The following is a 72,089-nucleotide window of genomic DNA, read 5'->3' on the forward strand; positions in this document are numbered from 1 at the left end:
AATTAAGACTGCTGCATTTCAGCTATTCAGTTCATTTTTAATCCTAATTTTAACCCAGTACCCCTCTGTTGCTTAAGGATGGCCTTCTAGTATTTTTAGAGATCAGGGGTAGACTTGTAAATGCATGCACGCCCACAGAGAGTACGGTTTAACAATTTGCAAGGCATCTCCATCTTGTAAGGGGAGCAGAAAAGCTCTATTTCCTCATAACATTGCCTCTATTCAAGTAACAAGAAGAGGGTTGATGAGGTTATCACTGGTGACAGGGCAAATCTAAAACGAGTTTGGGACTGACTGCAGACTGGCTATTCCCAATTTCCAAAGTCCAACCTCAAGTGTGCATGGCCCAGGAAGGAGCTGGTTCATCACCACCACTGGTATTACCAACCCAGGTACTGTGCTTGAGAACCCCTCTTCTAAGGCATATTAATACACAAAAAAAGTTTCCCATTGGCAAAGAGATATGCTAAGATCTCTTACAGTTACAAAAGAATTACGGATATTCAATTGTCTTTAAGTGTTTGCATTTCTTTCACATATTCACAGACACCAGAATTATCAGTAGTTCACATTTGTGAAGTACCATGCCCCTTCTTCCCGCCTCTTAATTGGGGAAACTAAGGTAGAAAAGCTAAATAAAGGGTCTTGGGAACCCACCTGCAGTTCTTCACCATACCAGGAATGCTAAGGGTGGAAAAAAAGAACACAAATAAAATTATATTCTTTATTCATTCCATTTTAGCTGTGAATATTACTAATATACAAATACAGTATAAATTCCAAAAATCACAATATATTACAAAATAAAAAAGTACAAACTGCATTACTTAATAAATATATCTAACAAGTTAATCAGAAAGAAGAGACAGAATTCAGATTTGAAACATTTAAACGTTTGACCCAGCAAACCATACAAACCTCAATTTAAATACTCTTTTTTTCCTTTTAAACCATGATGTAGAATACCACTCCTTATTTCTTGATTAGAAAATAGTGTCAAGTAAATAAAATGTTGTGATCAGATAACGATTTGTTGGTGTAACACCAGTGCCAAAAGAGAAGCTGGGCTTATACAAAAGACATCATAACCCCAGAAACAAGAACACAAACACCGAGGTGCAGCCAAGGCAATTATTGCCAAAGCAGGAGACTATTATCTAGTCACAACATTCTATTGCAAGTTAATGTTCTGTTATTACAGATAAATAATATAAATGGAGCAGAGGGCAAGCCAACCAGGCAACAAGAGGCCAGTTTACTCAAAACAGTAATTAAATACAGAAGAGTCAATTGCTCCCTGTACTGTTCATGTGTAGCTGCATTCCAACTGGCTCAAAGGACCTGTTCTGTGCTCCAGGCAGAGAAAGCAACTGTTCTGAAAAGCAGTCTGTTCGTACTTTGCTGCACTTCTACAAAAGCCATTGTTTTAGTTTTGCAAGAAAATACCCATGATACTTTCATCAATCAGGGAGGGTCAGTTTGACATCAACTTCATTTGGTAAAAATATAAGGTTTATGGGTAAAAAACACAGCAAAAAATAGCTGTTACATCATAAGCCTTATTTACAAAAACTGTTTACAAACTTTTTGGCTGTACAGCTGAAAGCCAGATACTAATGTAAGATGTAGAAGATGGAGGTAACAGTTTAAAAATATTGTGCAAAAAATACATTCTTATAGAAAATAGACAGTGGGGAAGGGGAACACAAACATACACGGAGAATCTGCTTGCAAATAATCCGAGGCTAAGTTTTTACAACCGAACATTACACACGTTTGTATTTATCCCCCACAATCTACAGTCCTTCTCAGTCTGAGGTGCTGCTGCTTCATTAAGGATTAAGGCATCACCATCACAGCCAGCACACCTTCTGCCTGTTTCAGTCCCTGCAGCAAAGCTCCCAGCCTGCGGCCCAGGTGGTCTCAAGAGCAAGCATTCTGCTCAATGTACATCTTGGACAAGGACACTGCCATGGACTTGGCCAGCTCCTCATCCCGTCTGCGCTGTACCTGAGTCTGTCTGCACCACGCCTCGTACTCCGGGTTGGGGCACACGCAGTCCAGCACAGCATCGTAGTGCCCATTGCTAAGCCAGCTCAGCCAGATACTGGGCCGTGTCGGGTCCTCGGGCCCCAGGTAGTGAACCATGGTGGAAACGGTGGGGCTCTCGGGCCGGCCGCCCGTGGTGAGGTGGATGTTCACGTTCAGCATCTGCCCCATGGCCAACAGCTCCGGGTAGCCGGCCCAGGCCCCGTCCTGGGCGGCGCCGATGAGGAACTCTCCCACGTCGCCCTCGATGATAGGGTTGAAGTGGTCCAGGTGGTCGGCGATGTAGTGCACTGTCTGCTCGCGGAGCTCGCTGTGCAGCCGCTGGTCCCCGTACACCGCCTTGCAGACGGCGCGGTAGAGGCAGTTCCCGTCGGGGATGATGTGGAAGCGGAACCGGCCCTTCTGCCGCAGGTACTTGTCCTGCTTCTCCACCTCGGCCAGGTACAGCGCCAGCTTCTCGCTGCGCTCCGGCCTGCCGCCTGGCCCCCTGCGCACATCGGCATCGGCACCCCCTCCCTCCTCCTCCTCCTCCTCCTTCCCGGGCGAGGGGCCGGCGGCGGGCTGCGCCCGGCTGCCGTTCCTCTCCGCGGAGCGACAGCCGGGGACCAGCCCGGGCTGGGCGCCGGCGGCCGCCGCCTGCAGCGCCTGGCAGTGCTCGCTGAGGCGCAGGCTGCGGTTGCTGGGCTCCTCGGCGGGCGGCGGCAGGGCGGCGGCCTCGCCGTCCCCCCCGGCCTGCCGCATGCTCTCCAGGATGCCCTCCAGCCAGGCGCGGCTGCGCGGCGAGGCCGGCACCAGCTCGCCGGGGGCCTCGGCTCGCTGCACGATGCGGATGGGCACGATCCGCTCCAGCGGCCGGCGGCGGCTGACGGTGACCTGCGCGCAGGAGCTGTACTGCGGGCCGCCCGCCGGCCGCCCGCCGGGGCCCGCCGCGGGGCCGCTCGGCATCACCTCCAGGCAGGAGGAGAAGGCGGGCATGGCGGCGGCGCTGCTGCTGCTGCTTCCCCCCCCGGGAATGAAGCCGTCCTTGGCGGGGCTCTCCGCGGTCGGGCTCGGGCCGGCGGCGTCGGCGGCGCTCGCTGCCTCCGCGGAGGGGGGTCCCGGTGACAAGGAGACCTTGAAGACACCGGCAGCGCTCGGCGGGGTCGCGGCGGCTGCGGCGGCCGTCCCGCCCGCCGGGTAGTGGGTGATCACGGAGCTGTAGAGCTGCATCCTCGGCTCCCCGCGGGCGGCGCTTTATAGGCGGCGCCGTCGGAGCCGGGGCGGGGAGCGGCGGCGGGGGCCGCGCTGGGGCTGCCGGAGAGGATGAGCCGCCCGGGTAAAAATAAACAAGGGCATCACCCCCCGCCGCCCCGCCCCTGCGCGCCCCGCTGCTGGCTGGGCCCCGCGGCGGCGGCAATTCCGACTGCGCCACCAGCGCCGCGCGGCCCCGACGCCGCCCGGCCCAGCCCTGGCCGGCCCCTGCGCGGGCGCGCGCGGCCGCAGCGCCCAGGCCCTTCTGGAAGCTGCTGGAGGCCGGGCCCGGGGGCGGGGCCGCGCCCGTGTTTACCTCAGGGCCGAGGCACGTTGGAATGCGAAATGCCTGCCCCTCACGGAGCGCCGCCCCGCCCCCTGGCGGAAGGGGACGCTGCGCGGGGCGGGGCCGCAGCGGAGGCGGGGCGGGGCGGGGGCGGGGCGGGGCGCGGCGTCCCTCAGCGGCGTGGGGCCTAAGCAGGTCGGGACTTGAGGGGGTGCGCTACCGTGTCCTCTGGGGAGGTCCGGGCCTGAAGGGGGTCCGCTCCTCTGTCCCTCGGGGAGGGGCGAGCGGTGCGGACCTGGCCCGGCCCGGCCCGGCCTGGCCCGGTCGGGTCTGGTCTGGCCTGGCCTGGCCTGGCCTGGCCTGGCCTGGCTTCCCTGGCGTGCTTCAGCCCCGCCGCCTGGGAGCCAGTGCCGGGGAAGCCGCGCTCCGCAGCCGAGGCTGTGGCGGGGCCGTGCGCGCCGGCCGCTGCCGGAGGGAGGCGCGGGAAGGCTGATGGAAACGGGTGCCTCGGTCTGAGGAGCGTTTGGGGGAGGAGTGCCGGCTCTCCCCGGCCGGGCTGCCGGCACGTAACTTCTGCGAGGCTGGGCTGGGTGCTAGCTAGGAAGTCGTTGGTAACGGGGAGTGTCGAGGAAGCTTCAAAGAGGGGAGCAGTGCATCGGGTGTGCTTGGGGGCCGACCTGGGAAATGCCAGAGAAGGGAGCGAAAGCAATTTCTCATGAGACAATTTGTCAGCCGAGCAGTTTGATTTTTAGACTTGACCATCAAGTATAAATTATTGGAGATGTTCTACCTACAGTTGACCGATGCTATGCTGTATCTATGTTGTTGTTGAAAAGGAATGAGGCTTCTGCCTACATGTAATCCGTGTCACAATTCATAATTTGCAGCTGGGGTAGGAATAATGCTCACTCATTGGTTTTCTGACAGTCACTGGCACAAGCTGCTATTTGTCCACCTGCAGTCCTACTTAGGAAAATGTAATGCATGCATGCATAAAAAATTATTATATAAATCATCACATAATAACAGGAGAGACCAGATTTAAAACACAGGTCTCAGAAGGATCATTGGTAATTTGTTTATTCATACCTGTAGTGTCTTAAAATTAAGCCGTGTCTTTTAGTGTTAGCTGTGTTATAAATAAAGTCATATCTAACCCTTTGCCCATGTATGATGATGTTATCTGTACACACTGAATTTGATTATGTTCTGAGTGGCATGCTGACCAAGGAACGCCAGTTTACACTATGATCAAATAACACAGACACTTATTCCTGCCGAAATGAAAAAAAAAATAAGGTATTGATATATGTGATTTCAAAGGGATATTTAAAAAATTTTCTGGATTCCATCCCGCAGTCTCAAAAAATATCTTCAGAAAAGCTTTAGTAATCCAAGCAGATTACAGAACTTCAAAAAAAACAACCAAACAAAAAAACTGCTTTATTTGGACATTCTGAAAAATTTCTTTGCCTTGTTCCGTTTACATTAATTAAAAAGATGTAACTAAGAGGATCACTTGCAACAGACTGCAATGTCAAAAATAATTGTTTCTTTGGAGTCTTAGTTGTCTTTTGTGTCCATGTCCAGGGAACTATTTCCTATCTTCAATCTCTGCAGCTGATTCCAGGGCTACCGGCAACACAGTATGAAATTTCATTCTCCTCTTTACACAGAAAATGTGTTGTGATTTCTTGGCTAACTTGCATGTTGAAGGAAAAATGCCAAAATCCGTGGTGCTGGCAAACATGGATATTTAAGAGAACAGTTTTCACATACTTTTTTGTTTTGGATAAAATACGGCAGTTAATTCCATGCATTATTGGGAACCTCTTAAGAAAAATTTACAGCGTCAACAGATATCCAAAATTATTGCCTCCGAAGTTGAAATGTAAGAGGTGTATCAGATATGAATCAAAGCCCAAATGTCCTGACTTACCTGCTACAGCCAGAAAGTTGATATCTTTAGAAGAAATGGTGATGGGTATTGGGCAGGAGCATTTCTGGCAGCCTGTTACGGGGGATAAGCGATTACAACTGCTCTGAAATTACAGAGTGACTCTTGTATTTCAGAATGTTCAGAATTTTGTTTTAAATATAGCTTGTGAGGTCAGCCAGTGAGCCTTTATTTCTGGACTAATCATTGCTTAGAGAGGAATATATATTGATCAAATAGTCATAAACTGAAATCTTCCCTCCTTGAAATGAAGGCTTGGAGCAAAGGAAAGATTCCTGTTTAGTTTTACCTCTTAGTCAAAACTTGACAAGGTGTATTTCCAAATTAAAATGTGTTCTAGTATATTCATTGGTGATTTAATGTAAAATCTCTGGAAGTTGCCCCCTCCTGGGGGGTTTTAAATGTGCCAGTAGCTGTTCATTGTGGGTGTGTTCATTGTAACTATAATAAAGATGCACATTACTTCATGCTCACCAGCCCTTCTGCCTATTTTTTTTAGTTGAAAAAAGGTGTGTCTGTGGTTTTGCTTAGTTAATTGCTCTGTCCACCAGTAAATGCCAGAGCTTACTGCAGGATGGTGGGTTTAAAGTCTTAAATAGTCTGGTAACAGAGAGAAAGAGAGAGAGACAGCTCTTTCTGTTAAAAGAATAGTAAATGGATCCAGCAGACTAAGAGCACTTCTGTCGTGAGTGAGTGCTGCATTTTGAATCAATTTTCTTTCGTCTAGGATACTACAGAAACTCTCGCTAATGACTGTTCTCTCCAAAACCATAGGTTATTTGCAACAGGAGTACATTAACAGATTGGCAGCTGTTTAATTCTGATTGATAGTTACAGTGAGGTACAATGTTCATGGTGCTTCATTTGAGGAAAGAAATAGATTTATTATGTATGCCCAAATTATCATTGTGTTAATTCTAATGCTCTACTATGGCATATTCTGGACAAAAAACTTGTTTATCTCTGAACAAAAATCCAAGGAGTATCCTGAAATACATGCTAAATATGCCAGCAGGTTTTGGTAATGGTAGCAAATAGACTGTTGTTTTATTCTCTTTTCATTTATAAACAGATACAACGTCTTTCCTATATTTTCAGTTAAAATGCACACAGTAACCTTGGTAGTAAGGTTAAAATACAATCAAAATCTGTTACTAGGTAACTGAGAGACGCACCAAACATTTATAACACTGTCTTAGTGTTAATAGTATACTACTTTTAACATACTTACTACCTCTCATGTGAAGTAAATGGAAAGAGAAGCTCACCTTGGTGTGTTTTACCTGTGTTATTAAATACTGACAATGTAATGTAACCAGCATTTTCCGTAACTGAGCACCCAGAGTTAGTCACATGTACTTGGCCTGGGTGGAATCCAGTCTCTCTGGATGATCAGTGACAAAAATCCCATTGAACTGCTGCAGCACAAGCATTTCATGGCTAGTTGTCACCTTTCATACTAGCAGTCGCCAGGAATCAGCACTTACCTAAAAGGTCATTTTCTTAGATGTCTGACTTCTGGTTTTAACAATAACATCCTAAATCACGGTCTGCTCCAGAGAGGAATGATCAAGTGCTGTGAATACAGTTCTTGTGAAAAACAAATTTCAAGGAAGAATTTTAATGTCTTCAATGCAAGGGTATCTATAAAAGCCAGGGTCATGTGGTTGTGCCCTTAGTGCCTTTCGCTACCAGAAGATGGAGTTTTGCTGTTTCTCTGAGCTGCATATAAAGCTGCTGTTGATTCCAGGGAAAAACTAAATTTTGCTTTAGTGTGGCCTGGATAAAACACAGCACACAGATTGATTGCTTCCAGAATACTCCTGCATTTGCCACTTTTGTCACTTTGCCTGCATGTTGTGGCCTCACAGGCACTAGAGGGGTTTGGAAAGCGAGGAGAACACAGCATGGAGATGCCTTTCACTATCTTCTGTAGGTTAACGATCCTGTGCTTCTGGTTCATTCGTTATAGGGTAATGTACAGTCCTTTGCTAATACAGAATAGATCTCAAAAAAATCCCTGTAGTAATAAAGCGTAAATATCTCCTGTGGTTAAAATTTCTCCTGACATGACTGTTATCACTGGTTACGCTGCACATTCCAGGAATTGTTTAGATTGTTTAGAAGGCAAACCACCATCACAAAAACAGCTGTGGAACAACAGTGGTATTCACTGACGTAAAACTAGATGCCTGAGAGTGGAACTACTTTTAACTTTCATGTGTAGTAGATACATGATTGACATAGAAGGAACAAATGAATTACATCACCAGGAACATTTCTTAGTGAAGAAGGGAGGAGAATTTAGCTTAAACGATGTATTGAATTACGCTGAATAAGTGTTTCCACTGCTTTTTTTTTATGCTAACATAACAGCCCTTCAGCCAAAGATATTTCTGGCTGAAGTATTTAGTAAATTAATAGCTCTTTTTACGTAATTGGAAAATGAAATGTTTAATTTTTATTAATAATTTGAAGTGGTATATCAAGGACAAAATTTAAAAATTAATAGAAAATAGAAAGATATATCAAGGATCTTCCAATACAGGGAAGAAATACATATAAGCGGAACTAGAAGGAACTTCCTGAATCATCAGTTTTATCCTCTGTTGCCTGCACATGATCATATCATATCATACCATATCATTCCTTTCATAAAATTACCAAGTTACAGGTAACTTATTTGAGGTATAGTTAATGAACCTGTAAAGATGTCACAAGCCAACAGCACTGTCAAAAGAAACAGTTCTGTTCTTTCCCACTCCCAGTCTCTATTTTCTTTTGATGCCAGCTGCTTTGTGACGGCTTAAGTGTTGGTATTAACTAGACTACCTACTTCGTTCAACCCTCAATGTACCACTAACACAAAAAGGATAGAAAGTGTATCCACACTTACTTCTGAGGTGTGTATACGCTGCATAAAACAAGGGATGTGTCTCGGAGAGCTTTGCCTCAAAATTTGTTGTTCAGCTTCTGCTATACTGTCATGTTAAAATCCTATTAAATTCTTATTCACTGTTTCGGTCCACTAGTCATTAGAGATGTAACACACGCTATGACATCATGGGGCGAGAGTTTGTGGAAAAAGGGCTGTTGGTGATAAATATAGATGTTTGCTCATATCTCAAGGTCTTGGGAGGTATCCCACTTGATAAGTGAGCCTCTAAATGCGAGCTATGACGCAAGTCAAGTCTGTCATTTCTATTCAGAAGTGTAGATGGCATTTGTGGTGGTCATTCTGCATAGAGCCTTAAGATGCTACCAGGAAAAAAGGGTTCTACGATGCTATCTACAATGCTTTGAAAAAAACCTAGTGGTAATAATGTGATGTAAACAAGCTTTATAACGTGTATGGCATTTAGAAAGGGTTACCTTCTCTATTTTAATAACCCCTACAAGATACAAAAGTGCTTGCAATGTCTACATTTTATCAGTTATAGGAAATGAAATAGTCAACTTCTCTCCCTTTCACATTGGTTAACAACTAATTTAGGGTAGAGGAAGGTAGCTATTTTGGCTAATACCAAGAGCAGAACAGAGTTCTGACAAGGACAGACTGTAAAAGAGGTAGGGAAAGTAGGCAATACAGAAATACCAGAAGCAGGAAATCGCCACTCACAATTACAGGAAATATTATTAATAGATTAATCTTGATAAAAGCTATAAGCGTAAAATAACTGTGGTAGAAAAGAAGGTGCAATACTGCTTACTCCTGAAGTGAAGAAATAGTCCAGTTAGGTGACAAGTAGCCATCACTGCCATGTGTGGCCTTGCAGCGGAAAGGCTTTGGAAACTGAGATTGATTCAAGGGGAATTGTCATCCTCTCTATCCTCCAACACCTTGCAATGCACTCCTTTCCCCGCCTTTCTGCCATCAGTAAGCAGCAAAAAGGGGAATCATCACTTCACACAGAGAGGCGAGTGTAGCAGAAAACCACATTTCATCGTTCATGTTTTGAGAGTCACAGAATAGCACACAATTACATTAACCAGCTTTGTTGTTCCACTGCCGAGTCCTTCCTGTGGGAAAGGGCTGTGGTTATGTGCTACATAACCAGCTCAGCAAGTAATGCCCTAGCCCTGATGAAATGTAGGCAGAAAACTTACCTCATCGCAATTAAAAACCTGCTCTGTTTCCATCTGCGTAGCACAGAGGTAACTGTTACGGCAAGGTCAGATCACAGCTATTTAACTCCACTGTATAACGAGAAAAAATAATGCAGGTAGAGACATTAGAGAGGAGGGATGACATCAGTTCATCCTGACTGATGTCCTACTCATGTGTGTAAATAATTAAACATTTCCTAACCTATTTTTTCCATACCTAAATTTACAGTATGGAATTATTTTTCTGATTTGACATTTTCAAAGTTCTAATTTGAGAGTTTCTGTACTTATTCAAGCATAATTGAAACACTAAAATTTTTATAAAGAAGGACTAATTAGCACTAACAAGTTACATTATCCATACATGAAAATGTAAGCATTCTTCAAATTGTGATTTATATACAAGGACAATTTTATGAAAATTAAACAATTAATTAGTAATTCAGAGTAAGAATCCCAAATATAATCAGCTTACTGTATCAGACCTGGGCCTTTCAACTGAACAGGGATTTTTCTGCACGTCCATTTGAACATAAAATTACTAAAGAAAATTTAGTATATCTAATCTTGCTGTATCTAAATAAAGTTTCTGACACTGCATAGTACAAGGCATTACCAAACAATGAAGATAGGGATTAGAACAAGAAATCAAAGGTGGCGATGACCCTGGCTAGGGGAGAGACAACCAAAGATAACTTAAAGGAATCATTACACTGAAAGAAACTTGCTAGTGGAGTTCTTCAAAGATCCAACTTGGGACTGACTTTAATATTTTCATTAATTACTCTGGCACTTAGCGTGCTACTGACTTTTACTAATGACTCAGAGCTAAGCAGCATTTTTACAATAAAGAAGATTTTTGAAACATCATATGGGAAAATTCTGAAGACTGGAGATGGAATTGCGTGTGTGACTAGATGAAATTCAACAGTGCAAAATGAATGATCAACAACCTGGTGGCAGGTCAGTAGTTCTGCTATTAACAGAATCTCATCTGTGGGGAATCATCAGGAGAGGAGAAAGACCCACACATCCTATTCAATTGCAGAATCACTGGAGCTTCTGATGTGCTGTAGCTTTAAAAAAGATAAACAGTATCCCAGAACACAGCCAGTAAGAACGTATCCAAAATCAGTAAGTATTTCTTGTAGAAAGGACTTGTGAGACTTCATCTGGAAGACCGTATGTGTTTCTGGTCAACACTGCTTAAGGATGTTGAATTTTGACTGGAACGTGAGCAAAGGGGAATTAAAATGGTCAGGGCACTGGTGACTGTCTAACAAGAGGAGACTAACTGTTCTTGGCTTGCTTTATCTAATGAAGGTTGAGAAGGGATTTCTATAAATACATCACAGACTAAATACTAGAGAGTGAGAAGAGCTCGTTAAGTTAAAGGACAGTGTTGGCCAAAAGGAAATGGATACAAACTGGCAATTAATAAATTTAGTCTTGACTCACAGCCTTGGAATTCAGATATGACATAACTGCAAATAATTTTATGAAAGGATCCTGGTAACAAAATACTAGTAGCAGCATGGTGAAATCAGGATAGCCTATGAATGTGAGGACCATTGTGGTTTAATGATAACAGTAGGGCAATGGCTTGGTAAAGACTTTGATCTTAATGTGCAATCAAATCTGGTTCCACTTCTTTGTTCCACTTATTTCTGTTTCCTGGAGGATTATGATCTGTCATTCTCTCCCCCTGAAAATATAGCTCTCTTCTGAAAATGCTGCTACACTTTTTTCTTCCAAATTGTCCAAGGAATTAGTATAATTCGTTTAAACAAAAAGCAACTCTTTCTTAGGAAGTCTGCTAGTGCTTTATCAGACTTGCAGAAGGATCTATATGCCTGAAGAGCTGTTCACTTTTTTCCAACAAAGCCAGTGAGAATAAAATAGATATATTGTATGTCTCTTAGGTCAACAAACACGCCTCAGATAATGAGAAAAAATAGGAAATGTGTATGGTTTTGTCATACTTTTATTGTGACCCACTCTAGCTTAGAAAATTATTTGTTTCTCTGAAATACAGGACTAAGAGATTTTGGGTTGTAAGAAAAAATATCAAGAACTGTTAGCACGTGAAACTGGTTACCTTGGAGATTCAGTCAGAAATTAATGAGCCGACATTAACTCTTGATTACTTCAGTCAAAATTCAGTATAAAATTATCACAATTAGAATCTGAAGCAAAAACCTGAGGTAGCTGGAAGGGGGGAGGAGCTTTATTATCCATTGCCAGTTCCATCCTGTCACTGAATCTGAACATTTCCAGGCCAAAGAGACAAACAGACACATCACGAACAGTCACAGAAGCTTTGCGGTTCCATTCTAACATAAGCGACCCTAAACAGTGTGGTTTTTTAAAAAGATGTTATGTGCAACTGTAAACATCAGTTCCTTAGAGGTCAAGTTCATCTAAACTGAGTGGGAAGCCATGGTGAGACAGAGCAGTGCTGGTGCAGAAGCACAGTGTCTCGCTTGTGGTGCCACAGCATTCCCTCCACAGAAAGCAGAAGTCCTGGCCAGTGAAATAGCAACGCTCCTGGAGAGATGGGACAGAAAGCAGAGGCAAGTAGGATCTAGTTTTCAAAGTTTACAACTAAACTAATTTTGCAAAGTTAAAACCAGTATTTTATTATGCCATAAATACTGTTCTTTAAGATTTGGCACCAGTACCATTCCCAATCCATTTTCAGCAGCTCCTAACTGGGTTAAAATACCATAAAATCCATTTCAGGGAATTTGATGAATGAAGACCATAAACAAGTAACTTTTTATTATTATCTTAAAAGAATCAATAGCTGGCCTTGCCCAGGCTAGACAGCAAAGACATTTCTAAATAAACAAGATTATTATGACTGCAGTAGGTAATTAGGGTGTGAAGCACCCAGCTACTTAACATAAAGATAATAGAATAGTTAAGACCAGACTGTAATCAAAAATAAGAAAACAACCAACACAGGATGAAATGTATCATAAGCAAAGTGTTGACTTTTCAGTGTTTTTCAGTGTTCATAAATAAATGTGAATCTTCTGGTCAGTGCCCCGGATCCTCTAATGGATACAACTTGTTCCTCTCGTACGTTATCCAAGCAATATATGGGATCAAGAAGACCAGTTTTCTTAACCTTTAACCTGATTCCTACATGTCATAAAAACTTTTATGTAACTTTTTGGCAGTTTTTGCCACATTTGCCATACTAAAGCCCCTGTTAATAAGCAACTTCTCTGTTTACAATAGCAAATTACACTTCTTCCCAAACGAAAATGCACTCTTCTATACGTTACTATTGTTGAACAGTGACAAATGCTCTTTGTAAGCCAAGTATCAATTTCTGCTTTTCACTTAATTACCCTTATCATTTTTCTAAACTGAAAGAAAACGTTTGAGAAGAATACCTGAGTTACAAGGATCAGTTTAAACTACTACTCAGCACATGTGACTTAATAATGAAATCTTCCTTTTGATATTCATTTAAGTAACATTTGTGGATGTATTGATGACTTATCTCCTGTAGTACATCTAACTTCTTAAATTTCTTACCAATTTTGTTTCACTAATATAAAGAGATCGCTGTTTTATCGCTTTTTCAGCTTGGGCTCAAGGAAAACAACAAATCTAGCATTTAATTTTATCTTGGCTGTTTGTATCGCTTTCCATATTTCTTCTGTGGATAAAATGAAATAGTGCCCAGAGCCTGCAGAAAAGGTACAATTAATAAAATTATTTTCATTCTTGAAAACAAAGGCACATTTTTTTCTATAAACCATATGAATTCCTGACACCTTTGTGGATTCATGGAAGTTGGAATGGTTTTATCCATGCTAATCACTCCAAATACTGCAAATGGTGATTTATTCTTGAGGATAAAGGAAACCACTTCTGGTCCATAAAAATTACATATCACATTGAACACAATGTGCCCAGGTGGCCAAGAAGGTCAATGGCATCCTGGCTTGTATCAGAAACAGTGTGGCCAGCAGGAGTAGGGAACTGATTGTACCTTTGTACTCGGTGCTGGTGAGGCCGCACCTCGAATCCTGTGTTCAGTTTTGGGCCCCTCACTACAGGAAGGACGTTGAGGTCCTGGAGCATGTCCAGAGAAGGGCAACGAAGCTGGTGAGGGGTCTGGAGCACAAGTCTTATGAGGAGCGGCTGAGGGAACTGGGGTTGTTTAGCCTGGAGAAGAGGAGGCTGAGGGGAGACCTTATCACTCTCTGCAACTACCGGAAAGGAGGTTGTAGCAAGGTGGGTGTCGGATCTCTTCTCCCAAGTGACGAGTGATAGGAGAACAGGAAATGGCCTCAAGTTGCACCAGGGAAGGTTTAGATTGTGTATTAGGAAAAATTTCTTCACTGAAAGGGTTGTCAGGCACTGGAACAGGCTGCCCAGGGAAGTGGTTGAGTCACCATCCCTGGAGGTATTTAAAAGACGTATGGATGAAGCACGTAGAGACATGGTTTAGTGGTGGACTGGGCAGTGTTAGGTTAGCGGTTGGACTTGATGATCTTAAAGGTCTTTTCCAACCTAAACGATTCGATGATTTTATGATTCTATGAAGTTATATAGGTGCAATCCTAGCAAAATTCAACTCCATTAGAAGCAATCATCCTGTTTAAAAATCCTTACAGTTTGTATTAGCTAAGTCATTATTCTGCTTCTACATTCATAAAGTTATGTGGTATCGCTGTGATGTTTGATCTTAAATGTTTGCCAAGTCTCTAGGTGTAACTTGAGTTCAAGAAAAGATGAGATGATTTTTGGTGTAAATGGTAATAATTGATGTCAAAGGGCACAAGAGATCAAATAGTATATTCAAACACAGATGAATAACTTTATAGTTTTTCCAGCTAGCCCACACTCTCTGATGGACTTCTGTCAAGGCAGAGTTATGAGAAAATTATACATAGCTTTGGTTGTCACGGTCCTGTCTCCTAACCATTTAAAAGCTAGAATGTCAAAGTGTAAGGTCGTTATCACAATGAAAGCAAACAGGCCACTCATAATGGCTTATACTCATGTTTGACATCAGCTTCTTAGCCAGCAGTCATAAACTGCCTCAGATTTTTTTCTTCCTCTTCTACCTCCATCACCTAAGCCACTATTCTGTATTTCCTCCACAGTTTCTTCTCATTCTTCTGTAGCTTAAAAAGCCCATCTGAACGTCTCACCTCTATTTTCAAACAGACTGGAGGAGGGAGATGTGGATAAAGTTCAGAATGGTCAATGTGTGGTGGGAATCATTGCATTTGGGTGCCATGTTGTATGCAATATTCGTAATTCATAATATGGCAATGAAACATGCCATAATGCGGGGAAAACGTTTTTTGACCTGACAATAACTCACATGGTGTGCATGAACTCTCCTCAGATAATTACTCTCCAGTGGGAATCTAACCATTTGTATTTTCAACTTAACGGCACATTTTGCTTAAATAGGAAGTCTTGAGTTAGCCAAATGCTTGTAACAGTGAGGAGGTCGGCTGAAGGTGAGGAAAAGAAGTTACTGAAGTAGGTTAATGCATGTTGAACGAGAAAAACATCTAGAAAGGAGGGAAATTATTTGTGGAATAACAGTTGACTGGTAGCGAACAGGAGAAATACACGAAAAGCGCCCTGCCTCTCGGGACATGGGACGCTCGAGTTGGACGAATCTGCTCCCCTACGGAAGGTTTTCGAGGTGAACCAGCCATCGCAGTTTGCTCCCGAGGTGGGCCCGCCGCCTGCTCCGAAACTGCTGACGGCAGCAGCGTCGATGGGGGCCGTGGCGCGGCCGTGGCGGGGCGGAGGCTGGTGGCGGGGCTGGCGGTGCGTGCGTCCAGCGGGGAGCGCGCTGGCAGGCAGGGGCCGGTGGCACGGGGCCGGTGCCTCTGCGGGAGAAGCCGGGGGAAGGCGCGGCCGGGGAAACAGCGGAGCCTCCGCCCGACCGGGCCCCCACTCCGCCACCAAACCCAGCGTCGTGCGTCACTTCCTGCCGCCCGCGGGCGGAAGTGTCGCCGTCCTCGCTGCTCCGACCGGCGCCGCGTGCAGGCCTGGCGGGTGGGGCCCGGTTGCCATGGTTCCGCGGACGGCGTCCCGCAGCGGCCGCGGCGGAGGGCGGGCCCGGCCGGCCATGAGCGCCCCGCCGGCGGGGGGCTGCCGGCCCGTGGCCCTGGGCCCTCCGCCTGGCCCCGCAGACGCTGGAGCTGCTGGCGCTGCCGTGCTGCCTGGAGGAGCCGGAGCCCGAGCGCCGGTGAGGGCGGTGGCGGGGCGCTGAGGCGCGGCGGGGCCGGGGGCCTGACCTGGCGTCCGGCTGCGCCGCAGGCAGCCCTCGGCGACAGCAGGTTGCTGTCGGAGCCCTGGCTTGTATGGGTACAGTTGCTTTCTGAGGAGATCCCGCCTGTTTTTACAACTGCAGGGGCCGAGGGCGGTTCCCAGTCGGTCTCGAGTGACACCAGACGTTGTTAACGGGACTCCGTTTCACGGTGCTTTGGACCACGAAACCAGACACGTCCTAAATTTTGTTCTTGGTGATGTTCCTGGAGCGATCATACTCGGAGTTCTCACCTAAATACCTCTTTTACTTGTTTAAAATGTTCCCTGTGTTTTGCTGCTGTACCAGGGACTGACGAGGATAAGACTCTGCCTTGTATACACTTCTCTCTTCTGTTTTGGAAGAATCTACTTGTACTTTCTATTGAAAGTAATCCATTTGTGCACTAAAGTTAACACAGCCCGCGGTAATTCCGACCTTTTGGCTGTGCTGCACATCTTACAGTGTAACCTTACAGCTGGGATCACAACTGCTTCAGTGAGAAGCTTCACATCTCCCGTCCTATAGCGCAGCACTGTTTGGAAATGATCATACAGCTTCATGATCGTTAATACTTTGATAACTAATAGTATGTGGGGTATATCTGAATCTGTACAAAATAAAAGAGTTCTTCAGAACACCTCTGATTGAATGCTATCAAAATTTTAAACCAGTTTGCCCAGTTGTGATGACTGTAAATTAGCTAGACCTGGACAAGAACTTTCTGACACCATCCATTTCTAACAGAAAGGAATTCTGACAGTGTCAAAATACTATGTTTTAACAACCCGATTTTATAAAAAAATGTATCAATGTTATGTCTTTTAGACTATGTTAATAATATAAAAATAATCAAGTTCATCAGTGAGACAGAAAATCCAGTTCCTAACTAAATCTACAGTCCAGGACTTCTGGACTGATATATTTCTCTACAGAACACTGAAAAGACTCTATTTACTGACAGAATACATTCTGTTCTTTTGTATTTTCTTTTATGTCCTTTAGCATAATGTTAGTGTTGTTTAACTTTTTAATTGTTATTTATTACTTGATTAAAAACACTTGTCTTCATGAAACAAACATAGAAGGAAACTGTTAATGTGTTTATTACACTCTTTTAAATTTCCCTCTGTCTTAAAAAAGTCAGACAAGTGAAATGATAAATTATAGGTACTTTGCATCTGATTTTTCATTATTAATAGGAGATTGATTAACTTGATTAATGCAAATACTGTAATATTTCAAGTGTTTTTTCAATTCTATGTTTGCAGGTATTGCATTTCAGATGACTTAAAAATAGGATATTACAGCACAGATCATGCTACGCAAACAGATATCAAAGAAATACCAGAATTAGAGGAGCTAGCTATTGCTGCGCAAGCTTTAATCAAGGTAAATTAGGAAAGTGTCATAACAGAGTCTTCCTCATGCCATAAAATGTGTACTTTTGTCACTATCATCTCTGTTTTGTGTAATTCTTATGAATCTCTTTTGGCTTTTCTTCCGTCTTCATATACCTATTTCAGTTAAATTATATAAATTTCTGTTTTCAAAACAGAATAATATACAATAGATGAATTAGAGACTGGATTACTTGGCTAGCTGAATCAGAGAAAATTATGATGGTATTAACATTGTTTCATGTACGAAAAACATAAATGTAAGTGAAAATTCTGAAGGCTTAAACCTGTCTAATAGTGGCTAAGCGTCTGGAAATAAATGTGGGCCTGTCAGTTCCATTGATACCAGTTATGAGTATGGCTAAGGAGATCTCCTGCATCTGATTAAGGAGATTAAATAAAATAGTGCAGTGCTTCTACTCTACTTTGCACAAATCATATACAAAAGCAAAGAAGAAAGAAGGTCCAAATCATATTATCTACTCTTGCACAATTATATGTGTATCTTAAACTGTGTCTACTGAAATTCAAGGCTTAGGCTTGGGAGGGAGGGTGCAGTCCATCAGGAGGCATAATCCAGTCTGCTTAACCCTCTAGAGACCTGCAGAGGGAGATCCATTCTATCAAAACGAGGTGTTTCTGTCTGCCCCTTCACTGTGTAAAAAATTACAAAGGAAGATGCTTCAGTGTATAGAATAATGATGTGCTCCAAAAGATGAATTTCCTAGAAAAAAACCCCGCACCTTTTCTTTTTAGATCTTAGATGATGTATGTATAGGTAAGAACTAGAATCAAATGCCTTTGGCACTATTTTTAGAAGCCATAACTCATTCTACCTCACATCCCTGAAAGACTTCAGAGTATTTTGCTCATCTGACCCAATGGCAAGCAGAATGCATTTCCTTTAACACTTCCTCTGTCACTTCTTGCTAAAATGCAGATATTTTTATTCTTTTTAACATAAAATACTTTGCAGAGTATTGAATTAGAATTTATAAACAAGTTTTGACCACTTTCTGGGCTTACATTTTGATATCTGTATTGATACATATGTGGGGGTCTCCTTTGCAGAATCTGACTAGTTACCATCCGGCAAATACTTGAGTGTTCCTAAAATAGTTATTTTTTGAGAAAGCTAAATATCTTTCCTGCATAAATATTCTCTGCCTGTCAAATATTGAATCCAAATATCTTTAATATATGCAGTACTGAAGGTTTGGGGGGGTGGGCTGTTTTTAGTTTGACAGAGAACTTTCTGTATGTCTGGATATAAAGTATATTTATATTGAGGGTCAGTTCTCATTATGCTTTCCTTGCCTGGGACTACCGAAATATATACTTAATATTGTATATTCAGATCTTTCATTTCATGAGTTACAGTTTTCTTAATGTCAGTTTTAAATTTTTATCATCCATGGGAGTGATACAATGGAGTAGTGCTTTCAACAAACGTGACGAAGATGTTATTGATACCTCTGACACAGCAATATATATTCAATTTGGCACATTTTTATAATTTATGTTTTGTTCTTCTGAAGTAATTACAGTTTTATTAATGTAATTACTTTTTTATTTCATTAGAGAACATTATGGTGCAATATTTCTTATTTTCATTATAGAAGGCTTCCCAATACTTTACTTAACAGTCAAATTTGTTATTTGGGGTTAGAATCAGCTCACAGATTAAGAAACCTGCATTTAGGTGTCTCATGGGAGTATCTTTATCTGAGCAGGGTGTCGTGGTTTAAGCCCAGCTGGCAACTAAGTACCACACAGCCGCTCACTCACTCCCCCCCTGCCCCAGTGGGATGGGGGAGAAAATAGGAAAAGTAAAAGCGAGAAAGCTCGTGGGTTGAGATAAGAACAGTTTAATAAGTGAAATGAAATAAAATATAATAATAATAATAATAATAATAGTAATAATAATGATGTAATGAAAAGGAAAATAACAACAACAAACAAGAAAGGCAAGTGATGAAAATGAAAACAATTGCTCACCACCCTCCGACCGATGCCCAGCCCAAGCAGCGGTCCCCCGGCCAGCTTTCGCCCTAGGTTATATACTGAGCATGACATCATATGGTATGGAATATCCCTTTGGTCAGTTGGGGTCAGCTGTCCCGGCTGTGTCCCCTCCCAACTTCTTGTGCACCCCCAGCCTACTCGCTGGTGGTGTGAGAAACAGAAAAGGCCTTGACTCTGTGTAAGCACTGCTCAGCAGTAACTAAAACATCCCTGTGTATCAATACTGTTTTCAGCAAAATCCAAAACACAGCCCCATACTAGCTGCTATGAAGAAAAGTAACTCTATCCCAGCCAAAACCAGCACATAGGGCATCTGAACTTCCCGTATAGTCAGAATAGATCTGTCTTTGTAGTCAGTGGAGATGTCTAAAGATACGCTACTTGGCCTCTGTCTCTGGTTTCAGAAAGGGACCCGTTTCCTTTAGCTCCTGTGTCATGTCTGCCAGCCCTGCATAAGATGTCTTTCATATCTCATTTCTTCTGACACTAAACCATGTGTGCATGAGCAACTGAGTCATGTTCCATTGATTTCATTGCCTGTAACAGAAACTTACTCACCTAGTTCTTATGTAGACACCTAAATTTAGGTGTTTTACTCTGCAGATTAACTCCTGCTGACAGCCTAAGATGTCAAAAGCATGGATGTGAAACTGTGAGCTCTGACAGGTGTAGAGACCCATGCCCAAGTGACTGTTGTAGACCAAAGAGGATACCATAGGGCATAGAAATGCATTAGATGCTTGTGTTCGGGTGAATGAATCTAGCCATCAGCATCTTGAGCAGAGTAATGAAATCATCGTACTTTTCTTTTGACTAGTTTACTTTGTATATAAAAACAAATGATTCTAAGATTTTGATCGCTCACTCCCTCCAGCAAGATTTGTTCATCTACAAAAGCATCACTCAAGCACAACACGAAGAAAAAATTGAAGACCAGGCTTCAAATCTCTGTGAATACATAAATAATAGACTGACAGACATTGAGTTTTTTCATAAGTGGGATAAGAGAAAAATTCTTGTTTACTTACATGTTAATCTTCACTACATGCCAGTTCCCATTCATACACCCTGTTTGTACAGATTGATACAATATTTTATATAGTGAAAAGTAATCCACGGCAGTATTGAAAATAAGGAAATAAAAAAAAGTGCTAATACAAATTTAAAAGTGACTGTCTAAGATATCTTTTGCTAATTTGCAATTAACAGAACATGGATTACATTGTACTCTGCATACTAACAACCATATCAAGGAAAACATCTTAAACTGTAGTGTGGTTATTTCCACTAAAATACTTTGTAATAATATTTTAGTAAGTAAGAAATGTAGCACACTTACGTGTGTATAAATTATTTACAGTTCTTTTCCCATGTAATTCTTTGAAAATATAGAGCCAGTGATCTTTAGGTAGTAAATCACAGCCCATGCCAGCATTAATGCTCCTAGACAATCATGTTGCAACTAGTGAGCACTCACTACAAGGGAGAAATATGCGTAAAGCCTCTGTTTCAAGATTCTTGAATTTTAAAAAATCAATGCAGCAAAAAAAAAGTGATAGAAAAGGAACATGAGCTTCGTATTTTTTTTCAAATTCAAGAGCTTGAATAGCATTTAATTTTCTTAAATGAAAAAAGAAGAATACATAAAAGTTTGGTTTGGTTTGGTTTTTGTAATTGCTTGTGTCCTTTTATTGCACATCAAAGTTCTCAGTAATTTGTTACAAATTGAATTGCAGAAAGAAGTCCAAATTTTATAAAGCTACCCATAACAGTTATGTGATGCACGATGCACTGGCTATTCTCAGAGCAAATACTGAGGTGGGGTTTAACCATTGATGTGGTAGTAGATTGCTGGTCTGAGTATTAAAATGTCATAAACCAATTACAGAAAATAGCTTTGCACTTCAAAATCTAGAGAAGGGCATGTTTCAATTTTTCGTGTAGATGAAGCATTTAAATTATATTGAGTAGAAACAAAATAACGAACACAAAAATGTAATTTTTTACAAGTACTGTTTTTTCCCCCTTAGTATTTAAGTATGCAGTTTAGCATACTCTAGTATCATTTTAGATGAGTAACAACATAGTTACTACAACATGAATGAGGTATGTTAGTAGATACCAGTGGAAGAAAGCAAAAATTGTAGTTTTTGATTTCTTGAGTAGTGAAAAACAACTGACCACAAAATACTCAAGCAGTGTGGGTTTAGACCCAAATATGCAGTCATTGCTCAACTTTTCCATGTTACTGAGGGTAGACAAATCAAATGAAGGGATGAACATGCTTTAATTCACAGCTTTAATTGACAAACTGTGATTAGGTCTGTTAGGAGGCAGAAACATAGTAATCACATAAAATGCTGTTTGGTTCAATAAAAAATTAAAATGTCTTGATAAATTTAGTAATTGAACTCCTAGGTGACCGAATAGAGAATGGTGACCAATCGTGGGTGCTCCAGGTGGCTTTCTACTGCCCTCTAGGGACTGTGCCACAAACTTTCTTATTCACAGATTTCAGGATGTAATTGGAACAGTAAAAATAATCCAAATTAGAAAGTATGGAACTTGCATTTCATCTTTCTTCCCCCACATGCAAATGGAGCATGCCAGTTTGTACTTCTTGACAAAACTAAGTCCGTATTTCAAAATAAAAAAAGAAGAAAGAAAAAAAATAAACCACTTTACTTAGGTGGATAGCTGTGAAAGGTAGTGGGTAGAAATATTTAGCTATAATTATTCTACTGTTGTTTATACATAGCACAGTCAAGTGGAGATATATAGTTGGAGGTGTGTACAGTGTGTTAGCAGCATCTACTGTATAATACAGTATATAGAAAATCATAAAGAACCCTGGAAGGAGAAAAGAATGTGTTTCAACAGAATGAATGATCTCCTAGACATGTGAAGGGACAGGTGAACAGGTGCACTTGTGAATGAGTTCAAACCAGCATTAATCGTGCGGATGTTTCAGAGAATAGGATAGAGAAATGTGAAGCAAAGGAGAAAAGTTCACAGAAAAAATATGAGGAACTGTGAGACTGAGGAAGCTTAAAAACATGTGAGAGGAAATCAGAATGCTGAAAACACTGAGCAAATGACAGAAGATGATATGCATTTCAGGAATGTTGCACAGCTTAAAGTGCGAGATTAGAAGGCAAAAGCTAGGCTTTAGCAGTGAAGGAAAGGGTAGCTTCTGTAAAGAAAGAACCTACAAGATTTATTAAGACTTCACAGAGAGTAAAGATGTTACTTCTTTACTTTTGTTCTTCTTCATTCCTGAATAATGATGTGTAGCACCATCACTTGAAGAAAGAAATTCTGCTCCAAAACCAAGTGTAAAATAGGGTTTCTTTGTGAGACTTGTGGAATCTTCCTAGCAATGTCTTTAACATTTTAAGCCGGGTTGGTTTAAAAGAGTGCTGTAGACTATATAGACTATTTGAAGAAAAACTGTGTTCCCTTTTAAAATTAGATGGTGAAACACTCCTTTTTTGAGAAAAATTACGAGAGTGGCATTTGTCTCCTGTAACGCTTCATCAATAATGTACACATGTTTATGATGCAGCTGTGCTGACCTTGCTTTCTTGATAGTCAACACAGAGAAATAGGTATTTTTTAGGACACAGTTCATCTGATCAATTTTAGATACCTACTTAAGGGTGAATTGAGTTGTCCTCTGGACTCATCTGACTTTGAACTAATTCTCCACAGACTATTAAAAAAGCAAAGTGTGCCTAGCTAAAATGTGAGTGCCTACATACGACGAAGTAACTGCTGCACAGACCATCTAGAAAAATGCAAACTTCATTTTGTGTGTGAAAAGTTTTCTTTTCCACATCCAGCTCATGTAATTGCTCCATGGTAAAAAGTGCATATGAATTCCATGAAGTGTATAGTAGCAGTGTTCTCACCAGGGGATTGCAGGGTCAGGTTCCCTTTGCTTTGCTTTCTTTTTGGAAGATCTTGCATTATTCTTGGATTCTGATGGTCCAGCTTCAGCAACCAGGTAGAGGTTCGCCCTATCCCAGGCTTGTGTATAGCTTTGTAGGTAGGGTGCTCTGAGAAAGGAGAACTGAGTTTGACTCCAGTATGGCTGAGGAAATAATTGAACCCTACTTCTTTCACTTCCTCAGCAACTGCTACAAGTGTTCATGTATTACACAAGAGATAGTAATTTCTGCTAATATTAGTATTTTAAAGAAGTTGACCAATATTTAATCACCTAACGTTGGAAAATAACTAGGTATCTAGGTACTCCTGAAGGAAGATCTCAAACACACTTTTGAGCTTAGAGTTTCCTAATGGCCAGCTGTTGGCAGTACACCACCCTGGGGAGACATTTCTGTATAATAGGAGGCTGTGCATGGTTTTTTTCTCTGAAAGTCTTATTTTTATTTTTTGACTACATAAGAAGTAAATCATCCATTGTAGGTGCTCTTTTTTTATCCTTTAATGCAATTTAAACACTTTGCTTTTGCAATCAAGAAGATGCAAAAATAAATGCTAGTAATGAAAAGTTAACATTTTTATTTTAGAATTTTGGTATTTATTTTGCTATTCTGTACTTATGCTGCATTTTCTCCTTACTTTATTTCTTACATGTTTTAAACACATTCTTTGAAAGTTTTAAAATATATAGGATATGCAAATTTTTTTCCACATTTCCTTTTTCTTTGCTGTGCATTTGAATTCTCTAGTATTATAAATTATGTATTGGATATAACACACTTTTTATTTAAGTATTTGAAATGTCAGATACAGTAAAGTTTTCTTTTTGATACTAGAACAGAACTCTTGAATGTAAAATATGCATTATGATGTGTTCAAACTACAAAAAATGTTCTATAGCTTTCAAAAAGGGTTGTGTGGTTTATCCAAGAGTCTCACTGAAGAATCTTTTCTTGTAATAGAAGTATTACGACATAAATGGAGAAGACACAGAGGGTTCACCAGGAAAACTGAAGCTTTTACATAACAAGCTACACGAGAAAAAGTTTGTAATTGAAGATCTGGAGAGAAAATTGCAGGAATACCAAGAAAAAGGAAGGGCTAAAATGGTGTTTTTGTAAAAGATCATAAACTCATTATCCAAATGTGGAAATCTTTAAACATATTCAATGAAGTGTATTTCTAGTGCCATTATTTTTATAGGAAACATTAGATTGGGAAGGGAATAGAACGCTGTTTGGGATTACCCTGTGCTATTGTAAGTATTTGACTAAAATAATGTGTAGTACTCTATTAATGTCACACAAATTGATGTCAGTGATAGTCTGACCAAGAGTTGGTAGTTGTACTACCTTTTTTTGATTTTTTTTTTAAATAAAATAAAATGAAAATATTTTATAAAATATTTTTGTAAAAACTTAAGAAAAAACATCTAAAAAAAAACCTCAAAAAGTTTTATAATAAAACTTCTATAAAATATTGCTCTCAGTGCTATTCTTACTCCATGCATGAACATAGTTACAGAACAGTCCACCTCTGTTCTACTGCTATTTACAGAAGTACTTACATTACATCTTCTCATGTTTCTCTTTGTTCCTACTCTCTAAATAACTTCTAAAATAAATATTTTCTTTTATTTCTTTAGAATTGTGTTGTTAATCATTTAAATCGGCATTTTTCAGTATGCAATGAAGACATATCTTCATTTAAAATATAAAAATAAAATACAAAATCCCTCACATTTGATTTTTCTTAACTCCTGCAATAGAAGTTCATGGAGTATGACAGCTACTTCGGTACAACCATTACTAGACGTGAGAAGCCTTTTTCAATTATGAATCTTTTTCCTCATCCAGATGCAGACATAAATAGCTAGTTACAATGGCTAAGAACTGTCCTACTTATTCAGTCTGTATTCTTCAAATGGGAAACGTAATTCAGTCTCATATGTCCATACATCATCTTTGTATCCCTTCTGTACCATAAACATGTCCTTCTCCTACCCAAATTAACTGTGCTCATCTGCAGTTCACCAAAATGTGGGAAATAAATACAACTTTTTCAAAACTTCACATATGCTCTAGGCTGATAAAAAGCAGTCTCAGGCTCTAAAGGTTCTAGCTAAGCCTGACACCGGATTGCTTTTTCATCTCTGCTCTCTATGCATAGAGGTGTATAGTACTAATGAGATCTGAAAACGCTATCTAACTGTGCTGGCAGCTACCTAAGGTAGACAGTATGGCCTGTAAAGGAGAAATACGGGGACTACGATATACCCTCTGAGCAAACTAGGCATCTCTCCCCAGTTAGAATTCACAGCTATGCAACCTGTTCTAGAACTGGATCGTTAAGCCAGGTCAGTCATTCCTGTGTACAGAAGGAAGTGATAGTAATTCCTTCTTGCAACAGACTGTTAGCTACAACAGTTAGCAGTGGTATGGCTTATTTCTCTTTCACTTCATTTGGGTAAGCCCCAGTGAGGCTGTTTTACTTTATGAAAATATGTATATTTAAATGTTCTCTGTAACAAGGGCTGCAATCCAGGCTCCCATGTGAATAGACTAAGAGGCTGTCATTGCATACTTTATGGCTCAGATTTCTTCTCCAAAAGAGGAGGAGGCTGGATGTGAACAAGGGTTGTCATTATCACAGTAGGCTGTGGAATTCTAGGGGTACAGGATCACCTCCTCACTGTTTTTTAAAAGTTCTGACTTGGTGGGAGTACTTTTAGAACACCTAGTTGGATCAGAAAGCAGCTTCTAAAGAAACGTTTGTAACTTCCACTGGAAATTAGATGTTAAACCCTTCATTGCTATTAGGGTTCAAAATAGTTCGGCAGCAGTACTTAAAGTGTCTTGCAGCTTTTAGTGTTACAAATTCAGGTAGTTGTAGATTTTAGTGCCTGTAATGCAGAATTCTTTAATGCATCACCAGGGATTTTGATGTAGATTTGGGACTCTGCCTCTTAACCGAGTCTTACACAAGTCTTACACTCTTAACCACGCTTAGACATGTGGGCATGTGTATACAAAGTGTAATGGCTGTGAAACCCTCTGTAAAGACACCCAAACTGTCAGCTGGTGGTCATTCTAGATCCAGATACAGTATACTGATACATATGCACGCACTATATCTAAAACATTGAGTTCTGCCCTAAAAAAAAACCAAAAAACTTGTAGATTCTCTCTGATAACATAAACTGAGAAGATAAACAGTATTCCAACTTTTTATGTTACAAAGAAATGTTAGTTTGAAATGGCAGAGGATGTGGAAGCAAAATGTTAAGTGACTATATACTAATTATAGAATTTAAGCAAGGGGGAGGGGAAATAGGCATAGTCATACTCCCATCAAGAAATGTGTTGTAAGGGACATTATTGAAATCTGGTAGAACCGTGTCTGTAACTTTGAAATCTTTGACTAAAACAACTTTCTAGAAAAGATGAAATAGTTTAAAAAAATGTAAAAAAATTGGAGGAGTGGTATTCGACATCAAAGAACAATTCGTTTTTTAAATTGTTGGTAACTGTACATTAATACTCTTGTAAGCCTGTACTTGTGCTAGCATAACTGTCTGGTGAGGTTCTATTACAAGCAGCAAACTAGCGAAGAGGATGGGTAACTCTTGAAGCACTCCTTCATATCATGTGAAGATGCAGGTGGTATGTCAGAAATTTTTTCTTCCTGAAATATATTCAGGAAATGAGAATTTTCTATCAAAACTTTTTAAATTAGCATAACCAAATGCTGTGTTCAACCTCCTAATTTATTGATCATAGTCGTTTTCTAAGGAATGAATAGCATAGCATAGCATATCGTAGTATTAGCATAGGATAGCATAGCGTAGCATAGCATAGCACAGAATATTAGGTTTTCAGTTGGAAGGGACTTACAGTGATCATCTAGTCCAACTGCCTGACCACTTCAGGGGTGACCAAAAGTTAAAAGCATGTTATTAAGGGCATTGTCCAAATGCCTCTTAAACACCAACAGGCATGGGGCGTCGACCACCTCTTTAGGAAGCCTGTTCCAGTGTTTGATCACGCTCTCGGTAAAGAAATGCTTCCGAGTGTCCAGTCTAATCCTCCCCCGATGCAGCTTTGAACCATTCCCATGCATCCTGTCACTGGATACTGGGGAGAAGAGCTCAGTACCACCCTCTCCACTTCCCCTCCTCAGGAAGCTGTAGAGAGCAATGAGGTTGCCCCTCAGCCTCCTTTTCTCCAAACTAGACAAGCCCAAAGTCCTTAGCCGCTCCTCATAGGGCATTCCTTCCAGCCCTTTCACCAGCTTTGTTGCCCTCCTCTGGATGCATTCAAGGACCCTCACATCCTTCTTAAATTGTGGGGCTCAGAACTGCACACAATACTCAAGGTGAGGCCAAGGTGAATAAGTTAGTAACTTACGCCATAAGTATATGAACATATTTGTGTATGCAAGTGGTTTTGTACGTACATACATGCAATGTTTCAAAAGCTTGGTTTACAACCGTGGGGGAAACTGACTGAGGCTTAAAATCTGAACGCAATAATATGAACAAAAAAGGTGAAATCTCTAAGAAAAAAAGTAATATGTGACCAAAAAGCCGTAGTCTCATAATCAAGGAAGAGGACAGCATTTATTCATGTCCTATTTTAGTTCCATGGCAAGATGACATTAGCAAATTATAGAAATTAAAGCAACATATAACAAATGGGAGACAATGGGAAAATATGGCAATTAATATCATTAGAAGGTTTTGAAGGGTATAAAATGGACAATGTATCAAGGAAAAAACTATAAATGGCACCATTAAGGACAAAATAATCTTAATGTATTGGGAGAAAAGGAAGTGGCTGCAATTGTATGAGCTTACTGTTAGGTAAAAATTATAGAATCATTAATAATGTGAAAATCCTGGGGGCAATTTAAAAAACGATGTCCTGTATATAGGAGAAGGCAGAACATGGTGCTTGTATCCCAGGTTAACAATTACTTTCTGATTTATTAACCTCCAGAAAGGATTTTAAATGTTTACAGAGAGTACATATTTCTAAATGAGGAAACCCACATGGCTTAGATCCAGGGGTCCCCCAGAGTCTGCTCCCCTGTTTATGTTAGATATGTTAACATAACGGAAAGCTTAATATGGGTTTTCCTAATCAGCACAAAAGGCTTTATAGAAAATAGATATTTTCCAACAAAACTGATATCATTATTTCAGTAGAATACAAGTTTGGTTGAGATAAGACTTTTGCAAGTCTGTGAAGAGAAATTTTTTCAAGGTGTTTGATTTAGGAGCACTGTTTAAAATATAGTATTCAATATGCTACAGTAAGATATGTCATGCCTTAAAATTTAGTTTTGTGATCTCCAACTAAGGGGTGGGAAGCTCCTAGAAGTCTGTCGTTTCAGACCTCAGGTAGAGGTAGGCAAACATGGATGAGGCCCTTTGCTTGCGGGGCAAAACCAAGAGGCACAGCAGTGAAGTTTCCTCTTCAGTTCAAGAACTTCAGTCAAAGTTACCTTAATTACATAGTCTGTGGAGCTTGTAGGGTAAATATCTACTGTTGCCATTTGTCCTTTTAACTCCAGAAAGATGGGATGCTGTTCAGGTCCTGCACTTCGTGTAATTTATGAACAAGATAAAGACATTTTCTTTGGGCAAAGCTTCTGTTCAACAATGAAAGATTTCAAAAAATACCTGTAAATGAGGAATCAACATTGTATAGGTGTTGTTTGCTTGCTTGCTTGTTTTTTATTATTACAGAACTGTTTGGGTTTTATTATTACAGAACTTTATTATTATTACTTTAGTAAACTTCTGTAATAATTGATAAAGTTTTCACATTATTCATTGGTGACCTGGAATTAAATTAAAACACGGCTGATTAAACTTGTAGGCAACACAGAGTGATAGATAAGTAATGACAGCACATGACAGTTGTAGCAACCTGTGGTGCACTGGGAGCATTGAAACAAATTAGTAGTTATACCTCTAGAAACAAGGAACGCAGCCCATACCTACAAAATGGGGAGCTATCTTCAGGAATTCAGTATCTACAAAAAAAAAAAAAAAACGGGGGGGGTGTGGGGTGTGGGAGTGTGGCTGGAAGCCCTTACAGAATATAGGCATTAGCTGAATTGAAGATATGGGCGTAGTAACAGGGTGACTGACTGAAAAGTAAAGGCTTGTATTCAACCCATGGCCATGCTAGAGGTTCTCATCTTCAACCTTAACCTGCATTTCTTTGAAATTTACAGATATAAACTGTGAAAGAATTAAAATTATAAACATGTGAATGTAACACATTGGGGATAATAACAATAAATATAAGTTTCGAAATTATCATTTCCCTTGCAACTCAAAACTGGTATATTAGTAAATGACTGTTTTTCATGACAACCTGTACAATTGCACCCTCTTGTGGTGTATATAATGTGAACTTTAGATACCTCCAATAGAGCCTAGAAATTGAAAGGTATGTAATAATTTGGATGACAGGTTTTCGAGAATGGATTTGTTTTCAAGGCAAATGCCCAATAAATTGACAACAGTAACAACTTCAGTTTATAATTTTAACTAGAATATGCTCAAATATTTTCTTCTTTGGTGTCATAGGAGAGCATCAGTAATTTGCCTCATACTTCTTTGCAATAAGAGTGCAAAATTCATAGCTGTTATTCAAAAGGCCAATTGATTGTTTTGCGTGTATGTTAAATATTGCAGGGTACCAAATGGAAATGCATATTTTTCAAGTGCATAATAAATAGCTATGTTCTCTCACCTTTACCTGTTTGGCTAGAATACTATGAGTATAGGTGGATGCTTCTAGTTGAAGTTTGTTATATTCCAAAATTATATATGCATATCTGTTTAGTACTATTAGAAAAGTAATCATAAGAGTCTACAACACAACCTTAGTAAATATATAGTAGACTTTATTAAGGCTAAAATATGCATATTTTTTACTTAAAGTAATAAAACTGTTAGAATGAAGGCAATAAAACAGAAAAGGTGAGAAATATTGAAGCCTCCTATATAAGGCGCATTACAATCGCCTTCCAACCTCTAGCCCTTTTTTTCTTACAGCTTAAAAGTTCCCCAGTTTAAGCAAGCCAAACGCTACCGCTGTGGGCAGATGGTAGCGAGAACATTGCTACAAAACCTGCCACTCAAAGTGTAACAGATGACTGTAGCTACAGAAAATTGTCCCTTTGTTCATTTTGCTAATGAGTGTCCTCATTGCAGCAGGAGACTGAATAGTTAATTACTTGCAGTTCCTCGCTTCAGCAGATGGTGGAGCTAGAGCTAAAGGTTATCTGAGCAATCTGCAAAGTACACGTTTGTGAAGAAAATGTTCTGTGTGGGTTTTATCTCCTTTCCTTGAACAGCAAAAGGTTATGATTACAGTTATATTTGAGATACCATTTAAAATGTAGTCACAGGAGTAATTAAAATCTTTATTTTATGTAAAGGTTCTTCTTTGAGCATCAGCTGTTGATGCTCAAACACAGCCAGAGCAAAGGAACAAATACTTAAGCCTATCAAGAGCTGTAACAGTTACTTGAAAGGACTTTGGAAACTGTAAGTTTGTTTTGCAGTGGTTTGGAGTTGACCACTGCCAGAGCAGAGCGTTAGCTAATTACTTAAATATTGCATGTGCTGTTTTGCTAACGCTACTGTTTTCCCTGGAGTGTGCTCGTCTGTCTACACGATTTGGTAAAAGTTTTCAAGAAAAGCCTGCACTCTAATAATTATCTCAGAGGATTAATTTTAAATTTGTTACTGCATAAATACTGTTTAAAATGAAATGCTGTTGAAGTATTTCTATAAAAAACTTACATTATTAAAAGTAACATTTTTGTTAATAATTCTTGGTCTTCAGTAAAGGAAGGGGAACCACAAACTAATATGAATTACTTTCCAAAGCGCTTTGCGTTTTATTTACATGATTTCTTATAAAATCTGTGAAAACTTTGTGTCCAAAACTTTATGTAAAACATTGGTAATTTGCTCTGGTAAGTTGGAGATCAAAAATGTCTTTTCTGAGGAAAACCAAAAAGTTATGGACTAAATTTTAGCCATAAATATATTATAGTTTAGGTTTATATGCCATTTGAAAACCCTGGCGTTTTATTTTCCAAGTCCTTCAACATTTTTATTTTGAAGTAATTTTTTAAAAGAGTTCATATTTTTAGCAAGCAAAGCAAATAATATCCTAAATTTTCTTTAGTAAGGAAAGCAACGGCTGTCTGAGTCGTCTCTTTTGTGTTAATATTTTAAATGGTTTCAGGAGTTAGTTAATATGCTGGTATGACTATAAAGATCTGTGCCAGCTCTGAAAGCTTTTCTATAATTTTAAAAGAAATATGTGGCAGTAAAATCTAGACAGCCATAAGACAATATATTCAAATGTTTTCAATAGCTTTGAAACCAACAAGAAAAAAAGAGTAGCTGTCCCCATAAGCTTCAGTTGCATAAGAAGTCTTTTCCATAATGGACGTGGCAAGATTTAAACAAAGGACACGCATAATAAAAATGTAAATGAGTTTGCTTTACTAAAACTATAACTTTAAAGTCTTTTGTTGCATGTTATCCTGGAACCTTCTTACAAGGTAATCACTGTTTGCATAGAGATTTAAACCGTAGTCTTCAATAGCATTAAACCCCTGCACGGTCTATGTGTGACAGGCATGCAAAGCCATGTTAATGTTCAGAATATGAATTGCCTCTGGGTGGCTCCGGCACCAAGTAGAAAACCAACTGTGTTGATATCAGAAGGCCTGATGGACTCCATGCGGCTCCCAGCCTGAAAACTTCACCGCTTTGACATGTGATGTGCTCCTCATGACACTGGCAGCACTGTCACTGAGGAATGGCACAAAGGCAACAAGCCCCCCTCCTTAGCCATGCACTTTGCAACCCCCTGGTGTTGCCTGTCCACAGTCTCTCCTGCCTGCCTAGTTACGGACAGCGCTTCATAAACATGGGGGGAAGTGTGGGTGGATAGGCCCCAGCTGCCTTCCTGGACACAGCCTCCATAATAAATTGACCTGAATGATGAGGGCACACAAACAGTATGATATGCATTATTCCTGTCAATAAAATGTCCCCATGTGTTATGGTCTTTGTACATAATGTACTGCAGCCTTTCTTCTAGCGGGGACCTATTTAGAGTCCCGGCTTTTTTCTATTCATATTATCACTCTGTAATAGAATTCAGAAATTATATGATACTGTGTTGTATAATATTACACCAGTGCAGCGTATTTAAAGCCCTGATTCCTTACTTATAAATTCAAGGCATCGCAATCTTTCAGGTTGTCTTTGAAGATGATGACCATGAAAAAAAAAATGCTTGAAAAAGAGAATGAGGATTTCAAAGAAGAGGTTTTGAAACTGCACAATGAGATTTCTCGTCTCGAAAATGCATTGAAGCGCTCTGAAAAGGAAAAATATTTATTAGGTAAACTTTAAACTGATGTTAGATCAAGATGATTAGTTTAAATGCAGCGTGTAAGAAACGTTACTAAAGTTGGAATTAATTGTTAACGCGCTTCAGAAGGATGGCGACTTATTTCTGGACTGTTGTCTTTTTCTCGTATTGAATGCTAATTTTGTATGTATTTGTGGAGAAATTCATACATATTTATTCTCATTTTAATGCATATATTTACATATTTTTGATTTATGACAAAGGAATATTTGCTGTGGCTTTTGAGACTTAAAATATTGCCTAGCAATGTGGCTAGAGTTCATATTTTGTGACAGATACATGCTGTAAAATTGCTGAAATAGAAAAGTGCCGTATACAGATAGTTACATTTTTAAATGAGGGTCTACTATTTTATCCTAAGGGAACTGTATTAAAACCTACTCTCTCTCTAGAGTCGTTTTTGAGCTCCTGCAAAATATTTGAATTTGCATTTCTTCGTATAATTAGTTTTGTGTTTCTGTGGAGGTTTCTAAGAGAATCGGTTTCTATCAAGTAAGCCGTCACTGCTTTTGATACCTGTGCTTTATTACAGTTCTTAAAAGGAGGGCTTTTTCCTGATAAGTACAATGTATGGTCTTTACCTGCAGGTTATTTCTTGTATATTGCCAGAGTGAAATATTTAATGGAGGACTAGAAACTATGGCAACAGAGTAGAATTTGGCTGTTTAGCTTTGTTATGTCCATATAGATTAGACCCAGTATCACCTTTAATAGCGGCAAGATGAATTGGACACAGACAATATTCCTGATTCCTGTTTATCATCGGATTCAATGGTGCTTCTTATCTTTTGGTAGTTTTGTATGAGCAATAAAGAACCACCTGCTAAAACACTTTGTATTGGCTGTGACTAACAGCAAGGATGTCCAGAATTAGTATTAATGAAAAGCTGTGGGCACTCAGTCACACTTGGCTCTTGAACTTACTTCTTCATCTCTATCTGACCAGCCGGCTGAACAGCAGGGAGAAGGCTGTGAATGTCAAGGGCGGTGGTGAAGGTCACAGTTCTGCCAGGACTCTCATCCCTGGTGCATTCCGCTGGGTTTAGAGACTGACCTGAAGCAAACATTTTGAATACATTAATGTAGGCATGTAATTTCATGGGTTTTCTCTTTCCCCTCTTGCTTTCAGATAAACGAGTGCAAAGAATGAGATCAAAAATGGAAGCTGGTGAGCAAACTGTTCGAAAGGTACTGTAATCTTTACTTTTGTAAGCTACACTCTTGGCAGAACAGTAATGAGCTTGGACTGTTGGCAGTGTATACTCCAAATAGTGTTAGAAAGCTGACTCTAACTTGAATTATGTTTCATTTTGGTTTATGGTAGCATAACTCACTGCAGAGTAATAATGAATCGGTATTCCTTTAATGAATATGGTGATTTTGATTTTCTCATCCTGTCATATTTCATAATGTTGTTAAAACATAGTAAAATTCTGAACCTTAATAAGCTACAGTAAAATGATTGAATACTTTAATAAAAAAGTAACGCATTCAGTAAACTTTTGAAGGCAGGGAAAGAAGATTTGTATATATGAATAGCTAGTAACTTCAAAAAAGAAAACGGTTATTTTTTGTAACCTGTGACTTGTTAAATATTCCGCTATTTCTGGATAGAGCTGTTAGTATATATGAATTATTATTTGCATGCTATCTGAGCTAAACAATATCTGAACAAGGTATAAAAGTCAGCTTTTTAAAAAAACTGTCCAACGTCAATGTTTATTAATTAATAAGTGATCTCAATAAAAGGTTGACAGCTTTCAGTGTTTTCCCAGTATAACATCTAGGTATCTTTCCAGTGGGCTTCCTACCTTGTGATGGTTCTCAAATGACTTTTTTCTACGGTGTATAGTTCTCATTCTGAAAATTTACAAATAGACACAGAACTTCTTCCTATAACAAACATTCCTTCTGTGAAACATTTCCAGAATGTTTTGTTGACAGCTCACTTCTTTGTGGTGAAATATAAGGGAAACAGTGATAATTCTATGTGCTAATTCCATGATTACTAAATTCTCATGCAAATTCATATTTACAAAAAAAAAACCTTTGTGGGGACTGAGGCACTGAATTTCTAAAATCATCCCTATCATTGCCTTTCCTTGTGACCTTAGATGGAACTCCTCTGTGATCAAGTTTCCCAATCTGAAAATAGTAATACCTACTTATCTTTTCAGGAGCATTGAAAGGGTAAGTGTGTTAGGATTCTCTACATGAAATCCAAAATCAGAAGTGGAAAATTAATTGGCCTGTCTAATGCAGTAGTCTATCAAAGAAGGGATGTGTCTTCTGTTAGTTTTTCTCTTTTTCTAGGTCTGACAGTGCTCAGGAATCCTGCTTAGGTTTTAAGTCTCATTATGCTGGAAAGAAAGGGCCAGTCATCTGTTCCTATACTGAACTTTTCTCCTTACTTAATTTGCAAAGTCCAAAGAATATTTTTAATAGTACATTTTTTTTCATCCTTTCACTCACAGGAAATTTTTCTATATTTTTCTCTATATTTTCCTTTCCTTCTCTTCATCTCCATACAATGGAAGACATTGTCTTATGTCTAGTATCTTCCCATAGATATGACCTCAGTCTGTGGATTTGAGGAGCAGCATGGGAACTCTTTTCTATATGCCTCTCACATGATTTGGAAGTGCTACATTTGTGTAAAAATGGATCACCTGCCTTCCTCCCCAACTGCCTCCAGTACAGCTACCCGGACAGGGGACAGGTAGCCCTTCACAGTCACTGCACGGTCTGTCCAGTGAGCTAAACTGTAAAACTGAAGTGCTGTGAGAAATCTTTGGAGCAGTCCTTCTCTTCCCATTATAATTCTGATAATGAATCTAACTATATTTCCATTCCCAAAAGAAAAACTACAATTCTAAAAGACTAACTACATTGATTAAAGTTTCTGACTTTTTTTTCCTCCCTCCTTTGTATATCCCATTGAAAGATGCTCTCTCGATAGCCAGATTGTGCATAAATTCTTCTTTGGTTAAAAAGCTTTGATCGTTAAAAAAGAGGAGCTGGCCTTGAAGGCGCACACTGATGTAGTGCCCAGGAGTTGGACATTTAACTCTAGAAATGGAGTTCACAAAGTTGATACAGACGCCAGTATCCAATATGCACTGTATAAGGAAAAGTTAACACTTAAAAATGGGATTCAAAGCAGACACAGTCAGTAATAAGTGACGATGAAACACATTGGAAGCACTGTCTCTTTCCTGGACTAACTAGAAATTACTGATTGATTTCTTGTAGATGGGACTTGGAGTCTGGATCTTCCTCCTGTGCCCAGGCAGCCAAGCTGTGCACTAGCTGTGGGCAATTGCATCTCTAATTTCTCTCAAAGCATCGTAAGAGATGGCAAGGACTGAGTTTTTCATAAGGACTAGAGCACTTGCCCAAGGTTCTGATCATTGATGAACTTGAGGACCTTTGAACTCGTAGCTCTATATGCTGATGACTTAACTGCTAGTTTACACTGTATTGTGGTGGGAAAATACTCTCTTTAAAGCTGGATACAGGGAGAGCAAGCACAGAAGAGCCGTATTCTCATCAGGATACTCATTCTACATTAGGATACTCAGCACAGAGGAGGGGACTTCTGTACAGATTTATTCTTTCTTTCTTCTGATTTTTGCTGAGTATTTTTGCTTGGGTTTTGGGGGGTGGTGTGGTGGTGGTGTTTTGTTTATTGTTTTCTTGTAATTCATAGTCTAATGTAAAATGCATAAATGATATAGCAAGTCAAAACACAAGGTTGTCCCTTTCTCATGCAGTCACAGCTTTGGTATGTCGTCAAGCTCGTGCATGTGTATTCTGTATCTAGTCTCATGAATTTCATATTCTTTGTGTCCAATGGCACAGCTTGAACAGAGCTGGTGGCTTATTCTCATCATAGAGGGGTAGTTAGGCTACTTTTCCATGACTTGGGATATTGTAATCAAGCCCCATAAAACTCCCAGCGGCATACAATGCCGGCTGCCCTGATTTGTGGCTGAGCATTCTAGCTTCTAGGTTATTATGCTGAAGGGGAGCATTTCTCCATTTTTATGAAAGAAAATGAATGTCAGTGTTGTACTCAACATTGTCTGGTTTTAAATATGTTCTAAATGCAAATATGGTAAGTAACAAACTCCGCTCCTGGTGACACTGAGAAATATAGATGTTTAACTTGCAAGTCCCCAGTGACAGTAGCTCTGACAGAAGTCCCAGGCAGCTCAGACCCAGCAGAGCCAAGGGAGCTTTGCCATGCAATGTAACTGTTTGAGGGACTTTGATTCTGGAACTTTTGAAGAATTCTTAAAGAATTCTGCTTAGATTTCTCTTTAGGCACAATCCTTTGTCCTCGGTGAGACTAGATGTGTAATTTGCCTGACAATGTTTGTCTCCGGAGGATACGTTAGAACTTGCTGCAGATGATACAGTCATCTGCTGATCTTTCTACAAATTTACAACAAAACAGTAGAATTGCTCCTGCAGTTCCAAACTGCCACTGTTTGCCTGTAACAGGTTCCAAAAATACCCACTTTTCTGAGAGTTTGTCATTGAAGTCTCTGTTGTTTACGTTTTCATTATCTTCCTACCCCCTGTGACATCACACTCTACGTTGTTTATGTCCAAAGGACTTTGTATGTGTGGCCTTTGTGACACTATTAAACTCCACATAAAAGTATCTAGCTCCAAGTGAAGATATCTATCTGTTACCAGTTATAATACAAAAATAGGCGTATGTCCACTTGTAGTCTCTTGATAAGGGAGCCTGTACTTAGAAAGGATTTTTATAGAATTAGGCCTGTTTGTAGTATGAAATCCAACATTGATTCTCACATGTTTATATTTTAGTTGATTGAAATTCAAGAAAGAATGAAGGCAGCACTTGAAAATGAAAGATCATTAGTTAAAAGTCTGGTAAGATACTTATGTATACATTATTTTTTGTAAGCCATCATTTATTGCAAATCTAATAAAATATGCAAAACCTTTTTAATATCCCATAGATGTAATAAAATTGTTTTTTAAGTAGGGAAGTTGTTTTACGTGTGAAGAAAGATAGCAACAATACTTTACAGTTTTATTTTGTTCTTACCGTATTTCGAGAGGAACAGATGTAAACCATGCTACTAGAAATATTTTTTTTTTAAAACGCTACTATTTTGTCTTAGCAGGACTTGGAAAATATTTAATAAATGCAACGTTATTTGAAAGGATTTGCTGCTGCTGTTTACAAATGTCATAGGCAATGATACAGAGTTTTGACTTAAAATATTTTTGTATTCTGCATTAGTCTCATAAGAACACTGCCTTTTATTCTCTTTTTACATGATCCAGGAACTTTCCAGACGGCTGGTCCTTTATTTTACCATTTGACTTTTTTTTTTTCCTAGCCTGATTTCGTACTGGCTTTCACACTGATCACCACTAGTATGTCTTTGTTACAGTAAACTGACTGGGTTTATTATAATAAAAAATAAAACACAGCTTGACTTGCAATCTAAATGTGCTGGAAAAGAATATGATACTGTTTAGAAGAGAAAAGGTTGTGAATAGAAAATCAGTACCACTTCAGTTATTTAAACATTTGCTTTTCTGCAGCTTGTCAAACTTTGTGCCAAGTCATAGCTGCTTTACTTTGTTTTGTTAATCTCAGCACCATGTGTCTTGGGCTTTTCTAATAGGGGGCCAATCCTGCAGCACTTACTCAGTTTTCAGTTTCAGTGAGTCTGGGTAAGTACTGTAGGACTGCATTTTTTGAAAATTAGAGAAAAAACAAGTTATAATGTTATAGAGTCTTTCAAATCAGTTTGGGAAGGTTAAAAAAACCCTCCAAAATAAGTTGCCTATTAAATAAATTTTAATTAGCATCTTCATAATGAAAATTATTTATCATTCTCGTCACATTTTAAGAAAATTTCTTTAACCTGAAGATGTAAGCAGGACTGTATTGGAATTAGAAAATTATAAATAAAAGATTTTAAAATTTGATTGTCTAAATTTAGGCCAGGGTATAGACTTTGATCTTTCAGGGAAAATCTTTTGGGAGAAGAATCTGCCAGCAGAGAATGCTAGCTAATGCTAAAAATTACAGTCTGATTTGTGTATTTACCAAAAGCATTTGAAGTCATTATTGTAAGATGATATAACTGAGGGTTGATTTGGCTTCATAGTCTGTTTCTGAACTGATATGTAACACGAAAACAGCTTAGACAAACTTCTGGATTGTAGCTGAGGCACCTAGAAACATCATTTTAAGTCACAAATTGCATTGTGATAGTTCTAGAAATCCCAGTGGGACCTTTAATATTAAAGCTTAAGTAGTCCGGTTTGATATATCCTTAACGTATATTAAAAAAAAGCTTTTATTAATTCAGGAGAAAAATAATTTTTCAAAATATTTTTAATAAATATTGATCATTAGACTTGTTTACTTCTTTTTTATTATTATTATTCCAAAGTTAGTTCCAATTTTTACCTAGAAATGCTTCATTTAAGGGCACCTGCTTGGATGAATGGGGAAATCCTTTCTTTATGCAGATGTAGTAACAGTCTGAGTTCAAAGCAAATGAGTACATAGGAGTCCAGCCTTTGCAAAGGCTGTTGAGTGAGATTTGGCCTGACTCTTCCTTCTCCTCCTACTTCTAAAACCGAGCACACAGTTGCCAAATATCTAGAACATGTTTGTGAGGCAGGTTCTAAGGTCTTTTAGTGCCCCAAAATAGAGTATCCATTGCATACTCTGTATGCATACATTTCAATTGTGAAATGTGATGAAGACACCTTGACTAATCTGCAACACCTATGTATTTAATGTGCAACTTTTTGTGACCTTATCTTTTGATTGTATATTATCAAACAAATCAGTATTAAACACAAAAGAAATATAGCAGTAGTACAGTTAAGGCAAATAAGTCAGAGCAGTACTGTGTACAGTGAATGGGAAGTAACATTGAAAGTGGAAGGCTTATCCTCTGGGAAACAGTAAGGAAGGAGTAGACTCAGTGAGAACTTAAATGCTTTGCTCATTGAGGCTTCTTGTTGATACTCTGAGTGCATACAAGTGTGGAAATGAGAGATGGACAAGCAACAGAATAAATACACTCTCAAGAGTACATAGTGCTCAAGAGAAAGAGGAATGAACACTGAATGTAAAAAGTAATTTGTAAATAAGGTTGAATCTGAAAGTATAAATCCTATGACATATGATTGGAATAAAGCATTTATGCTCTCAGAACATCTTCTCTAAGTTTTAAGAAGTTTTTAAAGCAATTTCATGAAGATTATTACATAAATACAGTATTTTCTGTATCACCATACAATTCTGCGTATTTTGACTTTATTAAAAGTGTTTTATAAAAGTGTTAGTGATATAAAATGACATTTCCTAATAGTTTAAATCCTGGAAAATGTAGCAATGTTAGATGAAAATAAACAATGACAAAACAGAATCATTAGCAAAGTACTCGAAACTGAATCAATAGTAAAATCCTGGAATAAATCTTAGGGGGAGAAATGTCAGTTGATTAAATGTTCCCCTTTTGTCGTCTTTAATATTCGGTCGATATTCAGTTACATTTCATTGTCTATAAACATTATTTTTGCTTTCCCATCATTTGAGTAGTACCAGTTTATGAGCAATGCTGAGCAGTAATACGGAAATGGCTGGCTTTGTTACAATTCAGTACAAGCCAAGGAGTTGCTGTCACTTTCTAATGTTGTTGACAGTCCCAGCTTATATCCAACAGAGTTTTCGAAGAAAAAGTGTAAGTGTTTTTCTCTCTAGTTATTATGTCCCCAGATGGTGAACTGAAAGACAGTTTTTCACTGTCATAGATTGAAGTGCTAATACAATTAGCTTTAAATCTGCAAAAAGTTGTATGCCTTTTGAATATGGTATTTACAGATCAGTTCTTATTTTCTCACTTAATACAATTTTTCAATAAACTATAATTTTGGGTTAATATTAGACTTTTCCCAAAAGTTTATGCCTATAGTTTTGTTCATATTTCTTGATGGTTCCTTTTAGCAACAGAAGGAGAAGACAGAAGACACCGAGACAAAATTGCAAAGTGTCCTAGACATGGCACAGAAAAAAGGATGTAATTATCTTTATTTCCTAAGCACAATACAGATAGATTTTATTAGCTACTATTGCAAAGTGCTCTGCTTGTGTCATATGTCTGAGTTAGTAACTAGCAGGAAAATCCTAAGTATCTAGGTCCTAAGTGGTGCTAGGAGGCTCTTGAGAAATGACCACAATACCTGCCATGGAGGTCCTCCAGTTCCTCTACGTTTTTATACCTGATATGAGGTACGGTTACTTATTCTTGCGAACATAAGCACTTAATTTGTCCCTGCCTTCAAGGGACAATAATATATGCATCATAAATATATACAGCTGAAGGAAATCTGACAAACAGATAAATATATATAAAGTGATCTTACTGCATTGTAGCTGTCAGTACTCAAAGGCTGTTTCAGGTTATTAAGAAACCATTGAATTCTCTTGAGGTGAAAGTAAAGATTATTGCAAAACAAGAAATGTTACTGGGGTATAGAAGAGTCTGAAAATATATACATAACTGGATTTTTAAATGGTCATAATGCTTAGTATCATTTTCAAAAGCCTATAGCCATCTATCTTCGAAACACTTTAAAATATGCCCATGGTCAAGTAAATGTAGTAACTCCATAAAGAAGTTCATTCAAGCAACTATTTTGTCCTTCATTAAATTCTAGTTTTATTTGAAACGTCGGGGCGGGGGGTAGGGATTGCAGTGGCAGTGGCCTAACTCATTTTATAAGAAAATTATATGTCTTTGTGTTATTCTTGATGTCCATTTATGCTTTCCTTTTTTTCATGCTGAATGATCAAAACTGCTTTGATTTATGGAGAGAAAGACAGAAAGTGGGATCTGCTTTACATAAGTCATCCTCCCTTTCCAAAGACTTACTCTTGTAAGTCCTTCTGCACACTTGCCAACATTTGAATCCTTTAAGTAGAAAAATGTGTAAGAGTAATAAGGAAAAATGTTCTAACATTTTAGGATTTGAAGGTTTTGCTTTAAAAAATGCTCTTTCCTCCTTTGTAAGAATGATTAGCACTTACGAATCTGTAACCAAGTTCCATTAGTTGTTTGAACTATTTAAAAACTCATTCTACTATGAGGTTTTTGAATGTGACCATAATCAAATAAAAATGTAATTTCTCATCTGTACCTACTACTACATCCTGTCATTTATCAAAGGTGTGAGGGAAGTTAAACTGTTTGGATTTCTCTTTTGCTATGGATTATATTTGAAACATTTTAGAAAAATAATTTCTGGGGAAAAGTATATGTATATTTGTGGATACTCTTTAACTTTTGCAGAATATTTTTATAATACAGAATAAATGTAGTGAACTATTATGAGAACAAAGGATTTTTTGTTGTCTTGTTATTCTTAAAGTTAGATTGAATTTAGGTTTCACAATGCCTTTATTTGAGTTGCTATCCCTGATCTTCCTAAAACTTCAAATAATAGGGAAAAAAAAGTCAATGTTTAGAAGTTAATATCTAAATCAATATATTAATCAGACTCACTTTTTGAAGCTGGATTTCCTTCAACAGTTATTTGACATATCCCATTAGTCATAGTTAGATTTGGAAATCTATGGCATGTGGTGAGAACAAGCCATATGCTGAGATAAACTGAACTGGAGCACATCTAGGTTAGTTGAAATATGTGTGGTGTTTGAAAGTGGTATTTGATTGTATTAAACCAAAAAAATGGTATACTGTTGGTAATTACCTATTTGTTACTTAGACTTACGGCTCAAAGTGTTATAGGCATAGAGGGATATCCTTTATTGAAGAATTTAATTTATATTCATGTTTAATGGATTCAGTATCATTTAAGTACTACTTTGACGCTTACCCAGATGTCTACTTGCCCCGCTGCTTTAATCATACAGTAAAATCTTAGCAGCGATAACATAAAATTTCAATCTCAGTAGCAACAAAGTAAAATTTAGACAAAAAATCAGCCTCCACACTACCTCCAAAACCTTTTTCTGTCCTTTTAAGGACAATATCTTCCTCAAGCAGGAGGAGATTTTTGTTCAAGGCCAATAAAGATGCTTAGATACTATGAGAACTGTCTTGCTACAGAATTTTCCCTGGTCTTGCAGAAATGCACATCCTACCCCCTAAAGATTATGTAGGGGTTGAAAACCAGGTCTTCACCAGAATCTTGGCTCATATAGCTGCAAGGTAGAGGGGTCTGGGGATAAAGAGCTGCAGACAATAATTACATCACTTCTGTACTGGAAAAGCCTACATTCAAGTGTTTCTGCATGCCTAGACTCCTACTGAAGGGTTGTTAGTTTTTTCAGCAAACCTTTCCCAGTGTTGGGCTGGTCTGTTTGAAGAGTAGAGCTTCAGGCTAAAGGTAATGTGGCCATTTGCAGGGAAGGAAAGATATGAAACTGAAAATTTAAAAGAAAATTCCAGCTTATATAAAAAAATAGCACTTAATGTTTGTGCATGAATCATTCTTTAAATCTCATCTTTTATTCTAGTACAATTTGATAAAATAAGAATGTCATTTTTTCCAGTATTCTATCAGGTATAATTTTTGTGGTTGCAAATGCTTTTTTCCTCTTGCATCTTTTAGTATTTTGTGAATCTTCCTGTTATAAATGGGTCAAAAATGCACTATCCATGGACCAAGTCTGTACCTGTCTGAATATATCTGAGGAACTGAAGGAGCACTTGATTATAGTTTCACCTTTAAAATGACCTGGCCTAGTTCTTCTCTTGTTAGAAATGTTTTGAGGATTTTGAAATAATTCTAACATTTTTCTGTGTTCCTTTAATACCTGATTCTCCTGTTTTATCTGTCATCATCCTTGGCTCTATAGTATTTTCTGACCAATTTACTGCTGCTATTTCACAATCTTTTTTCCTGTTAGCTGAATTTCTAAGACTATGCCATCCATAATAACCATAGCTCTGTTATGCTTTTACTAGTACTCATACTGTTGTTCTTTCTAGTGCCTACAACTTTCATAATTGCTATTGTGCTTTAAAACACATCTGAGATAACAGGATTTTAACCTGGTGAATTAAAAATTCATTTATCAGAGCTGTATGGTTTTGTATTGATATTGATCAATACTCTATTGATGCTGCAAGAAAGTACATGAATCATCTTCCTCCACACACCCTTCTAAAAAGAGCAAAGCACATTTATTCCCTTCAGTCTCTTAGACAAGCGGATAAATGCCCAGACCTGACCACTCGTCACCGATCATCACAAGGGGGATGTGGGGATGTCCAGACCTAACCTGACAACCTGCCCATAGCTCTGCACTCCTGGGAGGATGGTGCCTCTTAGAAACCTGTAGACTTTGGCATGGCGTGAAGTGCTTTCAAGATACAATCCGCTGTTAATGAGTAAAACACTAAAGGATATTGGTAAGGTTCTGCTGTATAGTTTTTTAATTTTGGAATATGGGTTTGAAGGAACACACAATAGCACATTCAATAAAGTTCAATTACTTTTCAATTACTATCCAATTACTATTAAGTACACATACGGTGTTAGCTGATACTTTGCTTGGTGTTTGTTCTGTAGCAGATTTGGTTGTGTAATTTTGTTTCATAGGTAGAGCGGAAGACACCTGCATTCACCTCTAGAAATTTTTATGTATCTAGATAGGGATTATATTTACACTGGAAAATCCATTTTGAAGATTTTGAAAATAATAGGATATCTGTTTATACTCTGTTTCAGCTGATGACTGCATACTGCACTGTTGATAAAACAGGATATATATGCAAGAAGAATTAGTGTTTATTACAGATTAAACACTAATTCCAGAGATGGAAAAGTATATTAGAATCATAGAATCATAGAATCATTTAGGTTAGAAAAGACCTTTAAGATCATCAGATCCAACCATAGATCATTCTAGCTAGTCCCATCACAGAATCACACAGAATCACAGAATCACTAAGGTTGGAAAAGACCTGTAAGATCATCAAGTCCAACCATCAACTAACACCACCATGCCCATTAAACCATGTCCCACAATGCCACGTCCACATGTTCCTTGAACACCTCCAGTGATGGTGACTCTGTCACTTCCCTGGGCAGCTTATTCCAGTGTTTCACCACTGTCTCAGTAAAGAAAAGAAATTTTTCCTAATATCCAGCCTGAACCTCCCCTGGCGCAATTTGAGGCCATTTCCTCTTGTCCTGTCAATGCAGAGGTTTTTCTTATTGAATGTTTTTCATTATTTTCTTAATTTAGAGCAAATAATTCATATCCAAGTAATATCATGATGGGAAGGGTATAATAGTAGAGCAGAAAGAGTGTTACAGATAATAGGATTGCCACGGTTCCCCTGATATCTGTTTCATAGCATCGTGTCTCTTATTTGTAGTTCCATTTCTCCGTTTCATTCTGTTTCCTAACGTCCATAAATTCATCCCTTAATTCCTAATATTTAGTACAGACTGAATGGTTTTCTTCCTTACTATTTATATTCTTCAATATTTACTCCTTGTTATTGTAAAACCTTATCATAATACCATAATTAATGGGAAAAAATATTTATTAGTGCTTGAATCTGTCCTATTAATACTGTTGAGGCTCATTCAAGTTTGCCAAATCTTTCTGAACTTAAGTAGACTAAAAGGAGTGAATTTTCTGTATGATCTTAATGGACCATAAAACCATTTTGATGCCACTTGTATTGCAAGTAGTGGAAGCTATAAATATATCCAAAAAAGAGGACAGTAACCTTTCGCTTGCACATAAAACTTAAGGATCTAGATATTTTTTTAAAATGGCTCAAGTAATTGTAATTTCAGGACTTAGGAAAGAGTAGTCCTGAAATTCCCCAAAATGGAAGATTCTCAGTCAGGTCACTGTGTCTGATATTTACGACACTCTTCTACGTTACGCATAAAGTAAAAATCCACCAAGCCGTCTAAGCAGGTCTATAAACCCCATTGTATCTTCATCCATCTCAGGGCCTCCATGGCTATTCAGCCAACAGTGTTTAGTTTTAGAACCTTTTAGGCAATTAGGAGTCTTGTCTAGGGTGACATCTAATCATATTTTGAAAAGCAGTAGTTAATAATTTTTAGCAATATAGCTATAAGTAGCTTTTTGTACTGAGATAAGTCGGATATGTTGTATTTCAAACTTTCACCTTTTAAGATGAAAATAAGGTTTGGGAGGAGGGGGAGATGTTATCAAAAGACTAGTTGCAGAATGCTCTTTCCTACTCAGTAAGTTACAGTTCCAGTGTCTGAAAGCTAAGTGTGTTTGAACAGTGGATGAAAAGCTTAGTGAACATGAAAAACATTGGTTATTAGATTCTGGCCATGCTTAACCTGCTAAAAATTAATTAAGTATTTGATTACATATCTGAAATACAGTTCTTATAATAACCATGCTAATATGCAACACACTAACTTAGCTACAGAGGAGCTCAACTTCCTTACCAAAGTTAAATTTTGGAATCCTGTTCAATAGGATTCATATTTTGATTTCCAGGAGGCAATAGACTTCATTTGCAAGTTTTAGATCAAGCTTCAGTTCTTTTACATTGCCTGAGGTAGTGGTGTTGTAACCATGCTGAAACACTAGCTAAGCAATAACTTCCTCTGCCAAATATGTGGTTAGTTTTCATCTGTACTAAGAGGTGTATCAAGCAAACTTATGTAATGAAACATTTGGTATTTTTGCAAACTATTAATTTGCAAATAATATGCCCTCATAATTCCTGTTACATAAAAGCTTATATAAGGAGGCAAATATATAGTTATGTGCTGGGAACACTTCATTAATGACACAGAGAAAGGATTTCCTGTAGAACAGATGGCCCTTGTAGTGTTAACCAAACTGTTCATCTAAACCAGCATTGTCTGGAACCTAATGCCCTCAGGCAAAGATCCGACCCAGTTGTGGAGAGGCACCATGCAATCGTGACAGATGGTCATGTGTTGAGGCAGTCCAAAGACCATGCATATGTACCAAGGGTGGTTGTTGAGAGCTGAAGCTCACAGTGGAGAATATTCAGTAGGCTTATGGTTATGGGGTGTCCTGGTGTCCTACTCTGAACAACATTAATGTAAAAAAATGAAGGTACATGAGACCTTAAATTGAACAGAAGGGAAGAAAGCAATAGTTTCTTGCCCTTCACCGGGGTTTCATTGGATAGATCAATAGGGGACAGAAATTTGTTTCATCAACTTCAGTCAGCTTAAAGAGGGTATAAAATTTAGTCCATCATTCGGCAGTGAGTTGAATGGGTGACAGTAATAAATACTTAGAATTACACTTTTCCAACTTCTGAAAAGCAAAAATTTCAATGCACTAACAGTTGTTACATTAGGCTTAGTGTTTCTTATCAATTTTATATATAAACTGAATAAAATCTTAATTAGGCCTGCCTGAGGTTTTACAGCTGAAGGATATAAAATACAGTTTAAATAGCCAGGACTTTCCTGATCAAGAGATTGATCAGGACGCCTTCTATATTAAGAATACACTTCGATCAGCTGGAGATGCTCTTGGAAAGGGGCAGGAATCTCACTTGTCTGCAAAAGTTGAAATTTAATCCAGTTTATGGTTGCTTTCCACATCTGAAAAGACGTTTGCTCTTCTTTTCAGCCAGGAAGAGCATAGTTTTGAGAGATACACGTGATGACAGAGATTTCAGAGGAGTAAATAAAAACACAGTAGAAAGAACATCAAAACACAGAAGTGATCTAATGAGAAACACGGTAATGGTTTGCAGTGAGGAAAAGGAGTGAGCTGGAAAAATATAACGGAGGGAATTTATACGTTTAAAATTGAACTCGTTGAAGCCTAGAAAGTAGCTGCTGTTAGCATTAAAGTGGGGGGGGTTACCATCTTTTCACAGAAAATGTCACAGGAAGCACAAGTGCAACTGTCATTCATTTCTTTTTGACTGCCATACTGAAGTTCGGAAGTGCCACTGCTTCGTCAGGGACCATCCCAAGAGCTGGGGATCATCAGATCGTGGAATGTCTTTAGACATGGTCTGTTCTACCCTGCTGTGTCCCAGCAGTCAGTGAGGGTATCAGTAAGGGTTATAGAAGCCCTATTATGCTTATATTGTGGCTTTAGAGCTGCTTTGCATCATTATCCCAGGGCTTGAGATCTAGCCCAATTTGTGTATAGCTGCAATGGGCCTAACTGTGCTTTTACAAACTCTCCATTTACCCAGCTATATTGCCATTGAAATCTAGGGTGTTACACCAGTATAAAATCCATGTGTGTGAGAAGAATTTGACCATGCAACTGGTTTTGCAGTCAGTTAGTAATAATTACTATTTACAGTGAATTCCATTTTCAGCTTTCATAGTATTTTCTTTATTTAAAAAGGCCTGATATTGCAATGTATCTGCAATACTATCTGTTCTTTGACTCTGGTGTTTACACCTCTGAACTAGCCACATAGCTACCAGCATATGTATGTGAGAGAAAGTGGAATGGATCTGCAGCTGAAAAAACAAAATGAGGACTTGATCTGGGTAGAGCTAGGGTTTAATACAAAACACTACCGAAAGCTTGGAAGTTCTGTTCAAACAGACGGGTGGATAATGTATTTGATTTACCAGGTTCATGTCCAGTGTGTCTGTGTGGAGACCTGTGGAAATGTAACAGGGACGAAATGTCACTTGGGGGAGGGAATATGTATTTGTGTGAGGTGTGAAGAAACAGGAGGAGATGGCTGGGGAGAGGACTGAACAAGCATCTCGTCTTTGTTTTTTTCAAATTTGCTCTGTCCTGAGTAGAATATAATTTACAGTTGGAAAAGTAATATATATGAAACCCTGCTGAGAGAGAATGGAAGATTTGAGGCTGCATAATTTCTTTCAGATTTCTTATTTTCTTTCCAGATTTCACATGGCCAAAAAAATTCAGTCATTGGAACAGGCTGCCCAGGTTGAGTCACCATCCCTGGAGGTATTTAAAAGACGTATGGATGAGGCGCTTAGGGACATGGTTTAGTGGTGGACTTAGCAGGGTTAGATTAACGGTTGGACTCGATGACCTTAAAGATCTTTTCCAACCTAAGTGATTTTATGATTCTATAATGGTGCTCTGTTTTCCTGAATGATAAAAGTATTACAGGAAACTAAAACAGGTTTGTGTGCTCATTAGACTTTATTTGTTAGTTTTCAGCACTGCAAGTAGAAGAAAAAGAAGTTACAATGACCAATCTGCCAATACAAAGTGAAACTGAAATGACAATGCCCAAAGAGAAAAGATAATTGGAAAAGGAGTATCTTATGAAACAGAAATATCTTACAAAACAGAAGAAACTTATTGATGACATGATCTTTTAATTATTACAAGCTAATACATTTAGGTATATATTTTATATATATTTATATACAGACCTTTTTAAAGTCTACGGATCTCACAGAACTACTGCGTCTTTAACATTTCAGTTGCTAAAGTAATGGTAGTAGTAGACATTTATGTAGCAGCTTTATCCCAGGACCTTACAGAATTTCTTATGACATTTCTCTGAGAGAAATAGGAATCAGCTTCCCAGAAAGGAGAATGAACATCCAAAGTCACACAGGCTGTGTCTAAGTTGTATGGCATGGATGCTCCATGGGCATCCACATAGGTACTTCCATCCAATCACCCAGACTGGAAATGTGCCACAGCTCCCTCCTAGTCTGTGTACCTGGATTTTCCTGGCTCTTACACTTGACATGGGACTGATTTGAGTCAGGGCATCCACACAAAAGCAAAGATTAGGAAGCATTCCTGGACCCCAAGTATAGACATAATCATGAAAATCAGAGTTAGGTCTGAGTCAGGAGTTCAATTCTTTGTTCTAATTGCTTGACCATGTACTTTCCACAAACTACTGTTTTTGCCATGGGGAATTTATGATGATAGGTCTTGAGTCCTCATCCATTTAAGACAATGGCAATTTTACCATTGATAGCAGTTAGATGAGGGTCAGACACATATACATAGGACAAGACTGCATTTAATTATCTACAGTGCTGTTTTTATTATAGTTGCCAAAATGTTGCCTAACTGTTGCCGTCCTTAGAAAGAAAGGAAAAAAATGAGCCGACTTTGAACTACTGGCTTAGGTTACAAAACCTTTCAATTTTTAACAGGATGCTGGAAATATCTAACAGCCCCAAACAGGAAAACTTGTCCCAAGCATAGCACTGTGTATGAGCAAAACTTTGTATTTGTTTTTACATAGTTGGCGAAGAAAATAAACACTGTTTTACTTACTTTCAGATAACATATATAGTACCTGAGCAGCAAGCTGCTGAGAGAACCCTGACTGCTGAAACTGAGAAACTGAAGAAACATAAAGGTCAAGAAAGGCAAACCGCAGAAAGGTAGTGGCCAAAATGTTTAAGATGTGCTTTGAAGACATTTAAGAAGTCTCTACATTGATTTAACAACTTCTTTTTACATGTTTTTTCCTGTATTAGAAAGAAAGCTGAGCAAAGTAATACAATATGGAAAAAGAAATTCCAGTTTCTACAGGTTTAGTATTATTGCACTGATTGCATTGCTAAAATACTTCAGGCCTATAGATTTTGCAAATTGTATTTGTGAAAATTAAAGTAGTTATATACATTATTCTGTTACCTAGTCATTAGCATTTGAGGGCGTAATAGGTTTAAAAGATTGGAATTAAATATTAATGAATTGAATAATATACTGTTAACCTGCTTGTAACAACAATAAACACTTCAGACAGGCAATTTTGTACGATTGTGTCAATAGTACTCAGAATTCTTAAAACCAAAACTTGTTTTGTGTGCTGTTAGACTACATTTTTCTTTAATGTCTTTCTTATGGCGGTCTTGAATGACATTTTAAGCTGTTAATACTCTCCTTTTAGCCTATTTGTTTCTCTTTATCTTCTTTCCTAATGCCCGTCCTTCCCAGAATTCTTTTTCCTCTCCCATATTTCATACTTCACCATTTTCTGTCACTATACTTTCTCTATCCCAGATTCACAGTGCTTTCTTCTGGTTTTCATGTGATCACAGTTCTCCTTTATGCATACTTTTTTCCTCAGCCAGTTTTCTCCTCTGCTCTATCATCCTCTCTAGAATCTTCATCTTCCTTCTCTATATTCTGAAACATTTTGGCTGAAAAATGCTGATTGTCGAAACCCACAAATTCCCTCTGATTGTCAAATGTAATGACCTTCTAGTAAAAGAACACAGAGGCTCCATCGAGCTCTGCTCAGAGTCATAGAGACTGGCTGAGAATTGTAGGGCTTCTAGGTCACACAGCTCCAGCACAACGACTCGGAACATAGCTTTCTGATTTGCCGTGAAGCCAAGTAGCCAGATGTGCTAGGACTACATCTATATTGACAAACAATTTTTAGTGGTGTAGATACTCACATTTGTCCTTGGGTCTTGGTTCTCTATCAGCCTCAGCGTGTCTCTATTGCTTCAGTCATATTCTTTTTTGGAATAGAGCAACCAGTTCCCCAAGACAAAACCCTAGAGCAGTTCCGGTGCTAGTTTGTTCCCTATAGGCAGTACAGATGAGATGTCACGCCCACATAACATCAGGCCACATCTCAGAACGTGCAACATATGTGTTTGGCACCATGCTATAAAAACACCTCTCTCATAGGCCATAACATAGCCCCGTGCTATTTTAGGTAGAAAGCTACAGACTAAGAATATCTAAAATCCACACACGTGCCCCATGGGACCCAAACTGGCCCAGTATGAATGCAACCAGTCCACTCTGGAGGTCACTGGTACTGATCTGCGTGAACAACAAGTTGTGCAGCATGTCTTAGGTCTATGATTTTCTCCCTGCAGCAAAATGTTTTAGCAGTGCATATCTTATGCAGTGCACTCAGCGTCTTCATTGTCTGAAGAAGCATGCAGGATTTACTAATACTGAACTCAACAGCACGCAAGTAGGGTGGAAAACCTCAGTAGCCTCCATTCTAAGAAGGGTTGTCAGAGCTTCCAGTGTCTCTGCTATGAACCTAGGAACTGGAGTCTGAAAGCTCTGGGACAAGATGTGGCAACTGTAGGGTTTACAGCCAAAGGCAGTTTGTAAGTGAGTGTTGTCTGGAATGGCAGGATAGGAAAGCCCTAGCAGATGCCAAATGGCTTTAATATGTTCCTGGTGGTATCTTTGCTACTGTTGTAGGGATGAATCAGACAAACTTTAATTTCAAATTTATGGAGTCCTGGTGGAATCTATTTAATCTGGTTAACATCATATTTCAGTTTTTCCAAGATTCTTTTTTTCAGAATTTCAAGGTTATTTCAAATCCATCTGGACCGATAGCAAATTTTAAAGAACAAAATTTCCCACCAACTGCACATTCTACTGTGTTTCAGACAGTTCTTTTCCTATATTTTTTTATCTCCACAACGCCAATCAAAGGTGTGGAAATGCAGTATTTCCTGTCCTACAAATGGTGAACTGTAATGAAGGTACATCCATCGCACAGCAAACTCTCTGTATTGTACTTCATGCTTGTTTAGTTTGATACAGTATCTCTTAGGTCAATGGAGAGTTTCTCATTAAGTTCAGTATTCATTGAAATAGGCCCCGAGTTATCTTCTCATCTGAAAATGGTGAGAATAGACTACATTGATAATATAATGACAGTGTTATCAGTGTTTTCAGTAACAATGCAAGTCTGTGTAGCAAAATAAAGTTCTATTATTCTTACCAGGTCTACTTTAATGAGTATACACTGTGTTACATGAATAGGTAGGTACTGGAGGATTTTTTTAAGAGAGACCATTAAAATTACTCGCTTAAATAAGAGATTAATTTGTCATGTTGTACATAGCTAACCATTGCAACAGCATAGAAACAGATTCATTTTGATGACAAGCCAATTAATGGTGAGATCTAAATAGAGTATAGGAACATCCTTATTTTTGCTTCATTTTTTTCTGATAGTTTATTAAAGATTCATGCAAATTATTTTTTCATTACACTGTGACTATCTGGGCAGCACATATTTGCCTTGAATTTAGCCTGTATATTGTTATAATTTATTATACTCTTTTTTTTTTTAAATAACAATAAAATATGTGAGCCCTCTTGTGGACAAAATATCTTCTATGTGTCTTATGAAATCACCAAAGACTGTGTGGCATGGTGAATGAAGCACCTGAAAAATATCTCGAGAATATTGAATGTAAATTTGTTTAGTTAGTGCTTCTAATGTCAGTTCTCCTTTATTCTTCATAACAATTAAATCCATTTAAGTTTTCCTTTACATCTTTCTTAATTTACTGTTTGTAGCTAAAATGCCCATGAAGTTTTGGGTTTGTAACCAGACACAGACAGGGCACAGAACTCCAAGATTTCTAATAACATTGGCCATTCTGGTATAGTTGCCATGAAAGGTGCTGGTTAATGTAAAATGTTTTTTGTGAGGATCTTTTTTATTATGCAGGGTTTTTTTTACTTTAAAATCCTCATACATATCAATGATTTGAGTCATAGGACCAAACATGACTATCAGTCAGAGTTGTCTTTTAGTTATTACTGAACTGGAGTTGAACTCTGTGGTGATTTTGAGGCAGAAGAGACTATATTTCATTGCCATTTATCACTCTTTCCTCACAAATGCAAGGGAAAATAATCCAAACCATCCAAACTAGATATTCTTATTTAAGAAAAATTCTTATCACCTGATACACTAATTTTCATCTTTTTCAAGTTTTTTTGCTTCTCTTCATTAAAAACGTCTGTTCCTGCAGTATAATACCTTTATTTGTAAAGAAAGAGGAAAAATCTTACAGCTGTTCAAATTACCTCGTGAACTGGACCTTGAGAAATTAGGTAGCAATTTTCATTGATTAGATAAAATATCAGCACTTTGTGGTTAAAGTTATAGTAAATTTACAGACAGGAAAAGATGGTATTTTAAATTCAAAGTATGTATTCTACTCCTCACAGATTTCTCCACTGCGTAAGGTCTGTTACTTTACTCATACATTTAATGTAATATATTCATTGCATTTTAATATATATATGTCCCATGCTGAACGCTTACTGGTTATTTGTTCTAATTTTGCTGATCGATACTCTTTGCTTATTTATTTTCCGGGGCCTTAAAACTGTAGAAAAAAGTACATTTTTTGTAACTGGCTATTTTAAAGTTGTGCTGGAGAATATTGATTGCAATATCTTAACCTTCTTCTGTATCGTAGTGTTTGTAGTACTTGCGTAAAATTATTTATTGATGACATAGCTATTACATATATGTTAAAGAAATACAAACTATCAACACATCTATTTGTATTTTCTGGTTTAATCTGGTCTTTTATTTTTGTTTTCTGCTATTTTTATTTGTGTTTATCACAATCTCTCCAGTAGTATGTAATCAGATTAAAACTGGATTGTATTTGTTAATTCTTGCTCTGTTACGCTTTATCTATTTTTTTCCTAAAAAATGTAACATACATTCATACATCAGAAGAGATGCCATATTCACAAACATACTTGATGTTCATTGTTAAAATGCATTGTATCATTGCATCCTTTATAAACTCTCAAGGGACTTTTTGCAAAGAGTCACTGTAGAATGAACAGAATTGAAGATTTCTAGTACCTGATAACCTATAGAAATTATATGCACAGGAAATACACAGGAGTTTGTAGAAAATATGTCAGAGAAGAGGCAAAGGTTAGTGAATTCAGTGAGGAGAGAAAAAAGCCAAACCTCATATTCATTACGGGTGAAATCAGGTAAGTTTCCCATTTTCAAAATTTGAGTAAGTGCAAATATTAATTGGGCAGAGCAGTGGGTAGTAATTCATAGATTGAAGGAGGAATAAGAGGAATTCAGCTGCAGTGGTTTTTGACCAGCCTTCAATGTTATTTTAAATGGAGGCATCTACTAAGATTAGCCACTGTTGGTCTTAAACAGAAGAATTACTTTTATTGCCTTCATACAGAGTTGTATGTGTTTTGCCCCCTTTCATGCTGTTCTGACAGCATGGTAAGAGTTTCAGGGAGAATGAACAAGGGTGGAACTTGTCAAACTGAAAACATTTTGAGTTTACTGTTGCTAGCATAATGAATGTTCAAACACAGAGTTGCATTTAAGTAGTACCTTCCAATGATTCTTTTTCCTGATTAAAGTTACATATCAAATTTAGTTGCAAATAGACTCAATTCTCAATGTAAAAGATGTACAATTCAGGTACAGTCAAGTTAAAATATAATACCCTGATTTAAGGGTGATTATACAGTGATGGCAATTCCATATTCAATTAGAGTCAACAAAATGTTACATCCTTTTTAAAATATTTTATTAATGTTGATTTCTCACTTATCAGCTTATATGTCTTAAGCTACACTTTCTTGAAATGTGTTTAGTATGTGATTAGCATGTTGCTTACAGGTGGCTTGTCCTGTTTGTGTTGAAAATGATACAAGAGATATGAAGGGATTCAGAGCTGGGTTATATTTGCCTTCAACTTTGGTATGTAACTTCTTTTTTTTCCTAAACGTAAATGTTTAAATATGTTCTGTACTTAATAATGATAACGTTTTTGACAATTTTGTGAAGCATAGGATAAGACTTTTATATATCCAAGAGCCAACTTTTGTCATTTGCTTAATGGATGATTGTTTGAATGGGAGAGTTTCTAAATGTCAGACACTGACTTGCTGCAGACATATGTGGAATGACCCATTTCTCTACAACATGAATTACGATTATTTACATGCATTTTATATTATTCTTTATTTTTTGAAATATGTAACATATTCAAATTTTCCAAGTTTTTTGTTTTCAAATGCATGCAATAACAAGCATTTGTGAAAAGCATGCCAGCTTCAGTGTTAAAGCCAGCTGCAATATTAAAAAAACAAATTATGGGGCTGCAATTGTAACCATCTGCATAGGAACTGAAGTAGTATTGTCTCAGTGGTTAGCAAGGCTAGTGTAGGCCCGATTCATCCAGAACTAAAATAAATGGGAAGACCAGAATGACTTACATGAGAAATGAATGGGTTTCTAAAGTAATGAACACCACCAGTTTCCTAACTGGTAAGAATTTAATTTGTCTTGCTACCTTTTAAGCCTAATACCTCAACCTCAGTGGGTAGATTATGAGATTACTTCAGGGGATGGAAAATTCTGTACCCAGTTTGTGAGCACAGGTAGAACCTTTATGAGAAATATATGTCACTCAACTGGGATTATTGTTTGAAATTCTGATATCCAATGTAATGTGAACATAAAGGCCTATATGCTACAATTATTTATGACAGAAAATGACAGGGATCCAGGGGCCAACGTAGTGCCAGAGGATATTCAGGTGGAAAAAAAAATTACATTTAAGTAAAGGCTAATGAAGAATAAGATATTGTTCAGGTTGCTATAGGTAGTTACAGAAAAGATAGCAAGGTTACAAAAATAATGAGCTTTCTGTTTTAACCATCACAGATTCACATAAAAGTAATAAAGAACAATTTTCAGTGAAAAGCATCCTCAAGTATCTCTTTTCAATTCTCTAAAAAGGCTCTGCAAATAGCAAAGAATGAACTGACTTTCAGATGCTTCTCTCAGAAGAGAATATGAAAATACCTTAGCAATTCTTTAAAAAAGGTGAAATTATTTAAAAGGAGTATTCGATGCTTAAGTGCTTAAAATTATGGGTATTAGTAGTCTACGTAGTATACTAGTGTGTCTGTTTATAACAGCACTCAAATTCACTGTATCCATGATTACATGACCTTCTTTAAATTATTGAACTGAATAAAACTAGTTTCTTAAGCAAGATGATAGAAGTGTGCCTTATTCATGTCATAACAAATTGCCGGTCAGAAATACATTAAAATATATATAAAAATATGAACAGAAATACAGACTTGTCTGTATGTGTTTGTCTGAAATACATAAATATATCTATCTGTAAATACACATGCCAATATTAAATTTGTCATGTTCTATCCTGCAAAAAGGGCATGTATGAAACAATTCCAGTTCTCAAAACTCAGTGGAAATAGTTATGCTTATTTGAATTAAAATTGAGCCAGTCCTTAAAATAGTCTCTCAAGAATTAAGGCCGTATTAGGTTTGGCTTAATTGCTGGTAGCTGAAATATCTCTCAGGGGGGTTTCTTCAAGCACTCATTACTAAGCTAAGCATGAGAATTGTTTATATAAGTCTCATTTCTGTATTTTATAGTAGATTAGTGCTTCTTTGTTTTAAGAGCACTTTTAATTTTATTTCTTTTTCCTGGATTTCAGATGGACTTAACTGTAACTTAGCTTTCTAGTTATTTAGTCAACCAATAGCTTCTAATCAACCTTGATAAGAAAATACTTCTCCTCTGGCCTGATATATTCCGATATATTCCCAGTCTACAGAAGAGCAGAAAGAAGACAAAGGTTAATTTCTCACACTTCCAAATGTAACAAAAATGGACAGTGATTGAAGATGGTGAGTCTGAAATTTGTGATGCATAGTAGCCTACTCTGCAGTTTAAGTATTTCTTTCTAACTGCTTAGCATGTATTGAACATGGTCGTATTTCTCCAGATCTTTCTTTTTTGTAAGATTTTATAAGGGTTTGATGTATTGTCATCTCGTTCCATGAGAAATCACAGTTGAACTTAATTCCGTTTCAATACTGAATTCTAACAATATCGCCATGAAAATGTGTATTTGAAGAACATTATGAGAACCTTTTTAACCTCTACTTTTGTTTGTTATGGAGTAGGTATCAAAACCATACTTCAACAATAATGCATCAAAACTGTAATACTAATCTCTCTTCTTTTCAATATCTCTGCTATTAAAAAGTAAAAAGAGTAATAACCATTGAGCACAACACTGTTCACTACATCTCTTAGAATGCTAGTTAGCAGGTTTTTTTGTTTTGATATAAAGCATCAGTTTCTTTATCCAAGCCTTATGATTCCTTGTCCAGCAAGATGTTTAAAAACATCTGTTTAATATCAAGCATGTGGATAGCACTCTTTTAGTCCAGTGTCTGTTCTTATGGCTAAACCCAAGTATGCACTCTTAAATGTTTTGGTGTAAGTAATTCTTCATACATGTATTTCTCACTGACTTTATAAATGTAGAGAATTCCTACCTTTTCTACATTTGTATTTCTAAATGCATGAATGATATTTAAACATTTCTCTTTGGTTTTGTTATATACTTTAACCAATGTAAGCTTTTACTTTGGGCATTGCTCTACTCCTTGTGCTGTTTCTGTAGCTCTTCTCCAGTCCTTTTTCTGATTCTACTTTTATTTTGGAATAAGTTAGAGATAGCATGGGTATGGTGACTGTTCTGACAGGATCCATCCCTGGGACAGCCTTGATCCTGGAAACATTTAGTCATCTTTGCTGTTTTTCAGCTAGCGTGAGCTAGCTGTGATTGAGAAATAATAGTGATAAGGGCAACCATGAAAAAAGAGATAATACGTTGTACGCCACAGTACTTCACCTTTCTGATTAACCATCTTTTTCCATCTTCTAGTCAGCTGTTTGCTGAGGCTATGAACAAAGAGCAAGGTTAGCTCTGTGTGGTTTTGGAGTATGATTTCAGTGTCAGTCTCTGTAAAATTTTTCCCCATGCAGAAGGCCAAGAAGGAAATTAAAGAACAGAGATGGCTACTTGCATCTATTACATTTGGTGGCATTTGTGCTGTCAGTGACTATTTTATCTGACCCAGAATTCAAGCGAAGGAGTCTTTGGGGAGCAGGGAAAAGAGTTCCTTGTTTCCAAATTTTAAGTTAAAGTATAGTTGTCCCAGAGACACAATTCTGTTATTCAAGACATGAGATCAGAAGGCTTGGAGGCAGCCTCTAAGAGAACATTTTATTTTGACTAGGTGAGTAGGGATGTTTGGGATGTTTGTGTGTTTATGACTCTTCTATTTGCAAATGAGGTGGTTGTTGTTCTTGATATGCAGATAAAAGTCTGATTGCTTCAGTGACTGGAGGTTTCACACTAGTTTCCTTTACTCTACAAAGACTGTCTAACAAATGCATAAACCTTGCAGATACCTACCAAGCAGGAATTTGTCCAACTAGGCACTGTTACTAACATTTCTTGGTAATTGCCAATGTTTCTGGGAATTTGAGCCAAATGTTGTATCATTTTTTCTCTCAAAAAAAAAAAAAAAAAAAAAAGACAGTTCATCTATGTGAAAGGACTTCTGAATTGTCTCCCTTCCTTTTTTCCTTTCTTCAGCCTCTAATACGTACAGCAAACTACTAGTCTTTTGAGACTGATCTGGAGAGTTTCTTGACTGGCCGTTACCTTCTTTCTACCAGCATTACTACAGTAATTTCCACCTGAGTTTTTCACAGATGATGAACAGAGGAAAACCAGGCATAACAGAGCCTGTGATTCTTTGGTTTTCCAAGTGCAATCTCTGACTCTATCCCATATCCAGGTGCCAGATGTTATTTTAACAGTCTTCACAGTCTTTTGCTTACCTGCTCTAAGCTATTTTATACCTCATATGTACCAAGGTTCAGTTAAGAGTCCAGGTTACTTTTGCAACTTGTTGGAATTTGCAAGGTGACTGTCTGGGGTAGAGGATGAACTGATCCCACTGTTCATCGGTCTTACCTCTGGCATCATAGCAGTCTAGAACATAAGATGTTAGTATGCCTTGCTCTGATTTCTTAGTTTAAGCAGCAAGCTATTTTTCACTAAGTAGTAGAGGGAAATGTTCCTGTAACCTGAATTCTTTCACTGGGAAATGCTTCTAAGGTCTGAGAAACTTTAAGTTTCTATATGCCACCCCAGGGATTGGGGGGTTTTATGTTGTACTGTGTTTTGTTTTCAGCACTTTTGAAAGAAAAAAAAAAAGGCATTAATTAGCCAAACAAGTATATTCACTGCAGCATCGATTTTACTGAAAGGAAGACATTCCCTGAACTAAAGAAGGTGATTAGAAACAAAGTTCTTGATTACTTTCTTTTAAAGCAATCCTAACCCTGATACTTAGAAATGATTGAAAAGTAGCTAGAATAAATTCTTCAGTTGAGTTATGTGAAGGAGTATATTGAAAACTGTGACTCAACAGAAGACTCCTCCAACATATAGTGATGTTTTGTCTTCTGCATTGAGCTTGGTATCTTTCTCATGAATAGTTGATTAGATTGTAGAGTGTAACATCTGCATGCATAATTGAAGCTATACAGAAATAATTGCTCTAATTACCAGTGCTATATAATGTCATTCCAGTTATAGACCCATACCACTGGGTGATGTCTGCCCTAAAGATTCCCCTCAAAGAGGATATGGGATATTCTGAAGGAATCCTTGATCTTTTCAATTACTCTTCTGCCCTGCAAAGTCTTTTCTTGACAACTGATAAACTCTGTGTTGAATATTCTGTAGTAACAAACCTCTTCCATGCTTCCGTATCCGAGTGACTTATTAGAAGGTGTCCAGTGTATTTGGCCATATGGATTTTCTGTTTTGTACCGCTACACCCTCTCTTGTCATAGATACTGCTGCTGGTGGAATGAACAGGACACAAAAGGTACTAAGAAAATGAACAATTTTTAAAGAAGAAAAAAAAAAACTTCCCAATTTTGAGTATTAACCTACCTAGCTCTAATTGCAAGATACACTTGCAAAATGCTTTGGCTTTCATCTGTCATGCAATTATTGCCACAGGCTTTCTGTGAAGATTTTGAACACTCAGCTGTCATAATACGTACAGGTAGAATTCAAGTGGTGTAAGGGGCTTCTTTGCAGAATGTCTCATTTCCACCTATGTATTGCTGAATGTATCAATACATGATGCTGCATATGGGAGGACAGTCCCAGAGTCCTTATTCAATATTAACTGCATGAGCTTTCTCTGGGTATGTGGAGTTTTATGAGGTGCACTGCCTGGAGTCACAAACCATATGAATGTATATATAAGCACACAGCAAAAGAAGAAAGTTATCATTAACTGTTTTCAGATTAATTTCTTTCATGTGCATATGCAGGTCCCTATGGGCCAACCTGCCCTCCTACCTCACCTTCTCAGTCCTCTGAAGACTTTAAAAAAAAAAAAAAAAAGGCGCTCAAGCAGAATTTTCTTTCCCAGAGCTTATGATAAGTGTGAGCCAAGGGTGAGGAAAGGGCTTCCCTACGTTCCCAGTCTTGAGTTCTTGGGTTTCTATATCTACAGTAATGGGGAGAGAGCCCATCTTAACAAACAACAGCAATAACTAAGTACTGGTCAGAAAAGAGACGTTGTTGAAATAAGACTTTTAAACTATTAAACACAGTAGCTAGTCTGTCCAAAACTGGGCAAGGATTTACTCTTCCAGTAATAGAACTGATTTGCTTGATTTGCTTCAAATCATCTGATCAAATGTTCAGGGAGAAAAACTCTAGTAAGTTCCAAACTGAAAATAGCATCTTCAAGCTTTCCAAGGAAATATACTTGGAAGACTGCTAATCCAGTTCAAGAAAGAAATGTCTATATGGTACAAATGTAATTGATTTTCAAATGATCAGTTTTATGTCACGAATAACAAGCTAGAATTTCTTTTCAAGATACTGAAGCCCTCATAACTGGTACAAACATAAAGAAATGCTTCAGTTATGGGGTTGTTCAGTCTGCAGAAGAGGAGGCTGAGGGGACACTTCGTCGCTCTCTACAATTACCTGAAAGGAGGTTGCAGAGAGGTGGGTGTTGGTCTCTTCTCCCAAGTGACTAGCGACAGAACAGGAGGAAATGGCCTCAAGTTGAGCCAGGAGAGGTTCAGGCTCGATATTAGGAAAAATTTCTTTCCTGAGAGAGTGGTGAAACACTGGAACAGGCTGCCCAGGAAAGTGGTGGAGTGACCATCGCTGGAGGTGTTCAAGGAACATGTGGACGTGGCATTGTGGGACATGGTTTAGTGGGCATGGTGGTGTTAGTTGATGGTTGGACTTAATGATCTTACAGGTCTTTTCCAACCTTAGTGATTCTGTGATTCTGTGATTCTGTGATTCTGTGATTCCTATTTAAAATATCCTTGATTGATTTTATCGCGAGCTGTCAACTTATGGAAAGATTACTGACATAAGTTCAAAAATTTTTGCTTAGTGAAATGAATGTGAATTTCTTTTCTAAAATGGTGAAATGCATCGTTTTGATGACACCAGCAAACAGTATGGAATTGAGAACAATGTCAGCACTCCACATCAAAGCACCAATGAAATCATCTCCTGGTTGCATCCACATACCCGTGAATAAATCCAGTGAATTGTGTATACTGAGGAGGAATTAATTGCAGTAAATCTCAGGTGAGTTCATTGTTTGGAATTTTTTAAGCTTGGGAAATTGTTCTTAAAACAAGAAAATGACACAATACTTTAATGCATAGTTTTTTCTGTGAATAAGTTTGCTGACATTTAATGAAATAAATACTCAAGCAAAGACGTGAAAAAAACAGGAGCTTAGGAATGTATGATAATCTAAATCAAGCAAATTTTAGGAAGTGAACTGTTTCCTTTATCTATTGTTGAAGTTCCTGAATTTGGGATTCAAATGCTCCACCACTTCGCCCAATTGTCTGTCTCCACATACAAGTTTAATAATACAATAGAATTTATAGTAAAAATAATTGTCACTTTATTAGCTTCAATATAGGCTCTTTATTTCCATACAAAGATATATTTACTTAAAATGTATGATGTCTCATGGTAAACCTTTTTAAAGGTAAAAAAGAAAATCATATGCTAGTTTAATGTCCCGCAAAACAAAACATTTTATAAATGCTTAGGAAACATATTAAACCTCTTTATCCTAGACAGGTTCCAGCTCATGCATCTGCCCCCCCCCCCCCCCCCCCCCCCCACACCTTACCTATATCCCTTTCTTCTTTTCAAATAGAACTTTTTGAATTCTAAACTACTTCTGTGAAGCAGTTACAAGTATAAGCTGTAAGCACAGCCTTACTGGTCACATGTGCCCATGTGTAAAGCTCTGCTGCGGAGGAGACTGTTCCGGGTTTCAGGGAAGCAGTTGTTTGGTATTGTGCATGAGGAGAAAAACACCATGCACCTGAGTGGATAGTGAACAACAGTAATACACAGTATAGTCAGGGAGGGTTAATTTAGGAGAACTAAATGAGGTGCCAGCTGTCAAGCATCAGCCATAGATGGTTACCCAGGCTGTCCTAAGTTACCTACCCCCCTCCCCGCCAAAAGTGAACTGGCGCATCGGTGAAGATGCCAGGTCTACCCTGCTGCTGCGGAAAACGAGAACGTCTGGATTCCCCGTGGGTCTGAAGTGAACCGCTCTTTTGGCCTGCGGATTGATGTCCAGACGGTAAGGAGACGATGAGTTAGTTAGCGTACATGTAAAACGTATCTGTGTGAGCCATTAAAAGCACGGTTTAAAGCGATCTCGGAATTTTCTCTGAGAGCGGTTGCTCCGAAGGCGTTGAGCACCGATTCCTCGCGGGGAAAGGGACACCTGTGAACTTCAGCCCACGCTCAGTCCCGTTCCCAGTCCCCTGCCCGTGGCCGCTGCCCGCGCCCGCCGCGCGTCCCTCGCCGCCCTTCAGCACCATGGACACGCTCCGCGCCCGCGGCCGCCTCCGCGCCCCGCCCCGCCCCGGGCGGCACCGCCGGCTCGGCGGGACCCGCCGCCCTCTGGGCCGCGGGCGGGCCGCGGGCCTCGGGGTGGGGTTGGGTTCAAGCCCGGGAAGCCACGGCCTGCTGTTCTGTCCTTTCCCCCGGGCAGGCCGCTGTCCGCCTGGGCTTGGCGGCTGCTCCGAGAGACGCCATTTCGGCCTCCGGCCGGCGGCAGGGGAGCGGAGGGGTTGGGCCTTTGGCCCGCGGGCAGAACGACGTCCTGCAAAGGCTGCCTGAGTTCCTGGCGGTGGGACATTATTTCATTACTTTAGCCACCTGATGAACAGACATGCTTTGTAAGCGCGTGACAGGATGGGCTAAATGCTCCTTCCAAGCCCGTACCTTGCTTGCGGCTTCGTGGCTGCGCGTGACCCCAAAGGCGCGTGAGCCAGTGTCCGGTCCCCATGGCCATTATCGACTGGGCCTTTCACCCACAGCGGCAGTGCCGGTGCAGACATCAGTTCCTCTTGAGTCATTCCCCACCACAGACCTGCTGGTGTCCACAGGAACGTCTTGGAAATCCCTTTGCGTTTGGCCAATCTCTAAAGACGGTCCAAAATACTGCTTGCAGATATTTAAAATGGCTTTTTTCAAATTGATATTCGATTTCTAAAAGCTTGGCAACATTCATCCCCCTGGGCACTTCAGCTTGCTCATATCCTCCCCGGTGGATTGGGTTGGAGCTGAAGGTTTTGTCTGATTTTTAACGTCAGACCCTCTTTAACATGTGAACGCAGAGGAATATTGGGAGTGTACAAATTGCAGCATTGACAAAATATGCGTATAATAACTTGGATGCATTGGGGCAGGAAATACTGAAAATCTGCACCTAGAGGCACCTCTCAACAGCTGAGGGATCCTGTCCAGGGCCCAGGATCCCTCAGAGTCTAATGAAGTGAAAGAGCTCCACTGGGTTCAGTCATCCCTTTACAGGATAAAAGCAGCTGTAAAGTCATCCCATCCAGGTCCACCGCCTGGTAAGTGCTGATAATGAGCGCTGTAGTTATGTGTAGAAAACTCAGAACACTTGCAAACTGTATTTCACTTAAACTGTTCGCTCAATCTGATATTCAGAAATGGTGATGCATGGAGATCCACTCTTTAGGAATGGCAAAAGGAAGTGTGCAACACTGGAAGGTGAGTTTTGCCACACTATTTGCTCTCTTCCTTGTTTAAAGATGATAAAACTGAACACCTAAAAACATCTATGCTTTCCATTGTATAGCATCCACTGCTGTTGATTTTTATGTACTCAGGGAGAGTTTTCTCACAGTCTGGTGTTTGCATCTATTGACTTCGTAATCTGTAGACAGACTCTTAATGAGCAGAAAAGACAAGAATCTCAGAGATAAAACCTTGGAATAACAGTGAGCCTTTACAGCTTGTCAGTAAGAGAAAGCTCAAACATAAATATCTGATTTACAGAAGTAACACAACTTATTTTGATAGATTACATTGTTTCTGTTTCAAATTACTCTGTCAGTCGAGGAAGAAGAGGTTAAGAGGTCGTATTTTTAAAAAAATGCTTGAAAGGGCTCTTTCAAGGGATTTTTCATAAATTGCAACACCATACTTAATTAGTTATTTGTGACGGTGCATAAGCTCCACTTTGCCTGTCAAATATGCTGATTTTGTTAAATGTTGTTTTACAAATCCCCTCAAATACCAGGAACAGGATCAACCCTCCTACAGGCGGACTGAAGTGTAGTGATTTGCCCCACACAGTAGCTCCTGACAGGTCTCCATCACGTCTTCATTTCAAGTTTGATCTTTTTTCCCTGCTGGGCGAGGCTTTGTTGTCGTTGTTTTGAGCCGCGTCACTTGCCGTGGAGGATGCAGAAAATGACATGGGCTTTTTAAGCAGAAGTGAGGTCAAGTTTGAGAGTCATCTATATTGACAACTTTTAAAACAGTGATTACCCAACAAGAGGAAAGGGTTTAACGTGTTGAGGCAAAAACCCCCTTGGCCGCAGTGGTGCTTAACTTCACTCTTGAGTATCAACACAACCCCCTGCGTGAGCCTACATGCCGAAGATGAACCATTCTGCTTCCCCCATACCCTTTACGTGCCACCGCCCCCGTGGTGGCACCCAGGGCAGGAGAGGACGCCCGTCCCCCGGCGTCCGCGGAGCCGGCGGGAGGCACTCGGTGCCCGCGGGCCCCCCGCCGGGCCTCCCGGCCGCCCTCCCTGCCGCCACCCGGGGCCGGGGTGGGCTGGGTGGGGCTGCGGGAGGGCCCCGGGAAGCCCCTCCGCCCCCCACGCGTGCCATGCGTGGCTCCGGCCGCCCGAGCCCAGGCGGGGACGGCAGGGCGCCGGGCGGGCGCCGCGGCCCTCGCGTTGCCACTCCACCGGCGGCGTTTTTGACACCTCCTGCCTCAGGCAGAGGCGTTTGCGGTGCCGTGGGCGGTTTCGCCGGGGGAGGAGGCGCTGGAGGCCGGGGCGGGTGTTCGCCGTCAGCCTCGTACGCCCCGTCCAGCGCAGGCCGGGGGCGGCGGGAGCTGCGCCGGCGGGGTCGCGCCGGGGCACGGCGGCGGTAAGTTGATCAGCGGCGTGTGACACGCGGGGGCGGCGGAGCGGAGCGTCCTCGCCGCGCGTGGGACGGCCCGGGCCTGCGAGGGGCGGCTGCTCGGCTCCGGAGCGCCGGCGCTGCCGCTCCTGCCCGCGGTGTCTCCGCTTTCCCAGCGCGCTCGGTTCCCCGGCAGCCGGCAGCCCGAATAAATTACAAACCCGCATTTAATGTTAGTGACTCTTTAAATGGAATTTTTCATTCAAACTTTGTCATTAAAATAGAAAGGCCTTTTGGTTGTGACCATACAAGCATAATGAATTGTATATGTTTGCGATACTGAATGAATCTTGCCCATATGCTGCACTGCAAGGCTACATGAATGAAGCATTTACCAAATCAGGCCCACCACATTAAACAGAAAAACAATCTTTATTCATGGTAACTTATCAGTTTCAATTAATCAACCTCAACAATAGAAATTCTGATGTGTTCAAGCAACTTGAAAGCAATAGGTCATCTCCAGGGCAGCCATGTTGTGTCTTTGTGCCTATGGTTTCAAACAAAGCAACATCTCCAATAAATGTACATCCACACACACAGATGTGTGTCTATATGTGTATAAACATCTAGGCGCGCCGAGGGCCGTGGTATACACGCACGGCTGTACGTAGAAGTGTTTATCTTTTTGTCACACAAAAAGTAATTGTTTTCTAGTATTTTTTTTTGAGCTCTGCAAGTTTAAACAAAAGAAAAGAAATTTCCATTGGATGACCATCCTTTCAGTTTCTCTGCTGCTATGTGAATAGCATTGTGCAAACCATTCCAATGGTATTGAAAAGGGGTAACCATTGGTTTGATTTGGTTACACGGTTTCGTAAAGAGCTCCCTCCCACTGCCTTAGGGTCTGTGAAAGGTCCGTGACCTGTTTAGAACTGCCAAGTGAAATGTCATGTCGCCCCTCCCAAATGGGAGTATCTGCATTCATTTGATCAGTATAAAAAATGATTGGGGATGGCGAGATCAGGGCTTTTGAATTGCAATTTATAGCAGTTTACAAAAATGCACATTGTTGGAAAAGAAAACATGGAAGTGTTTCTTTCTAAATTGCATTACCTGTGAAATGTCATTAGTCTTTTTAGGATATCGCATCCTATTTTTTATGATCTCAGAGAGATACTTAAATTAAGAAGTTGGGCGTTTGCTTGCGATATGAAGGCATACCGCGCTACTTATAGCCGCGTGCTGCTTTGCCATCAGCTGCTGAAGGAAACGTTTCCCGATTCCTCCCCAGGTTGTGTTTATAGTTCTGCTGTCATCACTTGGTGGTACCGTGTATTTCATGAGATCTTGTCATTTTAGTGAAATGACACCAGGCTGCTGCTTTTCGGGAGGGTGGTTTGTTCGTGTCCAGGGCTCAGCCTCCTCCTGCCTCCCGCCGAGCGCTTTGACCGCCGCCGCCTTGTCCGGGACGGATTCACTGGACGCTTAATTTGTTACTCGCGCAATTGTCTTCGCCGCCGCGTACCTTGAAAAAAACGAAACACGGGGGGACGGTTACACTTATTTTAAACTCTCCGCCCTTGAATTTGTCACCTCTCGCGCGCCATATACCCTGGGGGGCTGCGCCCTTTATCCGCCGAGCCCGGTCGTTACGGGAGCCGGGGTGCGCGGGTCCGGGCGAGCGCCGCGGCCGGCGGCGGGGCACCGGGGGGTCCCTCCCCGCCCCTTCCCCGCTCTGCGCCTGCCATCGGCTCCGCACGCCTCGGCACTGCTTTGGGAGTGTCGGCGCTGCCGGTCGCCGGTGGCACCGACGGGACAAGACGAGGGGGAGCGGAGCCCACTCCGGCCCCGACGGGGCTGCTCTGGGAGGGGTGCGGGTCGGAGAACGGCGCTGGAGAGGGAAGAGCGGGAGGGAACGGGCGGGGGGCGTGTGAGAGGCAAAAGCGAGGGGTGAAGGTGCCCCAGGTCTGCCCGGGACGGCGGGTGCCCTTGGCTGGGTTCAGGCCAGGCCTCGAGGGAGGGGGCGGGCAGGGTTGCTGGCGGCGGGGCCGGCAGACGGGGCGGGCGGCCCGGGGCTGCTCCTCCTCCTTCAGGTGCCGGGACGGAGGGCGAAGCCGGAGGGTCTTTGCCCCCCATCACCTCTCCCCCTCGCCTGCTGCCAGCAGCGCAAGAGGCGGCGGCTTGCTCTCAAAACAGCACCCTGCCCTCGGGGCCAGCTCACAGCGGCCTCGAAGCGGGGCCGGGTCTCCCTGGGACTCGCCTCCCGGGCCTAGACCGTGTCTTTAGGAGCACAGTGTTGCTCGCCTAAAGATGAAACATCAGTAAAATATACCCCCGCCTCACTGAGAGTCTCCGTAGCGGCACCGCCGGGGTGCATCGCTGCCGCGGGGACGCTTGGCAGGTCCTCGAAGGCACGGGGCGGGGGGGGCTGCAAGGGCAGCGTGTGTCCCTGTGTCCGTGTGTCCGTGCTTGGGCTGGTCCGGACCACGGGAGCCAGAAGAGTTGAGGTGTCGCCATGCAAAAGTTTGATGCTATTTCCACAACTGTGTTCTCTGGGTCCAGGCAGAGATGCTCTTTGTAGCTGTCGCCCAAGGCTGAAACGTTTAAACAGGGCAGATAAATTATTAGGAGTAAAAGACTTGAGCAGCTTAATTGGGAAAAGCAGTCCTGGTTCCAACCAATGTCCGTACAATTGCACACTGCAGTCCACCATTATTCGAGCTTCATCTACTATGCACTATATACCACCGCCTCCAAAGGATTGTTGCCCTAGAAACTTGTTTTAAATCTCCAGCTATATATCAACACCTTGTTTTAGCAGTCCTTGGCTGAATTACAGTTACACAGTTTGGCGCTTCTTTCAAATTTCCTCCCATCAGTTTGGCCAAAGAAAGGAATTTTTCTCCTTTAGAAATGAATTGGCTTAATTAGTAAGTAGATTAATGGCAATTGCTGGTGAGTTGGTTTCCAGCAGAGTTTCACCAGAGAGGGTTAATCGGAGTCAGGTCTGGAATCTTTCCCAGAACTGGCTGCCAGCCATTTCCGTCAACCAATCAACCCCGTAAACAAACGCGCCATCCGCTGAAATAGAGTTTATTTCTTACTGTCATCCCGCTGGAGTCATTTCCCCAAAGAGCCGCCACCTCGCAGTGGGTTTGAAATGGATCGCCCTGAACTCGGGGCTGCTGATTTCCAGCTATTTCCCCAAATACTTGGAAGTCTTTCCCCGGCAAGAAAAGATTTGCTGGGCGCATCGGCATTCAATAAACACGTAACCTGCTTTCAGCAGCCTCCGGCTGAGATTTTTCTCTTCTAAGCCGCTGATATTTCAAGGCAAAAACAATTAACATAACAGGGCAATCCAAAACGCTTTTCCAAAGCCACTGCCTGAAACACGGGGCAAGCGAGAAAAAACACCAGGATAGACTTTGACATCTTTTTCAGCCTTTCCACTTATTTTTTTTTTCTATACCGATAAAACGCATTCATACTTCGACTTGCAGCTGCATTAGTCTTGCAAAAAAAAAAAAAAATCCCTGCTGAGAAATGCATATAATAGGAAAAACAGATCGGCTGGACAGCAGCGTAATTAATGCCAGAAAGGGCTGAGGCCGGCTTCATAGTTTGTCTTTTGAGGATATCAAGACGAGACCTGGTGAAAAATGACGCATGCTTTAACATTTCAGAAAGCTGGCAACTAGCAGCGCTCCCCCCCCTCCGCCCCTCCTTTTTTTTTAACTTTATGCCTCTGAACAAAGGGGTCGGGAGAACTAGCTAGGTTGTAATGAGTTCTGTGTCCCTAGCACATTAAGTGCATCATGGAAACATATTGTATCGAAATAGTTTGGAGGAGAATACTGGGGATGAAAGAGAAAGGGTGCTTTGATCAGCTCCCTGGGGTCCTGAGTGCGCGCAGACCGACTTGCAAGGACTTATTCAGCTCCAGCGAGACACACTTACAACGCCATTCAAAGAAATTTGCATATCTGTAATTTATCACATTTGTCCCGAACATTTTTGCAAGGTAAATAAAAGTTGGCTGAATAAAAAATATCAATCATCACAGAGCGAGGGAGAGCGGGAGCGGGAGAAGGGCGAAGTGTTTGTTTAACCAGACTCAGTTTGGAAAACTTCTGCTTGAACGCGGGGTAAAACCCACCCCGGAGCGTTTCGCACAGTTTATGTCAAGCCAGCGACCGCGCGTGTGTCGAAGGCCGGAGCTCCGCGCCCCGGCACGGCACGGCACGGCACGGCTCCCGCCCCGCAGGGCCCGGAGCTCCGGCACTCCGCGCCCCCCCGCGCAGCACCGCGCAGCGCTCCGTCCCCTCGGGCCGCGTCCCGGCCTACGCAGGCCCCCGCAGAAGCGCCTGGCAAAGCCCAAAGGCAGAAGGGGAAGGGGGGGGAAGTAAAAATGGAACGTCGGGGAGGGCCCCCTCGAGGGCCCCGCACCGGCCCTTTTTCGGCATCAACCGGCGGCGGCCACACCGCCACCGGCGTCTTCAACTTGACCTTGGCGAGGGCTCCGCGCCTTCGCCTCATCTGTCACCCGCACCCGGTGACAGTGATGCATTTCGCGGCATTGTCGGGGCAGGGCACAGGGAGAGCCGTCGAGGACGGGATGGGACGGGACGGGCTGGCGGCGGAGCGGGCGCGGTGTCTCAAGGCGGTGGCGGGGAACAAAAGTCATAGCGAGACGGCTGTGCGGCTAATTCCGTGAAAGGCGCGTCCCGGTCTCCCCCCGCGGGAAGGTCAGTGTCGGGGGCTGCGCTCCGCCGAGGAGGGGCCGCAGGGCTCCGCGCAGCCCCCGGCCCCGCCGACCGCGCCGTCGGGGCGCGCCCGCAGCCGCTCCCCACGCCGGCGGGCACGCCCGGTCCTGACACGTCCCGAGGGCTCCGTGCTCTCCCCCTCTTCCCAAAACTCTGCCGGCCCGAAGCCACCGGCGGCGGGCAGGCACTAGCGGGGCTGTCCGAGCCGCGCCGGGACCCGCAGGGGCGCTCCCCGCCCGCTCCATCTCGCCCCGGGCCGCTTCTCGCCTCCGCGGCGAGGGGCAGCTCCCCATGGCCTCGCCCCGGTGGGGGTCGGCGCCGTCGGGGGTGCCCGTCCCGTCCTGGGGGTGTCTCCGCCCGCCATCCGCCGTCCCGAGGCCGGGCGGCGGCTCTCGCCTGGGACATCGCTCTCTCCGGGGCCGGAGGGCGGGAGGCTGGGGCTGTGAGTGGTCGCCCCGAACCGGCCTCGGCCCCCGGCGCAGTCCGGGGGCAGGGCAGCCGTCGGGGCGCCCGGAGGAAACGTTTCCCAAAAGGCGAACCCGCCTCCGTCTGCCCAGCGGACGCCGAGCTCCGCCGCCGAAGGCTCGCCTCCGCTCGGCCCTCTCACCGCGTCAAGAGGGCTCGGGACCCCGTCGGGGCGCGGAGCGCCGGCGGCAGCGGCGTGCGCCAGCCCGTGCGACCCCTCCGCGCTGCCTCTCCCCGGGAATCGGGCAGCCTCCGCCCGGCGGGTCCGCGGGCTCGGGTCGCGCCTCGCCAACCGGGGACCCCGGGGCGGCCAGGGTCGGGGGGACCGGGCCGGCCATGTCCCGTCCGGGCCGGGCAGGGCAGGGCCGGGCAGAGCAGCCGGAGTCTCTGGCCGCCCCGGGGCCGCACCGCAGGGCGCCCCGAGCGGGGCGGGCGCGACGGGGCCGGGCCTCCCCTGCCCTCTCCAAGCCGCTCGGCGTTACAGGTTGCGCGGAGCAGGTGCACGGGGAAAGCGGGTGGCCGCGGCGGGCCGGGGCGCCGGGCGGAGGCTGGGGGCGCGGGGGCCGGGACGGGCAGGGGGGCGGGCGCTCCCGCGAGGCCCGCCGGAGGCCGGCTCCGCGCCGTCCGGGCGGGCGCCGCGCCCGCGGCCGGAGAGCCGAGCGCTGCCTCCGGAGCCGGCGCCGCCGCCCCAGGGGCCGCCCGGGGGGAGCCCCGCTCCGCTCGGCGGGGCCGCCGCCAGACGGGGCCCGGCGGCGCGGCGCGGCGGCCCCTCGCGGGGCCCCCCCCCGGGGCCGCCCCCGGCGCAGCCGCCGCGCAGGGGCGGCCCCGCCGTCGTCCCCGGGGGCGCCCGGCAGCCGGGCCCCCTCTTGGAGACCTCCATGCGCAACGCGGGCCGGCGGGCGGGAGAGCCCCGCCGCCGCCGCCCGCCGCCGCCCGGCGGG

The 72,089-nt window shown here is 40.8% G+C and overlaps 2 protein-coding genes across 2 annotated transcripts; one reads left to right on the forward strand and one right to left on the reverse strand.

Annotated features, from left to right (window-relative positions):
- Positions 1 to 870: 870 nt before the first annotated feature.
- On the reverse strand, positions 871 to 3,258 carry OTUD1 (OTU deubiquitinase 1). The gene has a single exon (XM_059818973.1). The coding sequence runs from the start codon at positions 3,256 to 3,258 to the stop codon at positions 1,924 to 1,926; it is 1,335 nt and encodes a 444-aa protein (XP_059674956.1). The 3' UTR covers positions 871 to 1,923.
- A 12,523-nt stretch (positions 3,259 to 15,781) lies between these two features.
- Positions 15,782 to 55,920, forward strand: C6H10orf67 (chromosome 6 C10orf67 homolog; the record flags this gene model as incomplete). Its single annotated transcript, XM_059818802.1, is given in 14 exon segments — positions 15,782 to 15,867; positions 17,199 to 17,319; positions 20,203 to 20,382; positions 21,089 to 21,130; positions 21,132 to 21,170; positions 24,263 to 24,409; positions 32,604 to 32,639; positions 32,641 to 32,749; positions 33,909 to 33,967; positions 37,619 to 37,684; positions 50,076 to 50,179; positions 50,276 to 50,330; positions 55,204 to 55,284; positions 55,888 to 55,920. Coding segments are annotated over 14 exon segments (1,158 nt in total), but the record flags the coding sequence as incomplete, so codon positions are not given.
- Positions 55,921 to 72,089: the final 16,169 nt, after the last annotated feature.

The sequence above is a fragment of the Gavia stellata genome, chromosome 6 (genome assembly GCF_030936135.1).
Source record: "Gavia stellata isolate bGavSte3 chromosome 6, bGavSte3.hap2, whole genome shotgun sequence".
Taxonomy (NCBI): domain Eukaryota; kingdom Metazoa; phylum Chordata; class Aves; order Gaviiformes; family Gaviidae; genus Gavia; species Gavia stellata.

What these genes read in the sequence shown, in the direction of transcription:
- OTUD1 (XM_059818973.1), bottom strand. Translation starts at nt 3,258, where the DNA reads ATGCAGCTCTACAGCTCCGTGATCACCCACTACCCGGCGGGCGGGACG.